The following is a 62,594-nucleotide window of genomic DNA, read 5'->3' on the forward strand; positions in this document are numbered from 1 at the left end:
AGTCAATGAACACTGTTTTTATGTAAACACCTTCTTTTGACTGTGAAGGGTTAATGTCACACGGTCAAGGATAGGCTTGGACAGATCAGGAGGACCTTAGGAACAGTCCTGTGGTTGAATTGTCTTTCTAAACCTAACGGTTCCGCCGCTGTCACCCAAAATCAAATGACGTACTGGTGAAGGCTCAAATGACGTACTGGTGATCATATTGGGCCTATTTTTCTCATGGTCGCCGCGCTCAGACCGAGCGAGCTACGGTCAAGCGGGGCACCTCGTTGGACTCGGCACAGTCTGGACACTATGGTCATGCCATTGTTTGTGTTGATTTCAGAATGTCCATTTGGTCATGTTTTCTCACTTTTGCAAAGTCACTGTGCATTTGCCATATGGTTAACTGGGCAGTCACCATCACCAATTTGTCATGCCATAAAAATCATGCAGGAATGCCAAATTGACTGGCCCGATGACATAGGGATGGCTGGGCAGTGATTACTGGTACCTCTCCATGGCTCGTTTGGGTTGATTTCAGAATGTCGCTTTTGGTGATGGTACCTCACTGTTAAAACATATTGCAAATGTTCCTTACTTTTGCAAAGTCACTGAAAATTTTGCAGGAATGCCAAATTGACTGGCCCGATGACCTCGGGATGGCTGGGCAGTGATACTGGTACCTCTCCATCGCTCGTTTGGGTTGATTTCAGAATGTCCATTTGGTGATTTTTCTCACTCTTTCAAAGTCACTGTGCATTTGCCATATGGTTAACTGGGCAGTCACCATCACCAATTTGTCATGCTATAAAAATCATGCAGGAATGCCAAATTGACTGGCCCGATGACCTCGGGATGGCTGGGCAGTGATACTGGTACCTCTCCATCGCTCGTTTGGGTTGATTTCAGAATGTCGCTTTTGGTGATGGTACCTCACCGCTTAAACATATTGCTAATGGACAAGAGTCACCTGCAAGTCACTGTCCATCAGTCAATTTGATATCATTCAAAGCTAACTATTGGAGGCACTGTCAGTCTCTACGCACCCCAATGATACGTCCCTCCATCCATGTTGTGTATCTGTGTGATTTAGTTTTCCTTTGAATTTTTATGGGAAAAATGACTGATTTACAGTTCATGGGGGTTGCCTAATCATATATATGAAGTTTTGGAAAGATCTGATTTTTTTAACCCCTCCAAACAGCCCATGAGACACCAATTATGGCACTTCCGGTTGGCACAGGAAGCTGTAACTCAACATACATCCTCATTGGGGTATTCCATTAGAGAATCCTGAGTTTTAAGTCTTTACCATTAAAACTGACTGATTTACACAGGGTTCAATGCACTATGTCCATCAAATTGCAGGCAGTGTATGGGTATACACTTTTAGGGCGATTTGAACCACTTCCGGTTGGTCCAGGAAGCTTAGAATCGACACAGGTAGACCTTATAGTGGTCTGATGGACTGGTACCAAAGACAGGTTCATACAGCATTCATAACCCATAAAGACTCCAGGTTGTATTTAGTGGAGCAGCCAATGTATTCCTATGGGGAGAGAAGTCAATGAACACTGTTTTTATGTAAACACCTTCTTTTGACTGTGAAGGGTTAATGTCACACGGTCAAGGATAGGCTTGGACAGATCAGGAGGACCTTAGGAACAGTCCTGTGGTTGAATTGTCTTTCTAAACCTAACGGTTCCGCCGCTGTCACCCAAAATCAAATGACGTACTGGTGAAGGCTTCATATTGGGCCTATTTTTCTCATGGTCGCTGCGCTCAGACCGAGCGAGCTACGGTCAAGCGGGGCACCTCGTTGGACTCGGCACAGTCTGGACACTATGGTCATGCCATTGTTTGTGTTGATTTCAGAATGTCCATTTGGTCATGTTTTCTCACTTTTGCAAAGTCACTGTGCATTTGCCATATGGTTAACTGGGCAGTCACCATCACCAATTTGTCATGCCATAAAAATCATGCAGGAATGCCAAATTGACTGGCCCGATGACCTCAGGGATGGCTGGGCAGTGATACTGGTACCTCTCCATCGCTCGTTTGGGTTGATTTCAGAATGTCGCTTTTGGTGATGGTACCTCACTGTTAAAACATATTGCAAATGTTCCTTACTTTTGCAAAGTCACTGAAAATTTTTGCAGGAATGCCAAATTGACTGGCCCGATGACCTCGGGATGGCTGGGCAGTGATACTGGTACCTCTCCATGGCTCGTTTGGGTTGATTTCAGAATGTCGCTTTTGGTGATGGTACCTCACTGTTAAAACATATTGCAAATGTTCCTTACTTTTGCAAAGTCACTGAAAATTTGTGCAGGAATGCCAAATTGACTTGATTGACTGGCCCGATGACCTCGGGATGGCTGGGCAGTGATTCTGGTACCTCTCCATCACTCGTTAGGGTTGATTTCAGAATGTCCATTTGGTCATTTTTCTCACTTTTCAAAGTCACTGTGCATTTGCCATATGGTTAACTGGGCAGTCACCATCACCAATTTGTCATGCCATAAAAATCATGCAGGAATGCCAAATTGACTGGCCCGATGACATAGGGATGGCTGGGCAGTGATTTTGGTACCTCTCCATCGCTCGTTTGGGTTGATTTCAGAATGTCGCTTTTGGTGATGGTACCTCACTGTTAAAACATATTGCAAATGTTCCTTACTTTTGCAAAGTCACTGAAAATTTTTGCAGGAATGCCAAATTGACTGGCCCGATGACTCGGGATGGCTGGGCAGTGATTCTGGTACCTCTCCATCGCTCGTTTGGGTTGATTTCAGAATGTCGCTTTTGGTGATGGTACCTCACTGTTAAAACATATTGCAAATGTTCCTTACTTTGCAAAGTCACTGAAAATTTGTGCAGGAATGCCAAATTGACTGGCCCGATGACCTCGGGATGGCTTGGCAGTGATTCTGGTACCTCTCCATCACTCGTTAGGGTTGATTCCAGAATGTCCATTTGGTGATTTTTCTCACTCTTTCAAAGTCACTGTGCATTTGCCATATGGTTAACTGGGCAGTCACCATCACCAATTTGTCATGCCATAAAAATCATGCAGGAATGCCAAATTGACTGGCCCGATGACCTCGGGATGTCTGGGCAGTGATACTGGTACCTCTCCATGGCTCGTTTGGGTTGATTTCAGAATGTCGCTTTTGGTGATGGTACCTCACCGCTTAAACATATTGCTAATGGACAAGAGTCACCTGCAAGTCACTGTCCATCAGTCAATTTGATATCATTCAAAGCTAACTATTGGAGGCACTGTCAGTCTCTACGCACCCCAATGATACGTCCCTCCATCCATGTTGTGTATCTGTGTGATTTAGTTTTCCTTTGAATTTTTATGGGAAAAATGACTGATTTACAGTTCATGGGGGTTGCCTAATCATATATATGAAGTTTTGGAAAGATCTGATATTTTTAACCCCTCCAAACAGCCCATGAGACACCAATTATGGCACTTCCGGTTGGCACAGGAAGCTGTAACTCAACATACATCCTCATTGGGCTATTCCATTAGAGAATCCTGAGTTTTAAGTCTTTACCATTAAAACTGACTGATTTACACAGGGTTCAATGCACTATGTCCATCAAATTGCAGGCAGTGTATGGGTATACACTTTTAGGGCGATTTGAACCACTTCCGGTTGGTCCAGGAAGCTTAGAATCGACACAGGTAGACCTTATAGTGGTCTGATGGACTGGTACCAAAGACAGGTTCATACAACATTCATAACCCATATAGACTCCAGGTTGTATTTAGTGGAGCAGCCAATATATTCCTATGGGGAGAGAAGTCAATGAACACTGTTTTTATGTAAACACCTTCTTTTTGACTGTGAAGGGTTAATGTCACACGGTCAAGGATAGGCTTGGACAGATCAGGAGGACCTTAGGAACAGTCCTGTGGTTGAATTGTCTTTCTAAACCTAACGGTTCCGCCGCTGTCACCCAAAATCAAATGACGTACTGGTGAAGGCTTCATATTGGGCCTATTTTTCTCATGGTCGCTGCGCTCAGACCGAGCGAGCTACGGTCAAGCGGGGCACCTCGTTGGACTCGGCATAGTCTGGACACTATGGTGATGCCATTGTTTGTGTTGATTTCAGAATGTCCATTTGGTCATGTTTTCTCACTTTTGCAAAGTCACTGTGCATTTGCCATATGGTTAACTGGGCAGTCACCATCACCAATTTGTCATGCCATAAAAATCATGCAGGAATGCCAAATTGACTGGCCCGATGACATAGGGATGTCTGGGCAGTGATACTGGTACCTCTCCATGGCTCGTTTGGGTTGATTTCAGAATGTCGCTTTTGGTGATGGTACCTCACTGTTAAAACATATTGCAAATGTTCCTTACTTTTGCAAAGTCACTGAAAATTTTGCAGGAATGCCAAATTGACTGGCCCGATGACCTCAGGATGGCTGGGCAGTGATACTGGTACCTCTCCATGGCTCGTTTGGGTTGATTTCAGAATGTCGCTTTTGGTGATGGTACCTCACTGTTAAAACATATTGCAAATGTTCCTTACTTTTGCAAAGTCACTGAAAATTTTTGCAGGAATGCCAAATTGACTGGCCCGATGAACTCGGGATGGCTGGGCAGTGATTCTGGTACCTCTCCATCACTCGTTAGGGTTGATTTCAGAATGTCCATTTGGTGATTTTCTCACTCTTTCAAAGTCACTGTGCATTTGCCATATGGTTAACTGGGCAGTCACCATCACCAATTTGTCATGCCATAAAAATCATGCAGGAATGCCAAATTGACTGGCCCGATGACATAGGGATGGCTGGGCAGTGATACTGGTACCTCTCCATGGCTCGTTTGGGTTGATTTCAGAATGTCGCTTTTGGTGATGGTACCTCACTGTTAAAACATATTGCAAATGTTCCTTACTTTTGCAAAGTCACTGAAAATTTTTGCAGGAATGCCAAATTGACTGGCCCGATGACCTCAGGATGGCTGGGCAGTGATACTGGTACCTCTCCATTGCTCGTTTGGGTTGATTTCAGAATGTCGCTTTTGGTGATGGTACCTCACTGTTAAAACATATTGCAAATGTTCCTTACTTTTGCAAAGTCACTGAAAATTTTGCAGGAATGCCAAATTGACTGGCCCGATGAACTCGGGATGGCTTGGCAGTGATTCTGGTACCTCTCCATCACTCGTTAGGGTTGATTTCCAGAATGTCCATTTGGTGATTTTTCTCACTCTTTCAAAGTCACTGTGCATTTGCCATATGGTTAACTGGGCAGTCACCATCACCAATTTGTCATGCCATAAAAATCATGCAGGAATGCCAAATTGACTGGCCCGATGACGGATGTCTGGGCAGTGATACTGGTACCTCTCCATGGCTCGTTTGGGTTGATTTCAGAATGTCGCTTTTGGTGATGGTACCTCACTGTTAAAACATATTGCAAATGTTCCTTACTTTTGCAAAGTCACTGAAAATTTGTGCAGGAATGCCAAATTGACTGGCCCGATGACCTCGGGATGGCTGGGCAGTGATACTGGTACCTCTCCATCGCTCGTTTGGGTTGATTTCAGAATGTCGCTTTTGGTGATGGTACCTCACTGTTAAAACATATTGCAAATGTTCCTTACTTTTGCAAAGTCACTGAAAATTTGTGCAGGAATGCCAAATTGACTGGCCCGATGAACTCGGGATGGCTTGGCAGTGATTCTGGTACCTCTCCATGGCTCGTTTGGGTTGATTTCAGAATGTCCTTTTGGTGATGTTTTACCTCACTTTTGCAAAGTCACTTGCATTTGCCATATGGTTAACTGGGCTTCACCATCACCAGTCACTGTGCATTTGCCATATTGTCATGCCATGCCATAAAAATCATGCAGGAATGCCAAATTGACTGGCCCGATGACATAGGGATGGCTGGGCAGTGATACTGGTACCTCTCCATCGCTCGTTTGGGTTGATTTCAGAATGTCGCTTTTGGTGATGGTACCTCACTGTTAAAACATATTGCAAATGTTCCTTACTTTTGCAAAGTCACTGAAAATTTGTGCAGGAATGCCAAATTGACTGGCCCGATGACCTCGGGATGGCTGGGCAGTGATTCTGGTACCTCTCCATCGCTCGTTTGGGTTGATTTCAGAATGTCGCTTTTGGTGATGGTACCTCACTGTTAAAACATATTGCAAATGTTCCTTACTTTTGCAAAGTCACTGAAAATTTGTGCAGGAATGCCAAATTGACTGGCCCGATGAAGTCGGGATGGCTTGGCAGTGATTCTGGTACCTCTCCATCACTCGTTAGGGTTGATTCCAGAATGTCCATTTGGTGATTTTTCTCACTCTTTCAAAGTCACTGTGCATTTGCCATATGGTTAACTGGGCATTCACCATCACCAATTTGTCATGCCATAAAAATCATGCAGGAATGCCAAATTGACTGGCCCGATGACCTCGGGATGTCTGGGCAGTGATACTGGTACCTCTCCATGGCTCTTTTGGGTTGATTTCAGAATGTCGCTTTTGGTGATGGTACCTCACCGCTTAAACATATTGCTAATGGACAAGAGTCACCTGCAAGTCACTGTCCATCAGTCAATTTGATATCATTCAAAGCTAACTATTGGAGGCACTGTCAGTCTCTACGCACCCCAATGATACGTCCCTCCATCCATGTTGTGTATCTGTGTGATTTAGTTTTCCTTTGAATTTTTATGGGAAAAATGACTGATTTACAGTTCATGGGGGTTGCCTAATCATATATATGAAGTTTTGGAAAGATCTGATATTTTTAACCCCTCCAAACAGCCCATGAGACACCAATTATGGCACTTCCGGTTGGCACAGGAAGCTGTAACTCAACATACATCCTCATTGGGCTATTCCATTAGAGAATCCTGAGTTTTAAGTCTTTACCATGAAAACTGACTGATTTACACAGGGTTCAATGCACTATGTCCATCAAATTGCAGGCAGTGTATGGGTATACACTTTTAGGGCGATTTGAACCACTTCCGGTTGGTCCAGGAAGCTTAGAATCGACACAGGTAGACCTTATAGTGGTCTGATGGACTGGTACCAAAGACAGGTTCATACAACATTCATAACCCATATAGACTCCAGGTTGTATTTAGTGGAGCAGCCAATATATTCCTATGGGGAGAGAAGTCAATGAACACTGTTTTTATGTAAACACCTTCTTTTGACTGTGAAGGGTTAATGTCACACGGTCAAGGATAGGCTTGGACAGATCAGGAGGACCTTAGGAACAGTCCTGTGGTTGAATTGTCTTTCTAAACCTAACGGTTCCGCCGCTGTCACCCAAAATCAAATGACGTACTGGTGAAGGCTTCATATTGGGCCTATTTTTCTCATGGTCGCGCGCTCAGACCGAGCGAGCTACGGTCAAGCGGGGCACCTCGTTGGACTCGGCACAGTCTGGACACTATGGTGATGCCATTGTTTGTGTTGATTTCAGAATGTCCATTTGGTCATGTTTTCTCACTTTTGCAAAGTCACTGTGCATTTGCCATATGGTTAACTGGGCAGTCACCATCACCAATTTGTCATGCCATAAAAATCATGCAGGAATGCCAAATTGACTGGCCCGATGACATAGGGATGTCTGGGCAGTGATACTGGTACCTCTCCATGCTCGTTTGGGTTGATTTCAGAATGTCGCTTTTGGTGATGGTACCTCACTGTTAAAACATATTGCAAATGTTCCTTACTTTTGCAAAGTCACTGAAAATTTTTGCAGGAATGCCAAATTGACTGGCCCGATGACCTCGGGATGGCTGGGCAGTGATACTGGTACCTCTCCATGGCTCGTTTGGGTTGATTTCAGAATGTCGCTTTTGGTGATGGTACTCACTGTTAAAACATATTGCAAATGTTCCTTACTTTTGCAAAGTCACTGAAAATTTTTGCAGGAATGCCAAATTGACTGGCCCGATGAACTCGGGATGGCTGGGCAGTGATTCTGGTACCTCTCCATCGCTCGTTAGGGTTGATTCCAGAATGTCCATTTGGTGATTTTTCTCACTCTTTCAAAGTCACTGTGCATTTGCCATATGGTTAACTGGGCAGTCACCATTACCAATTTGTCATGCCATAAAAATCATGCAGGAATGCCAAATTGACTGGCCCGATGACATAGGGATGGCTGGGCAGTGATACTGGTACCTCTCCATGGCTCGTTTGGGTTGATTTCAGAATGTCGCTTTTGGTGATGGTACCTCACTGTTAAAACATATTGCAAATGTTCCTTACTTTTGCAAAGTCACTGAAAATTTTTGCAGGAATGCCAAATTGACTGGCCCGATGACCTCAGGATGGCTGGGCAGTGATACTGGTACCTCTCCATTGCTCGTTTGGGTTGATTTCAGAATGTCGCTTTTGGTGATGGTACCTCACTGTTAAAACATATTGCAAATGTTCCTTACTTTTGCAAAGTCACTGAAAATTTTTGCAGGAATGCCAAATTGACTGGCCCGATGAACTCGGGATGGCTGGGCAGTGATTCTGGTACCTCTCCATCACTCGTTTAGGGTTGATTTCCAGAATGTCCATTTGGTGATTTTTCTCACTCTTTCAAAGTCACTGTGCATTTGCCATATGGTTAACTGGGCAGTCACCATCACCAATTTGTCATGCCATAAAAATCATGCAGGAATGCCAAATTGACTGGCCCGATGACTAGGGATGTCTGGGCAGTGATACTGGTACCTCTCCATGGCTCGTTTGGGTTGATTTCAGAATGTCGCTTTTGGTGATGGTACCTCACTGTTAAAACATATTGCAAATGTTCCTTACTTTTGCAAAGTCACTGAAAATTTGTGCAGGAATGCCAAATTGACTGGCCCGATGACCTCGGGATGGCTGGGCAGTGATACTGGTACCTCTCCATGGCTCGTTTGGGTTGATTTCAGAATGTCGCTTTTGGTGATGGTACCTCACTGTTAAAACATATTGCAAATGTTCCTTACTTTTGCAAAGTCACTGAAAATTTTTGCAGGAATGCCAAATTGACTGGCCCGATGACCTCGGGATGGCTGGGCAGTGATTCTGGTACCTCTCCATCACTCGTTAGGGTTGATTCCAGAATGTCCATTTGGTGATTTTTCTCACTCTTTCAAAGTCACTGTGCATTTGCCATATGGTTAACTGGGCAGTCACCATCACCAATTTGTCATGCCATAAAAATCATGCAGGAATGCCAAATTGACTGGCCCGATGACATAGGGATGGCTGGGCAGTGATACTGGTACCTCTCCATGGCTCGTTTGGGTTGATTTCAGAATGTCGCTTTTGGTGATGGTACCTCACTGTTAAAACATATTGCAAATGTTCCTTACTTTTGCAAAGTGACTGAAAATTTGTGCAGGAATGCCAAATTGACTGGCCCGATGACCTCGGGATGGCTGGGCAGTGATACTGGTACCTCTCCATGGCTCGTTTGGGTTGATTTCAGAATGTCGCTTTTGGTGATGGTACCTCACTGTTAAAACATATTGCAAATGTTCCTTACTTTTGCAAAGTCACTGAAAATTTTTGCAGGAATGCCAAATTGACTGGCCCGATGAACTCGGGATGGCTTGGCAGTGATTCTGGTACCTCTCCATCACTCGTTAGGGTTGATTCCAGAATGTCCATTTGGTGATTTTTCTCACTCTTTCAAAGTCACTGTGCATTTGCCATATGGTTAACTGGGCAGTCACCATTACCAATTTGTCATGCCATAAAAATCATGCAGGAATGCCAAATTGACTGGCCCGATGACATAGGGATGTCTGGGCAGTGATACTGGTACCTCTCCATCGCTCGTTTGGGTTGATTTCAGAATGTCGCTTTTGGTGATGGTACCTCACCGCTTAAACATATTGCTAATGGACAAGAGTCACCTGCAAGTCACCGTCCATCAGTCAATTTGATATCATTCTGACACCAAACTGATACAAACTGACACCAAACCCACTTTTCCCAACTCATTTAGGAGCCAAGTATAACATACTTCAGAGCTGGCCCAAAATTCACAAGGCCTTCGGTACAAAACATTAAAAAACCATAAAACACATAGTTACTTTCTAGCTGCGGGGCCAGTTCGGACATTATGTGTAGTCCTATGTGAGGCGACCCCGAATCCCGAGTTTCGGCCCGATAGGTCATTTGGTGTCCGAGTAAAAGCCTAATTGGTGCTGAAAATCCACTTTTTTCAATGCCTTGCTACGGGGTCCTTGAATGAGCTATCGGACCGAGATGTTGGGTTCTGTCTCTATGGGCCGAGACGGTCACAATGCACCTAGTCTTGTGTCTCTGGGACATTTCTAAATGTCGCCATTTTCGTAATGGTCAAAATGAATTGAAGTCATTGCAAATGTTCGACGCTGTTTCTCGGTCCGAGAACCTCCTAGAGCGCCGTAACTCACCACGCACTATCTACCTGAGGTCTAGAACAGGATTCTAAAGTTTCGGAACTCTAGGTCTGACGGTTCTTTTTTAGCTCGAACAAAGCTAACTATTGGAGGCACTGTCAGTCTCTACACACCCCAATACGTCCCTCCATCCAAGTTGTGTATCTGTGTGATTTATTTTTCCTTTGAATTTTTATGGGAAAAATGACTGATTTACAGTTCATGGGGGTTGTCTAATCACACATATGAAGTTTTGGACAGATCTGATTTTTTAACCCTTCCAAACAGCCCCTGAGTCACCAATTATGGCACTTCCGGTTGGCACAGGAAGCTATAAATACACACATGTCTTGACTGACATAGAAACCTAGGGAATCCTGAGTTTTAAGTCTTTAAGTTGAGAATTGACTGATCTACACAGGGTTGAATAATGCAGAGGCCTCGGCACCTTTCGAGGTGATGTACATCCAAATACCTTTTGGGTCAATTTAACCACTTCCGGTTGCTCCAGGAAGCTTAGAATCGACACAGGTAGACCTCATAGTGGTCTGATGGAATGTCATAGAAGACAGGTTCATACAGCATTCATAACCCATAAAGACCCCAGGTTGTATTTAGGGGAGCAGGCAATGTATTCCTATGGGGAGAGAAGTCAATGCACACTGTTTTTTTGTAAACACCTTCTTTTAACTGTGAAAGGTTAATGCCACACAGTCAAGGTTAGGCTTGCACAGATCGGGAGGACCTTAGGAACAGTCCTGTGTTTGAATTGTCCTTCTAAACCTAACGGTTCCGCCGCTGTCACCCAAAATCCAATGACATTGTGGTGCAGGCATCATTGTGGGCCTATTTTTCTCATGGTCGCTGCGCTCAGACCGAGCGAGCTACGGTCAAGAGGGGCACCTCGTTGGACTCGGCACGGCCTTGGGATTATGTTTATGCCATTGCCTGCTCTCTGTGTCTTTAAACACCACGCTTTGTCACTCCATCCTTGCTGTGTGTGTGTGTGAGAGCTTTTCTTTGACATCTGTTGGGAAAAATGACTGATTTACAGTTCATGGGGGTTGTCTAATCACACATATGAAGTTTTGGACAGATCTGATTTTTTTAACCCTTCCAAACAGCCCCTGAGTCACCAATTATGGCACTTCCGGTTGGCACAGGAAGCTATAAATACACACATGTCTTGACTGACATAGAAACCTAGGGAATCCTGAGTTTTAAGTCTTTAAGTTGAGAATTGACTGATCTACACAGGGTTGAATAATGCAGAGGCCTCGGCACCTTTCGAGGTGATGTACATCCAAATACCTTTTGGGTCAATTTAACCACTTCCGGTTGCTCCAGGAAGCTTAGAATCGACACAGGTAGACCTCATAGTGGTCTGATGGAATGTCATAGAAGACAGGTTCATACAGCATTCATAACCCATAAAGACCCCAGGTTGTATTTAGGGGCAGGCAATGTATTCCTATGGGGAGAGAAGTCAATGCACACTGTTTTTTTGTAAACACCTTCTTTTAACTGTGAAAGGTTAATGCCACACAGTCAAGGTTAGGCTTGCACAGATCGGGAGGACCTTAGGAACAGTCCTGTGTTTGAATTGTCCTTCTAAACCTAACGGTTCCGCCGCTGTCACCCAAAATCCAATGACATTGTGGTGCAGGCATCATTGTGGGCCTATTTTTCTCATGGTCGCTGCGCTCAGACCGAGCGAGCTACGGTCAAGAGGGGCACCTCGTTGGACTCGGCACGGCCTTGGGATTATGTTTATGCCATTGCCTGCTCTCTGTGTCTTTAAACACCACGCTTTGTCACTCCATCCTTGCTGTGTGTGTGTGTGAGAGCTTTTCTTTGACATCTGTTGGGAAAAATGACTGATTTACAGTTCATGGGGGTTGTCTAATCACACAGATGAAGTTTTGGACAGATCTGATATTTTTAACCCCTCCAAACAGCCCATGAGACACCAATTATGGCACTTCCGGTTGGCACAGGAAGCTGTAACTCAACATACATCCTCATTGGGCTATTCCATTAGAGAATCCTGAGTTTTAAGTCTTTACCATGAAAACTGACTGATTTACACAGGGTTCAATGCACTATGTCCATCAAATTGCAGGCAGTGTATGGGTATACACTTTTAGGGCGATTTGAACCACTTCCGGTTGGTCCAGGAAGCTTAGAATCGACACAGGTAGACCTTATAGTGGTCTGATGGACTGGTACCAAAGACAGGTTCATACAACATTCATAACCCATATAGACTCCAGGTTGTATTTAGTGGAGCAGCCAATATATTCCTATGGGGAGAGAAGTCAATGAACACTGTTTTTATGTAAACACCTTCTTTTGACTGTGAAGGGTTAATGTCACACGGTCAAGGATAGGCTTGGACAGATCAGGAGGACCTTAGGAACAGTCCTGTGGTTGAATTGTCTTTCTAAACCTAACGGTTCCGCCGCTGTCACCCAAAATCAAATGACGTACTGGTGAAGGCTTCATATTGGGCCTATTTTTCTCATGGTCGCCGCGCTCAGACCGAGCGAGCTACGGTCAAGCGGGACACCTCGTTGGACTCGGCACAGTCTGGACACTATGGTGATGCCATTGTTTGTGTTGATTTCAGAATGTCCATTTGGTCATGTTTTCTCACTTTTGCAAAGTCACTGTGCATTTGCCATATGGTTAACTGGGCAGTCACCATCACCAATTTGTCATGCCATAAAAATCATGTAGGAATGCCAAATTGACTGGCCCGATGACATAGGGATGGCTGGGCAGTTATTCTGGTACCTCTCCATCGCTCGTTTGGGTTGATTTCAGAATGTCGCTTTTGGTGATGGTACCTCACTGTTAAAACATATTGCAAATGTTCCTTACTTTTGCAAAGTCACTAAAAATTCTTGCAGGAATGCCAAATTGACTGGCCCGATGACCTCCGGATGGCTGGGCAGTGATACTGGGTCCTCTCCATGGCTCGTTTGGGTTGATTTCAGAATGTCGCTTTTGGTGATGGTACCTCACTGTTAAAACATATTGCAAATGTTCCTTACTTTTGCAAAGTCACTGAAAATTTTTGCAGGAATGCCAAATTGACTGGCCCGATGACCTCGGGATGTCTGGGCAGTGATTCTGGTACCTCTCCATCGCTCGTTAGGGTTGATTCCAGAATGTCCATTTGGTGATTTTTCTCACTCTTTCAAAGTCACTGTGCATTTGCCATATGGTTAACTGGGCAGTCACCATCACCAATTTGTCATGCTATAAAAATCATGCAGGAATGCCAAATTGACTGGCCCGATGACCTCGGGATGGCTGGGCAGTGATACTGGTACCTCTCCATGGCTCGTTTGGGTTGATTTCAGAATGTCGCTTTTGGTGATGGTACCTCACTGTTAAAACATATTGCAAATGTTCCTTACTTTTGCAAAGTCACTGAAAATTTGTGCAGGAATGCCAAATTGACTGGCCCGATGACCTCGGGATGGCTGGGCAGTGATTCTGGTACCTCTCCATCGCTCGTTAGGGTTGATTCCAGAATGTCCATTTGGTGATTTTTCTCACTCTTTCAAAGTCACTGTGCATTTGCCATATGGTTAACTGGGCAGTCACCATCACCAATTTGTCATGCTATAAAAATCATGCAGGAATGCCAAATTGACTGGCCCGATGACCTCGGGATGGCTGGGCAGTGATACTGGTACCTCTCCATGGCTCGTTTGGGTTGATTTCAGAATGTCGCTTTTGGTGATGGTACCTCACTGTTAAAACATATTGCAAATGTTCCTTACTTTTGCAAAGTCACTGAAAATTTGTGCAGGAATGCCAAATTGACTGGCCCGATGAAGTCGGGATGGCTTGGCAGTGATTCTGGTACCTCTCCATCACTCGTTAGGGTTGATTCCAGAATGTCCATTTGGTGATTTTTCTCACTCTTTCAAAGTCACTGTGCATTTGCCATATGGTTAACTGGGCAGTCACCATTACCAATTTGTCATGCCATAAAAATCATGCAGGAATGCCAAATTGACTGGCCCGATGACATAGGGATGTCTGGGCAGTGATACTGGTACCTCTCCATCGCTCGTTTGGGTTGATTTCAGAATGTCGCTTTTGGTGATGGTACCTCACCGCTTAAACATATTGCTAATGGACAAGAGTCACCTGCAAGTCACCGTCCATCAGTCAATTTGATATCATTCTGACACCAAACTGATACAAACTGACACCAAACCCACTTTTCCCAACTCATTTAGGAGCCAAGTATAACATACTTCAGAGCTGGCCCAAAATTCACAAGGCCTTCGGTACAAAACATTAAAAAACCATAAAACACATAGTTACTTTCTAGCTGCGGGGCCAGTTCGGACATTATGTGTAGTCCTATGTGAGGCGACCCCGAATCCCGAGTTTCGGCTCGATAGGTCATTTGGTGTCCGAGTAAAAGCCTAATTGGTGCTGAAAATCCACTTTTTTCCATGCCTTGCTACGGGGTCCTTGAATGAGCTATCGGACCGAGATGTTGGGTTCTGTCTCTATGGGCCGAGACGGTCACAATGCACCTAGTCTTGTGTCTCTGGGACATTTCTAAATGTCGCCATTTTCGTAATGGTCAAAATGAATTGAAGTCATTGCAAATGTTCGACGCTGTTTCTCGGTCCGAGAACCTCCTAGAGCGCCGTAACTCACCACGCACTATCTACCTGAGGTCTAGAACAGGATTCTAAAGTTTCGGAACTCTAGGTCTGACGGTTCTTTTTTAGCTCGAACAAAGCTAACTATTGGAGGCACTGTCAGTCTCTACACACCCCAATACGTCCCTCCATCCAAGTTGTGTATCTGTGTGATTTATTTTTCCTTTGAATTTTTATGGGAAAAATGACTGATTTACAGTTCATGGGGGTTGTCTAATCACACATATGAAGTTTTGGACAGATCTGATTTTTTTAACCCTTCCAAACAGCCCCTGAGACACCAATTATGGCACTTCCGGTTGGCACAGGAAGCTATAAATACACACATGTCTTGACTGACATAGAAACCTAGGGAATCCTGAGTTTTAAGTCTTTAAGTTGAGAATTGACTGATCTACACAGGGTTGAATAATGCAGAGGCCTCGGCACCTTTCGAGGTGATGTACATCCAAATACCTTTTGGGTCAATTTAACCACTTCCGGTTGCTCCAGGAAGCTTAGAATCGACACAGGTAGACCTCATAGTGGTCTGATGGAATGTCATAGAAGACAGGTTCATACAGCATTCATAACCCATAAAGACCCCAGGTTGTATTTAGGGGAGCAGGCAATGTATTCCTATGGGGAGAGAAGTCAATGCACACTGTTTTTTTGTAAACACCTTCTTTTAACTGTGAAAGGTTAATGCCACACAGTCAAGGTTAGGCTTGCACAGATCGGGAGGACCTTAGGAACAGTCCTGTGTTTGAATTGTCCTTCTAAACCTAACGGTTCCGCCGCTGTCACCCAAAATCAAATGACATTGTGGTGCAGGCTTCATTGTGGGCCTATTTTTCTCATGGTCGCTGCGCTCAGACCGAGCGAGCTACGGTCAAGCGGGGCACCTCGTTGGACTCGGCACGGCCTTGGGATTATGTTTATGCCATTGCCTGCTCTCTGTGTCTTTAAACACCACGCTTTGTCACTCCATCCTTGCTGTGTGTGTGTGTGAGAGCTTTTCTTTGACATCTGTTGGGAAAAATGACTGATTTACAGTTCATGGGGGTTGTCTAATCACACATATGAAGTTTTGGACAGATCTGATTTTTTTAACCCTTCCAAACAGCCCCTGAGTCACCAATTATGGCACTTCCGGTTGGCACAGGAAGCTATAAATACACACATGTCTTGACTGACATAGAAACCTAGGGAATCCTGAGTTTTAAGTCTTTAAGTTGAGAATTGACTGATCTACACAGGGTTGAATAATGCAGAGGCCTCGGCACCTTTCGAGGTGATGTACATCCAAATACCTTTTGGGTCAATTTAACCACTTCCGGTTGCTCCAGGAAGCTTAGAATCGACACAGGTAGACCTCATAGTGGTCTGATGGAATGTCATAGAAGACAGGTTCATACAGCATTCATAACCCATAAAGACCCCAGGTTGTATTTAGGGGAGCAGGCAATGTATTCCTATGGGGAGAGAAGTCAATGCACACTGTTTTTTTGTAAACACCTTCTTTTAACTGTGAAAGGTTAATGCCACACAGTCAAGGTTAGGCTTGCACAGATCGGGAGGACCTTAGGAACAGTCCTGTGTTTGAATTGTCCTTCTAAACCTAACGGTTCCGCCGCTGTCACCCAAAATCCAATGACATTGTGGTGCAGGCATCATTGTGGGCCTATTTTTCTCATGGTCGCTGCGCTCAGACCGAGCGAGCTACGGTCAAGAGGGGCACCTCGTTGGACTCGGCACGGCCTTGGGATTATGTTTATGCCATTGCCTGCTCTCTGTGTCTTTAAACACCACGCTTTGTCACTCCATCCTTGCTGTGTGTGTGTGTGAGAGCTTTTCTTTGACATCTGTTGGGAAAAATGACTGATTTACAGTTCATGGGGGTTGTCTAATCACACATATGAAGTTTTGGACAGATCTGATTTTTTTAACCCTTCCAAACAGCCCCTGAGTCACCAATTATGGCACTTCCGGTTGGCACAGGAAGCTATAAATACACACATGTCTTGACTGACATAGAAACCTAGGGAATCCTGAGTTTTAAGTCTTTAAGTTGAGAATTGACTGATCTACACAGGGTTGAATAATGCAGAGGCCTCGGCACCTTTCGAGGTGATGTACATCCAAATACCTTTTGGGTCAATTTAACCACTTCCGGTTGCTCCAGGAAGCTTAGAATCGACACAGGTAGACCTCATAGTGGTCTGATGGAATGTCATAGAAGACAGGTTCATACAGCATTCATAACCCATAAAGACCCCAGGTTGTATTTAGGGGAGCAGGCAATGTATTCCTATGGGGAGAGAAGTCAATGCACACTGTTTTTTTGTAAACACCTTCTTTTAACTGTGAAAGGTTAATGCCACACAGTCAAGGTTAGGCTTGCACAGATCGGGAGGACCTTAGGAACAGTCCTGTGTTTGAATTGTCCTTCTAAACCTAACGGTTCCGCCGCTGTCACCCAAAATCCAATGACATTGTGGTGCAGGCATCATTGTGGGCCTATTTTTCTCATGGTCGCTGCGCTCAGACCGAGCGAGCTACGGTCAAGAGGGGCACCTCGTTGGACTCGGCACGGCCTTGGGATTATGTTTATGCCATTGCCTGCTCTCTGTGTCTTTAAACACCACGCTTTGTCACTCCATCCTTGCTGTGTGTGTGTGTGAGAGCTTTTCTTTGACATCTGTTGGGAAAAATGACTGATTTACAGTTCATGGGGGTTGTCTAATCACACATATGAAGTTTTGGACAGATCTGATTTTTTAACCCTTCCAAACAGCCCCTGAGTCACCAATTATGGCACTTCCGGTTGGCACAGGAAGCTATAAATACACACATGTCTTGACTGACATAGAAACCTAGGGAATCCTGAGTTTTAAGTCTTTAAGTTGAGAATTGACTGATCTACACAGGGTTGAATAATGCAGAGGCCTCGGCACCTTTCGAGGTGATGTACATCCAAATACCTTTTGGGTCAATTTAACCACTTCCGGTTGCTCCAGGAAGCTTAGAATCGACACAGGTAGACCTCATAGTGGTCTGATGGAATGTCATAGAAGACAGGTTCATACAGCATTCATAACCCATAAAGACCCCAGGTTGTATTTAGGGGAGCAGGCAATGTATTCCTATGGGGAGAGAAGTCAATGCACACTGTTTTTTGTAAACACCTTCTTTTAACTGTGAAAGGTTAATGCCACACAGTCAAGGTTAGGCTTGCACAGATCGGGAGGACCTTAGGAACAGTCCTGTGTTTGAATTGTCCTTCTAAACCTAACGGTTCCGCCGCTGTCACCCAAAATCCAATGACATTGTGGTGCAGGCTTCATTGTGGGCCTATTTTTCTCATGGTCGCTGCGCTCAGACCGAGTGAGCTACGGTCAAGCGGGGCACCTCGTTGGACTCGGCCCTGCCTTGGGATTATGTTTATGCCATTGCCTGCTCTCTGTGTCTTTAAACACCACGCTTTGTCACTCCATCCTTGCTGTGTGTGTGTGTGTGAGAGCTTTTCTTTGACATCTGTTGGGAAAAATGACTGATTTACAGTTCATGGGGGTTGTCTAATCACACATATGAAGTTTTGGACAGATCTGATTTTTTTAACCCTTCCAAACAGCCCCTGAGACACCAATTATGGCACTTCCGGTTGGCACAGGAAGCTATAAATAAACTCATATCCTCATTGGGGTATGCCTTTACAGAATCCTGAGTTTTAAGTCTTTACGTTAAGAACTGAGTTATTTATGGAGGGTTTAGTGAGTGTGTGTTATTTCAGAAAATCATAGAAAATCACAGAAATGTCGCAGAGCTCCGCAGCACATTTTAAAAATACTCGTATGAACACCCTGCAACTGGATCTGTAACCGTTGAAAAAAAAAAACACCTATATCTGAACATCACGATCTGGTCACCGTACGATTTCTCGTAAATGACGAGAAGTGCACTTTTCATGCCTCCTCTGTCCCTTTTCTCGGTTCCGTTATTTCCGCTGAGGGCATTAAGATGGATCCCGCTAAGGTCCAGGCTGTCATTGATTGGCCCGTTCCTAAGTCACGCGTCGAGCTGCAGCGCTTTCTTGGCTTCGCGAATTTCTATCGTCGTTTCATCCGTAATTTCGGTCAGGTGGCAGCTCCCCTCACAGCCCTTACTTCTGTTAAGACGTGCTTTAAGTGGTCCGTTTCCGCCCAGGGAGCTTTTGATCTTCTCAAGAATCGTTTTACATCCGCACCTATTCTTGTTACACCTGACATCTCTAGACAGTTTGTTGTTGAGGTTGACGCGTCAGAGGTGGGCGTGGGAGCCATTCTTTCTCAGCGCTCCCTCTCTGACGGCAAGGTCCATCCTTGCGCGTTTTTTCTCATCGCTTATCGCCGTCGGAACGTAACTATGATGTTGGTAATCGCGAACTGCTCGCCATCCGCTTAGCCCTAGGCGAATGGCGACAGTGGTTGGAGGGGGCGACCGTTCCTTTTGTCGTTTGGACTGACCATAGGAACCTTGAGTACATCCGTTCAGCCAAACGACTTAATGCGCGTCAGGCTCGTTGGGCTCTGTTTTTGCTCGTTTCGAGTTCGTTATTTCTTATCGTCCGGGCTCTAAGAACACCAAGCCTGATGCTTTATCTCGTCTCTTCAGTTCTTCTGAGGTCTCCACCGACCCCGAGGGATTCTCCCTGAGGGGCGTGTTGTCGGGTTGACTGTCTGGGGAATTGAGAGGCAGGTAAAGCAAGCACTCACTCACACTCCGTCGCCGCGAGCTTGTCCTAGGAACCTTCTGTTCGTTCCCGTTCCTACTCGTCTGGCCGTTCTTCAGTGGGCCCACTCTGCCAAGTTAGCCGGCCACCCCGGCGTTCGGGGTACGCTCGCTTCCATTCGCCAGCGTTTCTGGTGGCCCACTCGGGAACGTGACACGCGTCGATTTGTCGCTGCTTGTTCGGTCTGCGCGCAGACTAAATCTGGGAAATCTCCTCCAGCCGGCCGTCTCAGACCGCTTCCCATTCCCTCTCGACCGTGGTCTCACATCGCTTTAGATTTTATCACCGGACTGCCTTCATCAGCGGGGAAGCAGGGTCATGTCTTATTATGTCTGTTCCTGTCCTTTCTCTTCACTCTGTCTCTCTCTGCTGGTCTTATTAGGTTACCTTCTCTTTCTCTCCTTCTCCAGCTGTTCCTCATCTCCCCTAACTAGCTCGTTCACCCTTTCCCCACCTGTTCCCTTTTTTCCCTCTGATTAGGTCTCTATTTCTCTCTCTGTTCCTGCTACTTTCGGTGTCAGATTCTCGTTTGTGTTTCTCATGCCTGAAGCAAGCTATCGTCTCGTTTGCTTCCTCCTAGTCCTATCCTGTCGGAGTCTGCCTGGCAGGTGCATCCTGTACACTACTAACTATCTTTTGTTTGCACCGTGTCCAGTTCATCATATGCTACGTGTGATCAGCTACCACCGTTCCTCTGTGACCCGCACCGACCCAGAGCGACCTGCAGCCTGTCGCCGCTACCCAGCTATTCATCAGAGGGACTTTATGTTTCATTTGTCACCCTCTCTGCGGGTATTCTATTGTGCCATTGACAACGTCGGAAGAGGATCTATGCCATTCCTGTTTTTTCATTAAAGGAACTCTGTTTCTGTTAAACCGCTTTTGGGTCTTCACTCAAGTACATAACACCGAGGGCCCTCACCTCCTCCCTGTAGGCCGTCTCGTCGTTGTTGGTAATCAAGCCTACCACTGTTGTGTCGTCCGCAAACTTGATGATTGAGTTGGAGGCGTGCGTGGCCACGCAGTCGTGGGTGAATAGGGAGTACAGGAGAGGGCTCAGAACGCACCCTTGTGGGGCCCCAGTGTTGAGGATCAGCGGGGAGGAGATGTTGTTGCCTACCCTCACCACCTTGAGGCGGCCCGTCAGGAAGTCCAGTACCCAGTTGCACAGGGCGGGGTCGAGAACCAGGGTCTCGAGCTTGATGACGAGCTTGGAGGGTACTATGGTGTTAAATGCCGAGCTGTAGTCGATGAACAGCATTCTCACATAGGTATTCCTCTTGTCCAGATGGGTTAGGGCAGTGTGCAGTGTGGTTGAGATTGCATCGTCTGTGGACCTATTTGGGCGGTAAGCAAATTGGAGTGGGTCTAGGGTGTCAGGTAGGGTGGAGGTGATATTGTCCTTGACTAGTCTCTCAAAGCACTTCATTATGATGGAAGTGAGTGCTATGGGGCGGTAGTCGTTTAGCTCAGTTACCTTAGCTTTCTTGGGAACAGGAACAATGGTGGCCCTCTTGAAGCATGTGGGAACAGCAGACTGGTAAAGGGATTGATTGAATATGTCCGTAAACACACCAGCCAGCTGGTCTGCGCATGCTCTGAGGGCGCGGCTGGGGATGCCGTCTGGGCCTGCAGCCTTGCGAGGGTTAACACGTTTAAATGTTTTACTCACCTCGGCTGCAGTGAAGGAGAGTCCGCATGTTTTCGTTGCAGGCCGTGTCAGTGGCACTGTATTGTCCTCAAAGCGGGCAAAAAGTTATTTAGTCTGCCTGGGAGCAAGACATCCTAGTCCGTGACTGGGCTGGTTTTCTTTTTGTAGTCCGTGATTGACTGTAGACCCTGCCTCTTGTGTCTGAGCCGTTGAATTGAGATTCTACTTTGTCTCTATACTGACGCTTAGCTTGTTTGATAGCCTTGCGGAGGGAATAGCTGCACTGTTTGTATTCGGTCATGTTACCAGTCACCTTGCCCTGATTAAAAGCAGTGGTTTGCGCTTTCAGTTTCACGCGAATGCTGCCATCAATCCACGGTTTCTGGTTTGGGAATGTTTTAATCGTTGCTATGGGAATGACATCTTCAACGCACATTCTAATGAACTCGCACACCGAATCAGCGTATTCGTCAATGTTGTTGTCTGACGCAATACGAAACATATCCCAGTCCACGTGATGGAAGCAGTCTTGGAGTGTGGAATCAGTTTGGTCGGACCAGCGTTGGACAGACCTCAGCGTGGGAGCTTCTTGTTTTAGTTTCTGTCTTCTGTGCTTTATGTGGTTTATTTTATGAAATGACTGTGAGAGGTTAGATAGAAGGGCTTCAAATAATAAAACATTCAATATCATCTATTTCTATGGCTCAGACAGAGTGGCTAAGACAGGGCTCAAATCCCCCTTACCACTAGGCCAGACTCCTGCACTGAGGATTTACCCCAATGTTTTACCCAAAAGGCTCAAAAGTTTCTGTTTCCAACTGCCTGGGCTGGCACCCGTGTCTCACTGGGCCATGGCTTCGGCAGACCTGCTCAGGCTTGGAGTCAAGGCAAGGCCCGGTGTACATTTCAGCTGGCATTTACATATCAATGGCTAACTGTGAATTTTACCACCTTCTCACAAAGCAACAGTCTTGAATGATGCAGAGGTTGATTCTGCTCACCACACAAATCTTTGGCGTTAGTCTCCTGATGGAACACAATAACACTAGAGCTAACATCAACATAAAACACTGGTGACACCCTGGTGTGTGGGTAAGTTCAGGTGGCAGGTGGGGGACAGTGGAAGCAGATAGCTGCTTAGTGGCTATTCAGCAGCCTGATTGTCTTGGGGAAGAAGCTATTGGCCAGTCTGACAGTTTTGGGAGACGGGATCACCGATGGGGGATGGGGCTTTTGGATATGAAATTCACCTTGAAATCCAACTCTGAGCACACAGCAAATCACTCAGTAATAAAATGCTCTCTGAGTTCAATGGCTGTGATGTTTCAGAGAAACTCACTTCTGTGCTTTTCTCTCACACGACCACTTCCTCTGTTCTCCATCCTCCTCAGACTACCAGAATGTTCATGTCCCGCTCTCTGTAGTTCTTGGTTAGCTAGCTGTGACACTGATCTCAGACTCTGACATTCCACTCCACTCTGTCCATTTCTCTCTCTGTCAGTCAGCTATGTCTAACATCGTCGTGGAAACTCTACTGTACTGGGACCTGGTGTCTGTGGTCATCATGCTGTTCCTTGTCTCTACAGGTAAGCTACAGTTGATGATCATAGTACAGTGTGTTTGAGTGTGTGATTATGTGTGTGTGTCTGTGTGTGTACCGGCCTGCCTGCCTGCCTGCCTGCCTGTCTGTCTGTCTGTCTGTGTTCGATTTGCATTCTTATGACTTCTTAAAAGGATTTTAAAAATCTCACACTGTCCTTTAAAGTATAGTACTTAAAACATTGTCTTTATTGTTTTCTGTCCCATAGAATCAGCAGTTGACTCAACAAAATATCAGAAAAATAAATCAGCTTCTTTGGGAGAAATTGTTACTTTGGTTTGCAATAACTCAGAGACAAATGCAACATACATCTGGAAGAAGGACACAGTTCTTATTTTCTCTCATAGCGGCACAAAGAATAAATCTGAAAGAAAATTCACCTCTGACAGGATGAGTGTTAATAATAATCCACCTACAAAGCTGACTATCTTTAATGTAGAGTTAAATGACACCGGGAGCTACAGCTGTCAAATAAGAGACGATCAAAGAGGTGTACGGACAATGGAGTGGAATTTGACCATCACTAATAACCTCACAGGTAATGGAAGTAATGTTCTGTTTATACTGTAACATGTGGAGAAGAAACTGTATTCTGTAATGCCAGATATACATTTCCAGAATTTTGACTTTAACAAAAATATCAATTATTGTGATAATTTTTGCAAACCATCAATAATGCTATTATCTGGTTATTATCTCCCAATTGTTTACTATATTGTTATAAAGCAAAGGAATATAACACTTGTTTTAGACTTGTCAACTCTCCTGAAAATCCCAATTGTTTCTGTCTTAACACAGATCATGCTGAATATAACCTATGGAGGTTATTGCTCTTCACAATTCCATCTGCTATTGGAGGAGTGGTTCTCTGCATTAACATCTGTTGTATGGTCTGGCTGTGTAGGTGAGTAGCTCAAAGTAGTCAATCACATCTGCATTGCCTAAAGCACCGTGGTCTCATTTTGTATATATTGTTGAGTAGGAGTAAAATGTTCAATAAAATACATAATTCAAGTTACTTTGTTTCTACAGGAAACGAAAACAGGAACAGACAAGTCATTGTGATAAGCGCAAAGAGGTCAGTAGCTTATTTCAGATGGGTTGGGTTAAATGAGGAAGACAAATTTCGGTTGAATGCATTCAGTTGTGCAACTAACTGACTAGGTATCCCCTTCCCCTTTCAATTCTTCCTGAGAGAGGAGCGAACATGCCTTTTCTGAAAGGTCAGGCTACGAATACAGTTTTAATGAATCTATTTGATATTACCAAATTTGTGGCTGTGGTAACTAGTGGAACCCAAACTTAGGATCCGAATCACACTCTGCCCACGTATGATTTTACACGTAATTTCAAGCTTCTCACTTTACTATATCAAATGAAATGTATTTATAAAGCCCTTTTTACAGCAGATGTCAGAAAGTGCTTAGACAGAAATCCAGGCGAAATCCCAAACAGCAAGCAATGCAGATGTAGAAGCACGGTGTCTAGGAAAAACTCCCCATAAATGCAGGAACCTAGGAAGTAACCTAGAAAGGAACCAGGCTCCGAGGGGTGTCCAGTCCTCTTGTGGCTGTGCCGAGTGGAGATTATAAGTGTACAAGCCATTAAAACCTCTTGAAACTCTGGGGGGGCAATTTCATTTTTGGATGAAAAACGTTCCCGTTTTAAACAAGATATTTTGTCACAAAAAGATGCTCGACTATGCATATAATTGATAGCTTTGGAAAGAAAAAACTCTGAATTTTCCAGAACTGCAAAGATATTGTCTGTGGGTGCCCTAGAACGGGAGCTACAGGCAAAACCAAGATGAAACGGCAACCAGGAAATGAGCAGGATTTTTGAGGCTCTGTTTTCCATTGTCTCCTTATATGGCTGTGAATGCGACAGGAATGAGCCTGCCCTATCTATCGTTTCCCCAAGGTGTCTGCAGCATTGTGACGTATTTGTAGGCATATCATTGGAAGATTGACCATAAGAGACTACATTTTCCAGGTGTCCGCCCGGTGTCCTCCGTCGAAATTGGTGCGTCATTTTCAGCTGCTGGTATTTTTCCATGGGATTCTGAGGGAAAGCAGGCTTCCACGAACGGCATATCAATGAAGAGATATGTGAAAAAACACCTTGAGGATTGATTCTAAACAACGTTTGCCATGTTTCGGTCGATATTATGGAGTTAATTCGGAAAAAGTTTGACGTTTTGGTGACTGAATTTTCGGTTTGTTTCGGTAGCCAAATGTGATGTACAAAACGGAGCGATTTCTCCTACACAAAGATTCTTTCAGGAAAAACTGAACATTTGCTATATAACTGAGAGTCTCCTCATTGAAAACATCCGAAGCTCTTCAAAGGTAAATTATTTTATTTATTTGGTTATCTGGTTTTTGTGAAAATGTTGCGTGCTAAATGCTACGCAAAATGCTAAGCTAGCTTGCAATACTCTTACACAAATGCTTGATTTGCTATGGTTCAAAAGCATATTTTGAAAATCTGAGATGACAGTGTTGTTAAGAAAAGGCTAAGCTTGAGAGCAGGCATATTATTTTCATTTCATTTGCGATTTTCAGAAATCGCTAACGTTGCGTTATGCTAATGAGCCTGAGGCTGTATTCACGATCCCGGATCCGGGATGGGGAGTATCAAGAGGTTAGGCCAGATAGTTCTTCAAGATGTTCAAACGTTCATAGATGACCAGCAGGGTCAAATAATAATTGTAGTAGTTGTAGAGCATGCAACAGGTCAGCACCTCAGGAGTAAACGTCAGTTGGCCAGACATTCAGAGGTCGAGCATTCAGAGGTCGAGCATTCAGAGGTCGAGCATTCAGAGGTCGAGTGGTCGAGAGAGAGAGAGAGAGAGAGAGAGAGAGAGAGAGAGAGAGATTCTAGCAGCCATATTTTGCACTAACTGAAGTTTATTTAGTAATGTATCCAGGTAGCCAGAGAGTGGAGCATTGCAGTAGTCTAATCTAGAAGTGGCAAAAGCATTAGATTTTATGTACCATTTTTGGACAACAAGTTTCAGATTTTTGCTATGTTACAAAGATGGAAAAAAGCTCCCCTTGAAATTTTCTTGCTAGAGGAGTCAGAAGAGGCTACTCACCCTCTTCTGAACTGTCAACCAATTTTGATCATGATGATTTAGCCTATGAACAGCTGAAAGAACATTCCAAAAACAGATACACTGAGAGTACAAAACATTAGGAACGTCTGCTCTTTCCACGACATAAACTGACCAGATTAATCCAGGTGAAAGCTATGATCCCTTATTAAATCCACTTCAATGTAGATGAAGGGGAGGAGACAGGTTAAAACTTCTTATGGCTGGGTGGCAGTATTGAGTAGTTTGGATGAATAAGGTGTCCAGAGTAAACTGCCTGCTAATCAGGCTCAGAAGCTAAGATATGCATATTGTTAGTAGATCTGTATGGAAAACACCCCAAATTTTCTAAAACTGTTTGAATGATGTCTGTGAGTATAACATAACTCATATGGCAGGCAAAAACCTGAGAAAAAAATCCAACCAGGAAGTGGGAAATCTGAGGTTTGTAGTTTTTCAACTTTGCCTATCCAAGACACAGTGGAAATTTGGTCCGATTGCACTTCCTAAGGCTTCCACTAGATATCAAATGTCTTTAGAACCTTGTTTGAGGCTTCTACTGTAAAGTGGGGGAGAAGGGAGCTTTTTGACTAAGACGTCTGCCAGAGTGCCATAATCTCATTAAATCTCAAACATTATTGAAGATTGATGTTAAAAACATCCTAAAGATTGATTCTATACATCGTTTGACATGTTTCTACGAACTATAACGGCCATTTTTGACTTTTCGTCTGGCCTGCAAGTAGTGAATATTGATTTGTGATATTGGCAGTTGAACGGCCTTACTGAAGAGCTCAGTGACTTTCAACGTGGCACCATCATAGGATGCCACCTTTCCAACAAGTCCGTTTATCACATTTCTGCCATGCTAGAGCTGCCCTGGTCAACTGTAAGTGCTATTATTGTTAAGAGGAAACCACGGTAAGAAAGATTACAATAAGAGTATTTGTTACCTTAAAATGCCTATAACGATGGCGTTCTATGATCCCAACAAGCGTCCAGGGTCTCGTCTGAACAGCCTATCTGCCAACTTCTGTCTGTCTGTAGCAGTTTGGTCCATACACTAATATGACCCCTCTGTGGGAAGTTGAGACTCTCATGAACATGTCGGTTGTTTTTTTATTACGCACACAGGCCTCACAAGACTCGCCTGAAGGTCCCCTGGTACCCATAGCCACGGGACGTAGTTTGGGGTGGGGGTGATGCAATGTTTTTACCGACGGGGTGGGAGGGAGGAGGGGATACAGATATTTTGTTTTTGCCCACTCTGAAGATGTTTATTGGTCCACTAAAACAGGACAAGTAAAGACCCAGTGCACTACTTTTGTGATATTTTTTTTACTAAATGTATTTGAGTGTTTACCAGAATTTGTAACTTGAGTCTGCTAATTATCTTTATGATAATTTATCTTTAAGTTAATCTGATAATACTTGTGGAATATAGAAATACTTGCTCTGATTTACTGTATGTTTTCCAGTTTCTTGAAGTACTTTGCAAAGGCAACCTGTTTCTATGTGAAAACTGAAACAATCTATTCATTCCTTTTCCATTTTAGTAGACGGTCTTATCCAGAGAAACTTACGGTGGCGAGTGCATACATGTGCATACGTCTTCGTACTGGTACCCCATGGGAATAAGCCCACAACAGTAGAATTGAAAGCGACATGCTCTACCAACTGAGCCACAACATAATATCATAACATCATAACATAACATCATCACAAACCACTTGATGTCTTCATGGTGATGGAAAGTCTATAGGTGTCACGTTCTGACCTTTATTTCCTTTGTTTTGTCTTTATTTAGTATGGTCAGGGCGTAAGTTGGGGTGGGCAGTCTATGTGTGTTTTTCTATTTTTCTAGGTTTTGAGTTCAGCTGAGTATGGTTCTAAATCAGAGGTAGGTGTCGTTAGTTGTCTCTGATTGAGAATCATACTTAGGTAGCCTGGGTTTCACTTTTGAGTTGCGGGTGTTTGTTTCCATGTGAGTGTTTGTTGCCACACGGTACTGTTTCGGTTTTGTCCATTTCACGTTTATTGTTTTTTAGTGTTCAGTTTATGTCTTTAAATAAACATTATGAACACTTACCACGCTGCGCATTGGTCCTCCGATCCTTCTCGCTACTCCTCCTCAGAAGAGGAGGAAGAATGCCGTTACAATAGGTACAAACCTAGATGACCAACCTACTATACACAATGCTTAATTTAGGATTAAAGAAGTGCAAGAGCTGTCTTTGTCCAAGTCGGTCCATTAGACTTTGTTCACCAAAATACACAAATTACATTATGCAATAAAGACCTCTGATTATTCACTGTTAAGGGTTCATACACATTTTTCATGACTTCTACCACATTTTCATGACCATTATTATAGCCTACATGAAAAAGTAACCCCTCTTTGGGATCGGTGTACCGATAGCGTTCCACTTTGACATCATCCGGTGAAATTGCAAAGCATGAAATTCAAAATACAAAAATCGTAATATTAAAATACAAGTGTCTTATATCGTTTAACCGCGTTGTCAGATTTCAAAAAGGCTTTACTGTGAAAGCATACCATGTGATTATCTGAGGACAGCGCCCCACATCAAAATACTTTTTCAAACCAGACCAGGCGTCACAAATTCCCAAATAGCAATAAAATAAATCACTTACTTTTGAAAATCTTCGTCTGTTTGCAATACCAAGGGTCCCAGCTACACAATGAATGGTCGTTTTGTTCGATAAAGTCCTTCTTTATATCCCAAAAGGTCAGTTTAGTAGGCGCCATCAATTTCAGTAATCCACTCATTCAACATGTATACAAACCAATCCCAAACGTTACCGGTAAAGTTCGTCCAAACAAGTCAAACGATGTTTCTAATTAATCCTCAGGTACTCTAATATCTAAATAAACTATACATTTGAAGACGGAGAATAGTATGTTCAATAGGGAAGATAAATAACAAAGAGCGCGCACCTCATTCACGCGCGCAACAAGACTAGTTTTCTAATGAGACACCTTGGAAAAAGTACAACTACTTGCTCATTTAAAAAAATAAACAAGCCTGAAACCCTTTCTAAAAACTTGACATCTAGTGGAAGCCATAGGAACTGCAATCTGGGTACTATGTATTTGTTTTTCCAATAGGCTATCATTGAAATGTGATGGATGGAGTTTCCTCTTGTTTTCGCCTGCAATATCAGTTCTGTAATACTCACATACATTATTTTAACAGTTTTAGAAACTTCTGAGTGTTTTCTATCCAATGCTATATGTATATCCTAGTTTCTGGGCCTGAGTAACAGGCAGTTTACTTTGGGTACGTCATTCATCCAAACTTCCGAACACTCCACCCGAGCCTTAAGATGCTTAAGAAGGCTGCAGTGTCTGATCCCATGTAGGCCTACCATCTCCTGCCGTTGTGCCCTTGATCAAGGCACTTAACCCCCCACAAAGTAGAACTGCACTGTTCGTCACATATTGTCAACATGTGGTCAACCCACCACCTAGAGAGCTCCGGGGTGTGCAGACTTGGATTTTGATGCAGCCCTGAAACACCCAAGATCAATCTGATGTTTAGGCTACCATGTGATTGGACCAGGGCCTGTACACCCAGTAGCTGTCCTGGAAGAGGGTTGCCACCCTTGATATAAAATATTGCAACATTATAACCAAATACTCTTGTCTTTATAAAATGATTCCCCCATTCAATGAATCGGGGTGGCAGGGTAGCTTAATGGTTAGAGCATTGGACTAGTAACTGAAAAGTTGCATGTTCAAATCCCTGAGCTGACAAGGTACAAATCTGTCATTCTGAACAAGGCAGTTAACCCACTGTTCCTAGGCCGTCATTGAAAATAAGAATTTGTTCTTAACTGACTTACCTAGTTAAATAAAAAAATAAAAAAGTCAGGGATCAAATGGAGAAGGTACGCTACTTCAAAGCAACGAACTGAACTGTTTAGGCTCAAATATTCATATTTCAGGGGAGATCTATGCACAGCAAGTTATTTTGTCAGTTAAGATATTTATAGAATATATTTGTTGTCGCAATTGCTTGGCTACGGTTTAATAGAGGGGAATACCAGCTTTCCATCTGTACAGATTTATTTAGGCTATAGTGCCAGTGGAAAGGCGACAATTACATGAATGCTTAGTTAGCTTTAGTTAACTGGGGAGATAACTGCTACACATTGTTTTGAATTGGCTATATAGTTAGTATGTTGTTCTTCATTATTTTATACCTGCTGCTAAGATGTTGTGCTCTTTCTCCTTGGGCAACGGCACACACACAAGACACACAGACAGGTACTGAAGGGTCATTCCGATAATGGCTGATGTCGATTTTTAAGTCATTGATCATATTTAAAAATGTGCCTCCATGAATTAAATTAGCAAAAATGTAAAAAACTAATTTCAATGACTTTTCATGTCCTTACAAACCCTAATTTGACCTAATTTTACACAACGCATCATACGCATTCAGCCTACCGTCACACACAAATTCACAGACTATCAGCAAATAAACTTGAAGAAAGCAGAATCAGGAAATGAATGCCCACTCTCCATTGCAATTCAATGCAGATCCCGCCTTCATTCCACTTTGATCAATCTTTTTTTGCCTCAGTGTGTGAATATAGGTCGGCAATAGGCTACTTTGTTAATAGAGAAGCTGGTACACAATTCCCCCAAAATTAGAAGTGCCTGTATGGCACTCTGGTCAGCTCCGGCCCAAGTCAAGCACTGATAATACAGTAATGTACATTTACATTAAGTGATTTGTAAGGATGGTAAATTAATACGGCACGAAGGGTGTCTGAATGGACAATCCAGTTCCGCACTCGACTGTCGAACTTAAAATCCAACTCCAGAGACACGGAGAGAAAGAAACTAGTTTGTTCCTGCATGGCACCACTCTTAGTGAGTATTGGCGCAACAAGAGCTTTCCAAGAGGACTGAGAATACAGTAGGAGCTTGCAATAGTGAAAAACTACAAAACCTTCGTTCAGCAATGGGGTGAAATACTCAACAAATGTTCTTTAGATTTAATGTTATTAATCGTTGAACATGTGCCGAAGGAAGTGAAAGAAGTTGAAGTTAAGATTAGCGAACATGAGGTTATAATGAAGGAGATTCTAGGCCCTAATTTTACAGCCATAGACGACACGATCAACCAGTCCATTGGGAAATAAAGAGACGTTCTACAAGCAACAAAGATCAATAAATATCAGTGAGATACAGAGGACTACCAGCTCAACCAGGTGTACGCATGGAAAGGCTCAAGGACAGGAGCACGGAGAGGCCGACGTAGGGACGGTGACGCAGAAACGCAGCTTCGGGAGGACATGGAAACTTGGACACAGAGGCATCCACTGAGAGCGAAATCCCTACAGACAGTGACTCCAGCTACCATGGCACACAGTCGTTTTCTTTTAGCCCTGAAGCAACACAAGGCTCCACGAAAGAAAACAAACAATGTAGGAGAGGCAATCGGTTGAAGAGGAGACCAGGAACACAGGTCGTGGACATGGAGCTACAGCAGGACCTCTCCAAAAAGACCTTACTGACACTCAAGTTTCAGTCTTATCTAAGGGCCTCTCTTTTGTACCTACATGTACAAATAAACAATTCGATAGGAAAGTAGATCTGTTTAAATTCTTTCGCAAGATAAATTTAAGCATGTGTTTTTGCACAACACTGTTTCGGGCCTAGAAACACATCAAAGAACTGGTACCCATTTTCAGCCCAAAAGCAAATTCTGTCCTATGCTTAACAACTCCTTGATTGATACCTATTGTAGGTTAGTCGAACAAGAAGCCATGTCAGTATATAGGAGACAAACAAAACACATTCAGAAGAACCTCACTAGAACAGAAGAACAGGCACTTAATGAATTAATGAAAGATTCATCTTTGGTTATTAAACTTGCAGATACGAGGGTGCTGTTGTCGTTTTAGACTATGAAAAATACAAAGAAGAGATTCAGGGACAACTCAGTAATGAATGTTTCCATAGAAAACGGAGTGTTGATCCCACACAGGTGTTCCAAAGGGATATATGCTCTAATCTGGAGCCCTATTAAATAACCTGATCTCAAAACCTGAATATGAATATCCTTGCTGCAAATGTGCCATACGTCCATGCCTGTACATTTTGTCGAAATTACACAAACATAAAACACAACAAGGCAATTATCCAGGCAGACCAGTGGTTGCAGGAATAGGCTCAATGCTAGAGCCATTGTCGAACTTTGTAGACTATTTTATTAAAACTCATGTGCAAGCATTGCCATCATATGTAAAACACTCTATAGACTTCATAAACAAGATCTCACCAATAACTGGTTTAACAGAGGACTGTATTTTGGTCACATTAGATGTTGAGAGTTTATATACCAGCATTCCTCATGTGGGAGGGCTGGTAGCCCTAGCTCACTATTTGGGAGACAGAGATACTAACGGATATCCACCAACAAACTTTATTCTAGAGCTGGCTGAATATGTTTTATAACTATTTTAGGTTTGATGATGAATACTACCTACAAACGAATGAAACATCGATGGGCTCCACATTCGCTCCGAGCTATGCTAACCACTATGTGGGTCTTTTGAAGAACGTTTTGTTAATAATTCAAACGAAAATCAATTTTTGAATAATGTCCTGAAGTGGTATCGATATATTGACAACATTTTTTGCATAAGGGAAGGAACGGAAAAAGAGCTGTCAGATTTTATGGCGCTACTCAATGGCATTGACCCCAATCTCAAATTCACTATGGAATGTGACACACATCGTGTTCATTACCTTGATATGTGGATTGAGAAATCAAATGCAACCCTGTTTACAACTCTGTATAGAAAAGAAATGGAGAGAAATACTCTATTACAGGGGACAGCTTCCATCCTGAGCCATTAAAAAGAGGACTTCCAAGAAGTCAGTTTTCAGACTGCACGGTATATGCCACTCCACAGAGGACTATCTAGAAAAAGCAGTGGAGATGCACATTAGGTTTCTAAGGAGAGGCTATTCGCCACAATGTGTGGCTGAAGCTCATAATTTGGCATTGGGAAAAACACGAGATGAACTGCTACAAAAAAGACCCGCTAAAGCTAAAAAAGTGGGAGATGTGGTCAAGAAACACTGGCTTTGCCGGCTGAATTTAAAAGTCCACCACTGACTGTGTATAGGAGAGCTCGCAATTTACGAGATAAATTGGTTCATGCCAACTGCCAACAACAAAAGAAAATCAGCCAGGCTCTTACATTTACATTTACATTTAAGTCATTTAGCAGACGCTCTTATCCAGAGCGACTTACAAATTGGTGAATTCACCTTCTGACATCCAGTGGAACAGCCACTTTACAATAGTGCATCTAAATCATTAAGGGGGGGTGAGAAGGATTACTTATCCTATCCTAGGTATTCCTTGAAGAGGTGGGGTTTCAGGTGTCTCCGGAAGGTGGTGATTGACTCCGCTGTCCTGGCGTCGTGAGGGAGTTTGTTCCACCATTGGGGGGCCAGAGCAGCGAACAGTTTTGACTGGGCTGAGCAGGAACTGTACTTCCTCAGTGGTAGGGAGGCGAGCAGGCCAGAGGTGGATGAACGCAGTGCCCTTGCTTGGGTGTAGGGCCTGATCAGAGCCTGGAAGTACTGCGGTGCCGTTCCCCTCACAGCTCCGTAGGCAAGCACCATGGTCTTGTAGCGGATGCGAGCTTCAACTGGAAGCCAGTGGAGAGAGCGGAGGAGCGGGGTGACGTGAGAGAACTTGGGAAGGTTGAACACCAGACGGGCTGCGGCGTTCTGGATGAGTTGTAGGGGTTTCTTTTACGCCCTCTTCCAAATGGCAGCTATAAATGCAGAGGAGGCACAAAGTGCAACAACATGATGAAGTGTGAATATTTCTGCCACCCAAACACAGGAAAACGGTTCCGAATAAATGACATTATTATGTGTTCCACCACCCATGTAATTTACATTATTTAATGTCCATGTGGGCTCTGCTATGCCGGGAAAACCACCTGCTCTCTCAAACAGAGAATTAGTGAACATAAAAGTTCAATCAGGAGAAACGACAGGGATTATCCAGTCCCAGTACATTTTAATGACCTAAAACATGACCTTTCTACCTTTTGGATTTTGTGGCATAGAGAAAGTTTAGATATCAGACAGGGGAGGTGATATTAATAATACTCTGAGTAAAAGAGAATGTTTTTGGATTTTCACCCTCCAGACATTATTTCCAAAAGGATTTAAAGATGAAATGCCTATGTATGTTATGTTCTGAATTTGAACATGAATGCATGGAACGGATGTGGGTGGGGCTAGGTCTACGTAAGGGTGCAATTTTTTTTTTAATCACAAAAGCTCTGACGAAGGCTGTGAGACCAACACGTAAGTTTATTAAAGATCAGTGATACTATCAAGAGCAGTGTGCGGTTTCCTTTTTCACCACATTTTGTTACGTAAAACAAGCTTATTCTAAAATTGAATCAAATGCTTTTTTCCCCTCATCAATCTACACACAATACCCCATAATGACAAAGCAAAAATAGCTGTTTAGAAATTTTTGCAAATGTATAAAAAAAGCTGAAATATCACATTTACATAAGTATTCAGACGTTTTACTCAGTATTTTGTTGAAGCACTTTTGGAAGTGGTTACGACCTCGAGTCTTCTTGGTTATAACCCTACAAATTTTGCACACCTGTTTTTGGGGAGTTTCTTCTCTGCAGATCCTCTCAAGCTCTGACAGGTTGGATAGGGAGTGCCACTGCACAGCTATTTTCAGATCTTTCCAGAGATGTTCGATCGGGTTCAAGTCCGAGCTCTGGCTGGGCCACTCATGGACATTCAGATACTTGTCCAGAAGCCACTCTTGCGTTGTCTTGACTGTGTGCTTAGGGTCATTGTCCTGTTGGAAGGTGAACCTTTGACCCACTCTGAGGTCCTGAGCGCTCTGGAGCAGGTTTTCATCAAGGATTTTGTCCGTTCATCCTTCCTTCGATCCCGACACTAGTCTCCCAGTCCCTGCCGCTGAAAAACATCCCCACAGCATGATGCTGCCACCACCATGCTTCACCATAGAGATGACATTTGGCATTCAGGTCAAAGAGTTCAATCTTGGTTTCATCGTACCAGAGAATCTTGTTCCTCATGGTCTGAGTCAATTAGGTGCCTTTTGGCAAACTCCAAATGGGCAGTCATGTGCCTTTTACTGAGGAGTGGCTTCCGCCTGGCCACTCTACCATGAAGGCATGATTGGTGGAGTGCTGCAGAGATGGTTGTCCTTCTGGAAGGTTCTCCCATCTCTACAGAGGAACTCTGGAGCTCTGTTAGAGTGACCATCGGGTTCTTGGTCATCTCCCTGACCAATGGCCTTCTCCCTCGATTTCTCAGTTTGGCTGAGCGGCCAGCTCTAGGAACAGTCTTGGTGGTTCAAAACTTCATCCATTCAAGAATGATGGAGGCCAATGTGTTCTTGGGGACCTGCAATGCTGCGGAAATGCTTTTGTACCCTTCCCCAGATCTGTGCCTTGACACAAACCCGTCTCAGAGCTCTAAGGACAATTCCTAAGACCTCAAGGCTTGGTTTTTGCTCTGAAATGCATTGTCAACTGTGGGACCTTACATAGACAGGTGTGTGCCTCTCCAAATCATGTCCAATCAGTTGAATTTACCACAGGTGGACTCCAATCAAGTTGTAGAAACATCTTAAGAATGATCAATTGGAACAGGATGCACCTGAGCTTACTTTCAAATCTCATAGAGAACGATCTGAATACCTGTGTAAATGAGGTATTTCAATATTTTTTCCCCAATACATTTGCAAAGATTTCTAAAAGCTGTTTTCGCTTTGTCATTATGAGGTATTGTGTGTAGATTGATGAGGAAAAACATTGAATTGAATCAATTTTAGAATAAGGAAGGCTGCGACGTAACAAAATGTGGAAAAAGTCAAAGGGTCTGAATACTTTCTGAATGCACTGTACAGGACAGACACTGTGGCTGGATTTACAACAAGTGTATCTTTAAAATGGTGTAAAATACTTGTATGCTTGAGGAATTTTCATTATGAGATTGTTGTTTTGAATTTGGCGCCCTGCACTTTCACTGGCTGTTGGCGAGGGACGCTTACCGTCCCACATATCCCAGAGAGGTTAATCAGTACTGTCTCCACTCTCATCTCTGCTCTCCTTTTGTCTCACATCTTTTTTGCTCCCTGATGTCTCTCCTGTTTTCACCTCTTCTCTCATTTTTATTAAATTTTTATTTAACTAGGCAAGTCAGTTATGAACAAATTCTTATTTAAAATGATGGCCTGGGAACAGTGGGTTAACTGCCTTGATCAGGGGCAGAAAGACAGATTTTTACCTTGTCAGCTCGGGGATTCGATCTAGCAACCTTTCGGTTACCAGGCCAATGCTCTAAACACTAAGCTATCTGCTGCCCTCATTGATCTCTTCTCTCTCCACTCCTCTCTTCTCTCCCCTACAGAAGAGCAATGCCCAGTCTGATGGTCACACTGCCAGAAGAGAACAACACCAGTGGAGTCAGTACTTAGAAAGACTCAACTCAGTCTATGGACTGTAGTAATCACACAGCAGTTACTTAACATGCCAAAAAAGAGTCAAGTATCATAGATGGGTTAGCTGACAAGGTCACGACAACAAAGCGCATGCTTCAATAAGGAAGATGTCCATGTGTAGTTGTGATTCTGGATGACCAGATAACTAGCAACATTGACAAGAAGCTGCCGGAATCTTAGGTGTTTCGTTTCAGCTTGTTGTGTCTAGTTAGTGATACTGTGATGGAACATTTTCTGTTTGTGTTTTTCTAATAACCAACTTCTGTGCTCATGCAAGTGACTGATTGAACATGCAGAGGAGGAACCTCACTATCAGTATGCAATTTGGCAGTACACCCAGAACCGTGTTTTGAGAACTAAAGGGATATCTTAGTTTCAAGGTCTCAGCTTGGAAAGAGGAAGCCTCTTAAGGTATTGGTCAGTCACATGCATGAACCAAACGTTAATGATGAATTAATGATGAATAATGAATAAGCCAAACCATGCAAATATAACTTGTCTGTGTGAGCAGTATATAAGAGAACTATCGGGACTGGCCCGGTGAAGCTCACTTCAGACCGACACTTTATGCATCTAAGTTTGACTGGGATGTCTTCAGCGTGCTGTAAATAAACAATGCTTCATATAAGATTGACTTCAAGTGTCCCTGTGTAGAATTTCCATGACAATGCCATATCTTGTTTTGAAGTGTTTTGACTGATGTCACATCTAGCTAATATGGCAAAAATGTGCTAGCTAGCTAAACAACAACTGTAACAGCGTATTTGAGAGACAACAAGTGTCAGACATAGGTGTATAGGTGGCAGGGAAGTCAGTCGCAGGAGAGTCAAAAGGAGTGTAAAATGGAGTCTTTTAATAAGGTCCACGTAGTATGCTCCATCACACAAAAATGTACACATACAAACAAACATGGGTACGAGGACCCGACGCGCACCTATACAACAAGCAACTACACTGACAATAGAACAATCTTTGACAAAGACATGAGGGGAAACAGAGGGTTAAATACACGACAGGTAATGAATTGGATTGAAAACAGGTGTGTGGGAAGACAAGACAAAACCAATGGAAAATGAAAAAAGCATCAATGATGGCTAGAAGACCGGTGACGTCGAACGCCGAGCACTGCCCGAACAAAGAGAGGCAACGACTTCGGCAGAAGTCGTGACAACAAGTGCTCAATGTGCAAATGTATTTGTGTTTCCAATGGTAACACTTTACTTGACACCCAGCGACATACCACGCTATGACACCCTCATAACCATGTCATAACATGTCATAACAACTGAAATAACGTGTCATATCCTGTCATTATATGGGCATAACACTGTCATGACCCATATATGTACACCTGTTGTGACACATATTGCATTATCTTATGGCTGGTTGGTTATGACACCTACGTAAGAGTGTCAAAACCCACATTTTTTCAAATGTATTTTTACCTGCCAAGAAGTTTCCTTTCGTTTTAAAGGTTATTCTTGTCCTTTGTTGTTGTTGTAAATAATAATTTACACTCATGTTTTTTTTCATCATATTTTAAATCATTTGCAAAAAATACACTTCAAGACGCTGTCATGAAGCATTATGACCATCCTGTGTCACTTTACTTGGACTAAGAAAATAGACTTTATGACACTGTCAAGAAGCATTATGACCATCAGAATCATATAAGCCAGATAGGCCTATCATGTACGGAACAAAAATATAAACGCAACATGTAAAATGTTGGTCCCATGTTTCATGAGCTGAAATAAAATATCCCTGAAATGTTCCATATTGTAGCAAGTTTCTTCTAACTCCTCCACTGACGAAGAGGTGGAACAAGGATCGGACCAAAATGCAGCGTGGTTAGTTAGATACATCTTTAATGAAGATGAAACACGAACAATACAAAACAACAAACGTGAAAAACCGAAACAGCCCTATCTGGTGCAACAAACACAGAGACAGGAACAAGAGCCAGACATAGAAATAGACAAAGAAGATATCCAACATAGAATGCCCACTCAGATCACACCCTGACCAACCAAAACATAGAAACATACAAATAAACTATGGTCAGGGTGTGACAGTACCCCCCCCAAGGTGCGGACTCCGGCCGCAAAACCTGAACCTATCGGGGAGGGTCTGGGTGGGCATCTGTCCGCGGTGGCGGCTCCGGTGCTGGACGTGGCCCCCACTTCACCGTAGTCCTCCCCCACCTTGTCTGCTTCCGTGACCTCCTAGCCACAGCAAACCTACTACATAACACGGGACAGAGGGGCAGCTCGGGACAGAGGGGCAGCTCGGGACTGAGGGGCAGCTCGGGACTGAGGGGCAGCTCGGGACAGGGGCAGCTCAGCACTGAGGGGCAGCTCAGCACTGAGGGGCAGCTCAGCACTGAGGGGAAGCTCAGCACTGAGGGGAAGCTCGGGGCTGAGAGGAAGCCCAGCACTGAGAGAAAGCCCAGTACCGAGAGGAAGCTCAGCCAGGCAGTTGAATCCAGCAGATCCCGGCTGGCTGGCAGTTCTGGCAGATCCTGGCTGACTGACGAATCTGGAAGAGTCTGGTTGACTGGCGGATCTGGAAGAATCTGGTTGACTGGCAGATCTGGAAGAGTCTGGCTGACATGCAGATCTGGAAGAGTCTGGTTGACTGGCAGATCTGGAAGTGTCTCGCTGACTGGCAGATCTGGAAGAGTCTGGTTGACTGGCAGATCTGGAAGAGTCTGGCTGACTGGCAGATCTGGAAGAGTCTGGCTGACTGGCAGATCTGGAAGAGTCTGGTTGACTGGCAGATCTGGAAGAGTCTGGCTGACTGGCAGATCTGGAAGAGTCTGGCTGACTGGTGGATCCTGGCAGACTGACGGCTCTGGCTGCTCCATGCTGACGGACAGCTCTGGCTGCTCCATGCTGACTGGCGGCTCTGGCTGCTCCATGCTGACTGGCAGCTCTGGCGGCTTCTTGCAGACTGGCAGCACTGGCTGCTCCATGCAGACTAGCAGCTCTGGCAGCTCCTTGCAGACTGACAGCTCCTTGCAGACTGACAGCTCCTTGCAGACTGGCAGCTCCTTGCAGACTGGCAGCTCCATGCAGACTGGCAGCTCCATGCAGACTGGCAGCTCTGGCTGCTCCATGCAGACTGACAGCTCTAGCTGCTCTATGCAGACTGATGGCACTGGGCAGACTGGTGGCGCTAGACAGACTGGTGGCACTGGGCAAACTGGCGGCGCTGGGCAGACTGGCGGCGCTAGGCAGACTGGTGGCACTGGGCAGACTGACGGCTCTGGCTGCTCCATGCTGACTGACAGCTCCGGCTGCGCTAAACGGGCAGGAGACTCCGGCAACGCTGTAGAGGTGGAAGGCTCCGGCAGCGCCAAACAGGCGGGAGACTCCGGCAGCGCAGGAGAGGAGGAAGGCTCCGTCAGCGCTGGAGAGGCGAGGCGCACAGTAGGCCTGATGCGTGGTGCTGGCACTGGTGGTACTGAGCCGAGGACACGCACAGGAAGCCTGGTGCGGGGAGCTGCCACCGGAGGGCTGGGGTGTGGAGGTGGTACTGGGTAGACCGGACCGAGCAGGCGCACTGGAGCTCTTGAGCACCGAGCCTGCCCAAGCTTACCTGGTTGAATACTCCCGGTCGCTCTGCCAGTGCGGCATGGTGGAATAGCCCGCACTGGGCTATGCAGGCGAAACGGGGATACCGAGCGTAAGGCTGGTGCCATGCAAGCCGGCCCAAGGAGACACACTGGGGACCAGATGCGTAGAGCCGGCTTCATGGCATTTGGCTCGACGCTCAATCTAGCCCGGCCGATACGCGGTGCTGGAATAGAACGCACCGGGCTATGCACCCGCACTGGAGACACCGTGCGCACCACAGCATAACACGGTGCCTGCCCGGTCTCTCCAGCTCTCCGGTAACCACAGGAAGTCGGCGCAGGTCTCCTACCTAGTGTCGTCATACTCCCTGTGAGCCCCCCCAAGAAATGTTTGGGACTGACTCCCGGGCTACCTATCGCGCCGCCGTGCTTGCTTCAACAACTCCATTTTTCTATACCCCTCTTCGCACTGCTCCAGCGAATCCCAGGCGGGCTCGGGCACTCCTCCTGGGTCGGCCGCACACCTGTCTATTTCTTCCCACGTAGTGTAGTCCAGATTCTGTTCCCATGTCCTTTCCTCTCTTTGTTGCTCCTGCTGCCGCTGTTCCCTGTTACCACGTCGCTTGGTCCTGTTGTGGTGGGTGATTCTGTAGCGAGTTTCTTCTAACTCCTCCTCTGACGAAGAGGTGGAACAAGGATCGGACCAAAATGCAGCGTTGTTAGTTAGATACATCTTTAATGAAGATGAAACAAGAACAATACAAAACAACAAACGTGGAAAACCGAAACAGCCCTATTTTTTTCATTTTTATAAAAAATAATTTATTACCTTCAATACCATTCATTCTTTACAACTCATAATTTTCATACATACTCCAATAATGGTATTTTAATTTTAACAAAACAAATACCCCAAACAAAACCTCAGGGGAGCATCTTCCCTGCCCGTCACCCTACAAACTACCTTTCCCTATCTCCCCGTCCCTAATCTATCCCCTTACAAATCTAAATGACACCCAGCCCTAAACCCCCCTTCCACCTCTCCCGAGCAGCATGCTGCCCCCACTTCCTCTCCTCCCTCTTCATCCTGCCCCTCAAATCTCCTTCCACCCTCCTCACTATCCCTTCCACCCCCAATCTCTCCCTGTCTTCACCATGTTCTGCCTGGCTTCCCACAGCCCCCGTTTAAAGAGACTCATGAGAAGCCAGAGCAGAAACCTGTCCCTATCCGTCCCTCTCGCTCTCCCTACACCTCTCTCTAACCTGGCCCACATCAATACAAAATCCCCCCTTACCAAACCTAACAACACCCGTGCCCTAGCCCATACTACTCCGGCAAAGGCACAGTCCCAAAAGACATGGCGCACAGTCTCCTCCCTGCCACAAGAGGATCTTGGACAGGTGGGGGATTGCACCAAACTATACCGGTACATGATGGAACGTACCGGCAAGCACTTATGGAGGCTCAACCAATTCAGGTCCTTGAGCCTGTTGTCCAGACCCCGCGCCTGCACTCCCTCCCAGAGCACTTCCGAGATGCCCACTACAGGCGCCGGACTCCCTGCCTTTCTGACCTCCTCGTACAGGTGCCAATGATCTAAACCTACTCGGGCAACTTCAACCTCAGGGTGCGCACGCAGCCACTTGGCCGCATTACCAAAGTGCCACGGCAGCTGTTCCCGCCCGAGGACCCGTGTTAGACCACACCATTACGCTTCTCGCCTGATACGAGAAGAACACCCGCAGTAGGTAACCGGACGGGTGTATCACTGGATGAGCAAGCTCCATTAACAAGAAAGAAACAAAAATTGCGTCCAGCTTGAGGGGAAAATGTGGTACCCCCCTACCTCCCTCCCCGATGGGACAGAGCATGCGTGCCCTGGCGACCCACTCGCACCTGCCACTCCACATGAACTGAAACACAAGCCTCACTAGAGGCCTCCTCAGACAAGCCGGAAGTGGGTAGATGTACGCCAAATACAAAAGAGATGGCAACACATCCACCTTTAGGACCAGGACTTTGCCCATAAAAGACAAATACCTAGCCTTCCACATTGCTAGCTTCCTCTGTACCACTGCGATACGCATGTTCCAGTTTAGCGTCTCTGAGCCGGAGGTCTCAAAATGGACCCCGAGAATCCTCAGGGCCCCCTCACAGAGAGATAACCCCCCGGGCACATCCATTCTACCGCACCATCTTCCGAAAAACTTGACGGAAGACTTTGCATGGTTCAGAACCGCTCCCGACGCTCCGGTGAAATCCCCAAAGATGGCAAGGGACCTTGTCAGGCACGAGTCCTTGCACAGCAGCAAGGAAGTGTCGTCGGCGTACTGCGTCATCTTAACACGCAGCCCACCACTTCCAGGGATCAACAAGCCTTCCACCACTGTGTCTGCCCTAATGGCAGCCCCCAGAGGCTCCATGTACAGAACGAAGAGGAGAGCCGAGAGTGGGCACCCCTGCCTGACCCCAGACGAGAGGTCAAAAACATCACCCAAGTGACTATTTACACTAACTCGGCACCCCGCTCCGACATATAATGTACGAATCCATCCTATGAACTTCTCCCCAAATCCTAACACTCTGAATAAAAAGGATCTATTCACGCGATCAAAGGCTTTCGCCTGATCTAGCGCTGCTACCATTAAAGGCAGTCCTCTATCTTCAACCCAAGCGATGGAGTCCCTGATTAACTGTAGGTTCCATATAATAGAGCGGCCCTCTACCCCGCACGTCTGATCGTCATGGACGACTTAGGGAAGGGCTGTGCGCAACCGGTCTGCTAAAACCTTTGCAAGTAGCTTGTAATCTACACACATCATGGTAAACGGCCGCCAATTGCCAAGGTCTGTTACTTCCCCCTTCTTATATAAAAGTGACAGCACACCAACAGCCATTGATCCCCCCGGGACCCCCGTCTCAAGGATGGCCTTCAAGACTTCGAGGACCACTGGTCCAAGTATACCCCAAAACTTGAGATAAAACTCAGCCGGCAGCCCTTCCATCCCAGGCACCTTCCCTTTTCCCATCCTCCTAAGAGCTCTCTCAACCTCTTCAAGTGAGATCTGGGCCTCCATCACTTCTCTAATGTCCTCCGGCAACCGCCTGGACAAGTGTTCTAAAAACACATTTCCCTGCTCTACATCTATTTCCCTTTCCTTAAATAAACCTTGGAAATGATCAGTTGTCACCCTGACCATATCCTCTGGTTCTCTAACTATACTACCATTGTCTTCCCTAACACCATGCATTACCTTCCTACTCTGTCTGGCCCTAACCGACTTAAAGAACATACAGTGCCTTGCGAAAGTATTCGGCCCCCTTGAACTTTGCGACCTTTTGCCACATTTCAGGCTTCAAACATAAAGATATAAAACTGTATTTTTTTGTGAAGAATCAACAACAAGTGGGACACAATCATGACGACATTTATTGGATATTTATTGGATATTTCAAACTTTTTTAACAAATCAAAAACTGAAAAATTGGGCGTGCAAAATTATTCAGCCCCCTTAAGTTAATACTTTGTAGCGCCACCTTTTGCTTCGATTTCAGCTGTAAGTCGCTTGGGGTATGTCTCTATTAGTTTTGCACATCGAGAGACTGAAATTTTTTCCCATTCCTCCTTGCAAAACAGCTCGAGCTCAGTGAGGTTGGATGGAGAGCATTTGTGAACAGCAGTTTTCAGTTCTTTCCACAGATTCTCAATTGGATTCAGGTCTGGACTTTGACTTGGCCATTCTAACACCTGGATATGTTTATTTTTGAACCATTGCATTGTAGATTTTGCTTTATGTTTTGGATCATTGTCTTGTTGGAAGACAAATCTCCGTCCCAGTCTCAGGTCTTTTGCAGACTCCATCAGGTTTTCTTCCAGAGTGGTCCTGTATTTGGCTCCATCCATCTTCCCATCAATTTTAACCATCTTCCCTGTCCCTGCTGAAGAAAAGCAGGCCCAAACCATGATGCTGCCACCACCATGTTTGACAGTGGGGATGGGTGATGAGCTGTGTTGTTTTTACGCCAAACATAACGTTTTGCATTGTTGCCAAAAAGTTCAATTTTGGTTTCACCTGACCAGAGCACCTTCTTCCACATGTTTGGTGTGTCTCCCAGGTGGCTTGTGGCAAACTTTAAACAACCCTTTTTATGGATATCTTTAAGAAATGGCTTTCTTCTTGCCACTCTTCCATAAAGGCCAGATTTGTGCAATATACGACTGATTGTTGTCCTATGGACATAGTCTCCCACCTCAGCTGTAGATCTCTGCAGTTCATCCAGAGTGATCATGGGCCTCTTGGCTGCATCTCTGATCAGTCTTCTCCTTGTATGAGCTGAAAGTTTAGAGGGACGGCCAGGTCTTGGTAGATTTGCAGTGTTCTGATACTCGCTTGCACAGTGCTCCTTGTGATGTTTAAAGCTTGGGAAATCTTTTTGTATCCAAATCCAGCTTTAAACTTCTTCACAACAGTATCTCGGACCTGCTTGGTGTGTTCCTTGTTCTTCATGATGCTCTCTGCGCTTTTAACGGACCTCTGAGACTATCACAATGCAGGTGCATTCATACGGAGACTTGATTACACACAGGTGGATTGTATTTATCATCATTAGTCATTTAGGTCAACATTGGATCATTCAGAGATCCTCACTGAACTTCTGGAGAGAGTTTGCTGCACTGAAAGTAAAGGGGCTGAATAATTTTGCACGCCCAATTTTTCAGTTTTTGATTTGTTAAAAAAGTTTGAAATATCCAATAAATGTCGTTCCACTTCATGATTGTGTCCCACTTGTTGTTGATTCTTCACAAAAAAATACAGTTTTATATCTTTATGTTTGAAGCCTGAAATGTGGCAAAAGGTCGCAAAGTTCAAGGGGGCCGAATACTTTCGCAAGGCACTGTAGCAGAACAAGTCTCATTATGTTCTAGAAAGCCACTATGCGCACGCTCCAGGAAAGCTCGAGCCTGCCGCTCCTGCAACTCCCTGAGCTGCACCTTTAGGGTTGCGGATCCCTCCCAGTCAAACGACCCGCCGAGGTTGCCTGCCTCGTACTCGAGTTCAATTAACCTTTGGATACGATCCACCTCCCTCCTCTCCTCCCTTTTTTTCCTCTTGAAATACCCTATTATAAAAGCCCTAATCCTCACCTTAACTAATTCCCACCACTCTAACACCCCCTCGCACATGGACCGGAGGCCTTCAAGCCTCCAAAAGAAACCAAAAAACCCGTCAACAAAAGCCTGCTCCTCCAGCACATCCCGTTCTAACTTCCAGTACCCCCTACCAAAGAGGCAGACTGGCGACCCCACCTGCAGGAGCACCCCGTCGTGATCCGAAAAGAAAACAGGCAACAGCCGCCCAGACAACTTACCCAAAGACCTGGGTACAAAAATATAGTCGAGCCTCCAAGCAACCCCCTTGGAGTTGCGCCATGTAGGACCGGCCATTTTCGGAGTAGTGTGCAGGCCACCATCAACCAGACCATGGCAAGCCATTAGCCCGGTGATGGCGCCTGCACTGCTATCCCTCCCTATTCCTAAATCTGTATTAAAGTCCCCCGATATCACTAATTTCATATTTGTGACACACAGGGGCGCCAGACAGTCCACCATCTCCCTCCTGTCTGCCACCACCTGTGGCCCATACACCACCACTAATCTAAATTTACAATCCCTTATCGTGACATCCACCCCTATAACACTCCCCTGCATCACCACAAAAGAACCCTCCACTTTTACCTCCCTGTGCCCACACAAAATCCCTACCCCCGATGAGTGCACCCCCCCAATACCCCAAACCGACTCCCCCTTGTCCCACTACCTCTTAAACCTACTAACATCCCCTCCATCCCTCAGGTGAACCTCCTGTAAAAAACAAAAATCAAACCCCACACCCTCCAGATAACTAAAAACCGCTCTCCTCTTAACAAAATCCCTTAAACCCCTTACATTTAAACTAACAAGAGTAAAATTAGACCCCATGAAAGAATAAAATAAAAACATGTAATACACTCAAATACTAAACCCAGACAGAAAAAAACAAAACCAGGAGACTCACCCGATGCTCCCCTGCTCCATATCTACCGGTGATAACACCATCCGTACTCCCGACGTCTCTTCCTCCATCTCTCCAACCCAGGATGCAGGAATAGTGTTTGGCTCCGGGGTGCCCGGCACCCTGGGTCTACTCCCACACCCCTCCCCCTCCCCAGCGCTGCAGCTAGTTTGGAAAAAAATAGGGGAGGCTGAGTCCCCAAACAAAAAACTCCCCACCTCCTCCTGTACCCAGTCCTGGGTCTGGTTAGGTGTGTCTCCACCCAACAGAAGTTGAGAGCCTGGGGAAACCAGCAGCAACCCAGAGGTTTCTCCCACCCCCATCGCTCTCTTGGCCATCCCTTCTCTCTCACTGTCGGCCAATCGCACCCTCCTCTTCACTCTCTTCTTTGGTGATGGCGGCAGTGGAGAGATACCACCCTCCCCCCCGCCAGCTCCTCCACCATACCCCTCATCTCTTCCACCAGGGCACTTTCCCCCCACTCCACTTGCTCTTCCGCCGTCTCCTTCTCCACCACCCCTCCCTCGCTTTCTTCTCTCTCATGCTCCTCCACTCGGTTGCCTTCTTCCGCCACTTTTCCTGGTTCTCCTACTCCCCGTGCCTTCCGTTTCCTTCTCTCTTCCATCCGCCGCTTCTTGCTCCTCCTCCTTTCTTGCCGCCTTCCCCTCTGGACCTGTACTCTGGTCATGAGGCATGCTTCCTTCCCCTCCTCTTCTTCCCCCATCCCCCGCTCCTGTTCCCCCCCCAGCCGCAGACACGTATGACCTCTGACGAGCCGGGCACCCCCGCCACAGGTGTGCTGGCGAGCCACACCCGTGGCACGTCTTAGGCTCGTCACAATCCTTCGCCTCGTGCTCCCCAGATGTGGCCGTAGGCCATACAGCGCCTGCAAAATGAGGGCTGACGTGCATAAAACAACGTCCCCCTGTCAGCCCCGAGGGAGAACATAGCAGGAGGATGGAGGTAGCCACCATGTCCCTTTGGGTCCTCCCTGAGGAGGGCCTGGAAGCCTCTCCTCCCATTCCAAAACCCAAGGGAGTCTTTGAGGTGCCTTGCTGAGGAGACGTTATCCATGTATATTCCCAGAAAGGCCCTCACCTCTTCGTCCTTAACGTATGGGTTGTACATGTTGACAGTTACAACCCTAAAGTTGTTCCTCGCCAGGCTTGTTATTTCATAATGGCTCATTGGCCTCTCACCTCCCACTGCTCTTGCTCTTCTCAGGATATCATCATGTTTCTCCTCTGTATTTAGTGCCACGTCGCATGCTCCCTCCAACGAGTTGCCTTGGAAACAAAACACGTCCTTCACCGTCAGCTTTAGAATCCCCATCAAGATTGTCCTTCCAAAAGTTTCCCGTCCTAAAGGCTCCAACTCCTTTTCCTTCCAAGCAAACCGAATCGTGTTGGCCAGCCCAATCCCAGGGACCGACCGTGTTGGTGGATTTTGCACCATCTCTGCAAGGAGAATGGCGCACCCGGCTCACGTTCTCTTCCAAAACCAGGAAAAAAGAAAATCCAAAGTGACTGAGCCTATCTGGTGCAACAAACACAGAGACAGGAACAATCACCCACAAACACACAGTGAAACCCAGGCTACCTAAATATGGTTCCCATTCAGAGACAATGACTAACACCTGCCTCTGATTGAGAACCATATCAGGCCAGACATAGAAATAGACAAACAAGACATCCAACATAGAATGCCCACTCAGATCACACCCTGACCAACCAAAACATAGAAACATACAAATAATCTATGGTCAGGGTGTGACACATATACACAAAAAGCATATTCGTCTAAACATATTCTGCAAAAATTTGTTTACATCCCTGTTAGTGAGCATTTCTCCTTTGTCAAGATAATCCATCCACCTGACAGGTGTGGCATATCAAGAAGTTGATTAAACAGCATGATCATTATACAGGTGTACCTTGTGCTGGGGACAATAAAAGGTCACACTAAAATGTGCAGTTTTGCCACACAACACAATGCCACAGATGCCTCAAGTTTTGAGGGAGCGTGCAATTGGCATGCTGACTGAAAGAATATCCACCAGAGCTGTTGCCGGGGAATGTAATGTTAATTTCTCTACCATAATCCACCTCCAAAGTCGTTTTAAAGAATATGACAGTATGACCGACTGGCCTCTCAAGCCAGCCCATAATCTCCACATTCAACTTCTTCACCTGCAGGATCGTCTAAGACCAGCCATCCGGACAGCTGATGAAACTGAGGAGTATTTCCATCTGAAATAAAGCCATTTTGAGGGGAAAACTCATTCTGTTTGCCTAGGCCTGGCTCGCCAGTGGGTGATTGCCCTCCCAGGCCCACCCATGACTGCGCCCCTGCAAAGTCATGTGAAATCCATAGATTAGGGCATCATTAATTTATTTAAATTGATTGATTTTCTTATATGAATTGTAACCCAGTAAAATCGTTGACATTGTTGCAGGTTGTGTTTATATTGTTTTCAGCAATACCTTATTTTAGTCATCAGTCAAAAAGAGTGTGTATTGTCCTGCTCCTGACATCTGCTCCTGCATTCATCCCAGTCATCAGCCACAGAGTATTGGGGTACTGTAGGTGCATGTCTGACATCAATTTGTGCGCAATTAAAATGATAATTTAATATTGTCCATTTCTGAAAATTTTATATAACAAACATACTGTTGCCAAGTAGGCTATGGTGAACTGTAAGTGAAGGTTTTGCCTTGTGTGATGGGTTTTGTGGGTTTTGACATTCTTATGTTGTTGTCATAACCAGCTAAAAGAAATGCAATATATGTCACAACAGGTCTAAATATGTGTCATGACAGTATTATGACCATATTAATACAGGTTATGACAAGGTATGTCAGCTGTTATGACATATAATAACATAGTTTTGACTGTCATAACGTGCTATGACGCTGGGTGTCAACTAAAGTTTTTCCTTTTCTGTAAACATTGGAGACTAAATATAGTTTACATGTGGTCAAGAATCTAAGCCAACCCGTCTGTTTTGGCCCATAGTTTTGCACAAGTCGGTTTTGTTAATAAACAACAAGAAAATCAGCAGAACACCACATTTGACGCTTTACACTCTTTTTTTTCTTATTAAACGTTTTAGAATATTAACACAGCATTTATGGTTCATTGTATTTTCTTTTACTTTATTTAAGATGTTAATAACTTGCAGGTTTCTGGATAGCAGTTTAAGGCCTAGGTAAAATTAGTTGCATGTTGGATATTCGTTTTTCTCTTATCAATAGCTATTGAACCAAGAATGCCATTACTTTGAAAATGGTATATTCTGAATCAGGGGACGATGGAGACCAATCCATAGCTTTTTAGGAATTTGTGGAGGGGGTTGATTAGTTTCTCAATTTTCAATAGCTCTAAAACCAAGTGTGCCATCACTATGAAAATTAGATATTGCAACAAGAGTTACTATAGTTTATGTTTTCTGTTAGCCCAGTGTCATGCCCTGACAATAGTTTGCTTTGTATGTTTATATGTTTTGTTTGGTCAGGGTGTGATCTGAGTGGGCATTCTATGTTGTATGTCTAGTTTGTCTGATTGTGTGTTTGGCTTGATATGGTTCTCAATCAGAGGCAGGTGTTAGTCATTGTCTCTAATTGGGAACCCATATTTAGGTAGCCTGTTTTGTCATTGTGGGTTGTGGGTGATTGTCTATGTTAGTTGCTTGTGTCAGCACAGTTCTTATAGCTTCACGGTCGTTTTTCGTTTATTGTTTTGTATTCAGTGCTTTCTTTAATTAAAATATCATCATGAACACATAACACGCTGCATTTTGGTCCGCTTCTTATGACGATCGTGACAGAATCACCCACCACAAAAGGACCAAGCGGTGTGGTAAAGGGCAGCAGCAGCAGCAGCAACGATGTCAGGATTTCTGGACATGGGAGCGAGATCTGGACTGTGTCACTACTTGGGAGGAGATAGACAGACAGGTGGGAGGTTGACCCAGGGAGAGTGCCGGAGCCCGCCTGGGATTTTCTGGAGCAGTGTGAGGAGGGATACCGGCGAATGGAGTCAGCACGGCAGCGCGGTATGAAGCCCGAGAGGCAGCCCCAAAATGTCTTGGGGGGCACACAGGGAGTATGGCGAAGCCAGGTAGGAGACCTGCGCCAACTTCCTGTGCTTACCGGAGAGCGAGAGAGACCGGGCAGGCACCGTGTTATGCTGTGGAGCGTACGGTGTCCCCGGTGCGGGTGCATAGCCCGGTGTGGTACATTCCAGCTCCTCGTATCGGCCGGGCTAGAGTGGACATCGAGCCAGGTGCCATGAAGCCGGCTCTACGCATCTGGTCTCCAGTGCGTCTCCTTCGGCCGGCGTACATGGCACCAGCCTTATGCATGGTGTCCCCAGTTCGCTAGCACAGCCCCTCAGTCCGGAGCTGCCCCTCAGTCTAGTGGGGCCCTTTAGTAGGGTTGCCAGTCATAGGTTGGCGGCGAGGGTCGCCGCTCCTAGGAGGCCACAGAAGCGGACTAAGACTATGGTGGAGTGGGGTCCACGTCCAGCGCCAGAGCCGCCACAGCGGACAGATGCCCACCCAGACCCTCCCCTATAGGCTCAGGTTTATTGTTTTGTATTCAGTGTTCAGTGCTTTCTTTAATTAAAATATCATCATGAACATTCCACGCTGCATTTTGGTCCGCTTCTTACGACGATCGTGACACCCAGAGGCTATAAGGATGTAATTGTGTAACATTCAGTTGTTATAGTTTTGTATGGTGTACACTCAAGTTGGCTTGTCAGGACGGTCAAAATATTTCTGTCCTGTCTGAGCCTTAGTGTACCTACAACTGTAATCAATGATAGCAGATATTATTAAACCGTTATTTAGTAAATATAACTGTCACGCCCTGACCTTAGAGAGCCTTTTTATGTCTCTATTTGGCTTGGTCAGAGTGTGATTTGAAACCCCTCGCCAACACCAATGAAATTGCAGGGCGCCAAATTCAATCAACAGAAATCTCATAATTCAAATTTCTCAAACATACAAGTATTAGACACCATAAATATAAAATTCTTGTTAATCCAGCTACAGTGTCCGATTTCAAAAAAGCTTTTCGGCAAAAGCAGAACATATCATTATGTTAGGTCACAGAAAGCATACAGCGATTTTCCAATCAACGAGAGGAGTCACAAAAAGCAGATAGAGAGAGAATTATTCACTAACCTTTTATATTCTTCATCAGATGACACTCCCGGGACAATGTGTTACATAATACATGTATGTTTTGTTCGATCAAGTTCATATTTATATCCAAAAACCTCTGTTTACATTTGGCTTTGCCTCCAAAACATCCAGTGAATTTGCACAGAGCCACATCAATTTACAGAAATAGTCATCATAAAATGTAATATAATTAGAGATATACTTCTCCTTAATGCAACCGCTGTGTCAGATTTCAAAAAAACTTTTTGGAAAAAGCAAACCGTGCACTAATCTGAGTACGGTGCTCAGAGACCAACACAACCCAAAAAGATACCCGCCATGTTGGAGTCAACAGAAGTCAGAAATAGCATTATAAATATTCACTTACCTTTGATGATCTTCATCAGAATGCACTCCCAGGAATACCAGTTCCACAATAAATGTTTGTTTTGTTCCATAAAGTCCTTCATTTATGTCCAAATAACTCCTTTTGGTTCGCACGTTCAGTACACAATCTAAACTCACGACGCGCGGGCAGGTCCAGGGAAATGTTCAGACGAAAAGTCATATTACACTTCGTATAAACATGTCAAACGATGTATAGAATCAATCTTTAGGATGTTTTTAAATCTTCAATAATGTTCCAACTGGAGAATTCCTTTGTCTGTAGAAAAGCAATGGAACGCGAGGTAACTTTCACATGAACGCGTGTCACGAGCTTGTGGCTCTCTGCCAGACCTCTGACTCAATCCCCTCATTCCCCCCTCCTTTACAGTAGAAGCATCAAACAAGGTTCTAAAGACTGTTGACATCTAGTGGAAGCCTTAGGATGTGCAACATGACCAATATCCCACTGTATCTTCAATAGGGAATGAGTTGAAAAACTACCAACCTCAGATTTCCCATGATTACTACAAGGTTTAGATAGCTGGCTAGACTAACTTACCTAGCAATCTAAAACATGTTAGCTGACATGGGCTAATTGAGTGACTGTCAGTGACTGACATAACAAAATGGCTGATGCACAACCAAATTTCGAGCTGTTGCTTATGCCGCATATTGGTAGGGTCCAGACCTGGCTTAATTTGTTTTACAGACCTTGTAGGTATTGAGGTTAGAGTGAATTTTCATAAGTAAGTCGCAAGATGTGAGGATTGTACCATATATCCTTGGGCATTTATTGAATTTGTATCGGGGAAAATACCAAAAAGCTGGTGCCGAAGGGTAATAAATAAAGCATTCAAACTGTATGTACACAACTCCACCATATACTGACACACACTCAGACCTTCTCCTCTCACTCTCTCTCTCTCTTCCAGAGTGGCCCAGCCATGGCCTGGGTCTTCAGAGAGAGCAGAGGGAGACACACCAAACTTCCTCAGTCTCAGCTCTGAGCTGAATGGTCTCTATGTTTGTGAGGCCTCCAACCCCTACGAACGAGCAACTGGCTTCCTTTATGTACACATCCTCTGGTGAGATGCATCTGAAACACACACACAAAGACACTTACTCAACACGTTACTTATGTAGCGTGGTCCGTTCTGAATTGTGTAATTTAATGAGGACACTGCCACAACTGGAGGTCTGCTTGTCAGATTTTTATTTTCCCTGTGCACGAAGAGACAATGCACAGTATGTTAGCCTTGGCACAGTCACAGCTCTCAGACACCTCGCTAGCTGAAGGTCAGGCAATGGAGAACAATAGGAGGGTATAATAACACAGATACCCCACGATAGACCAAACCAAAATATACAAAACCTTTACAATCAATTGTATTTACAATATAGATATGAAAAAGTGTTTGCACACAAAAAATAACATTAGCTATGCAGCTGTAAATAAATTAAAAACACATTGAATTATTATTAATATTATTATTATAATTATCAAATTATTAACATCTCCTCGTGACCTGGCCTATTTGAACTGCTACAAGTGTGCAACTTGGTGCATAATCTAGGGGAACAACATCACACTGCTACACTTACACTGAATTTTTAAAGTACAGAAATGTCAGAAATGTTATGTAGCGTTGTGTCCTGGATGTATTAGTATCAGGTGCATGGCTTCATTGCTCATTGTAAAGGAAGGTGTAACCAAACTAAGACTGTCATGATGCACATTCTCTTAGTGCATTAGTCTTTGTCTCATGTCCCTTTCTGCGGGAAGGTGCCTGAATAATAGCTATGACGATTGCAGGGATTAGATTAGGCCCGTATTCATAAATCTGTGGTATAGGTTTAAATCTAACATGTTTCTTATAGAAACTGTATAATGTTGTAATGTAATGTTTTGTCGGCTGAGAGAGATGTCCTAACATAAACACTTGGATAGGTTTTGCTGTAAAGCTTTTTTGAAATCTGACACGCCAGGTGGATTAAAACAACTTCAGGAGTTTGTTCCTGTACAGGAACCAAATCAGCGGAAATTCCAGAGCGCCAACTAATTGTACTCGTTAAAACTCAAACCGTCATTAAAATTCACATGCAGGGTACTCAATTCAAGCCACACTCATTGTGAATATAGCCAACATGTCAGATTTGTAAAATGCTTTTCGGCAAAAGCATGAGAAGCTATTATCCGATAGCATGCAGCCCCCAGAAACACACAAAGGGGACGTAAACAAAGAAATTAGCGTAGCCGGTGCTACCCAAAACGCAGAAATAAAATATAAAACATTCATTACCTTTGATGAAATTCTTTGTTGGCACTCCTATATGTCCCATAAACATCACAATTGGGTCTTTTTTCCGATTAAATCGGTCCATATATACCCAAAATGTCCATTTATAAACACCGTGAAATCCATGTAAAAAGGCACCTTTCCCAACGCAACGTAATTTTTAAAAATTCATAAAGTTGCCTATAAACTTTGACAAAACACTTCAACCTACTTCTGTAATCCAAGTTAAGTATTAGTAAACGTTAATAAACGATCAAATTGATCACGGAGAGATCTGTATTCAATAGCTAGAAGTTTACAAAACGAATTCCAGTTCCTCACAGACATTTTTTTCTGTTGCGCACCTGAAGACCGGATGTGTTATTGACCAATCTAACCAAGGATAAAGTGCCCTGGTAATCACAACACTGGCGACATCGTGTGGAATCTGTAGGAATTGCAAACACAGTTCCATCATTTATGACAAGCCTTAGACAATACAAACACTGGCGGATGGATTTTTTCTTTGTAGATTTTGTGATGAGGTTTTCTTGCGATTTTGACAACGGAACTCGTTCTGTTATAGTCACAGACACAATTGAACCAGTTCTAGAAACTTCAGAGTGTTTTCTATGCACACATACTAATCATATGCATATACTATATTCCTGGCATGAGTAGCAGGACGTTGAAATGTTGCGCAATTTTTAACAGAATTTTGAAAAAAGTAGCACGATCTCTAACAGCTCCTATCCCAGCCTCGGAGGCGTCCACCTCCACTATGAAAGCCAAAGAAGGATCCGCATGGGCCAACACAGGAGCCGAGGTAAACAGAAACTTCAGGTGCCTAAAAGCCCCGTCCACCTCACCCGACAACTGCAAGCACACCGGGCCACCCTTCAGCAGTGAGGTAATGGGAGCAGCTTGAAAATAAAAGAGAACCGCACACTCTAGGAGCTCATATGCAAAAATGTAATTCCCAACAGCCAAGCTGTCTTCATCAGGGTATAATCACAAACACTGCGGGATGACTCGTTTATGTTGTGTCAAAAGACACAGGTGTCTGTAATCATGACCAAGAGTGGCCTAATATCATTGGTTAATCATCAAATATTAAAATGTTATACAAAGAACAGCATACAAACAACAAATGGATAGCATACGATCATAGATTAAGTTGACTACACAAGCTTACAAACAATTACAATGGCAAAGTCACAATAATCACAAGAATGGCTTCAGATCAAATTCTACGTTGAGACCGAAGGGCGCAAGGGTCTTTAAATTAAAGATCCATGCAGCCTCTCGTTTTAACAATAAATTATCAAGGTCACACCCTCTCCTAGGGAAGGTGACATGTTCGATGCCAATATAACGGAGAGACGAAATTGAGTGGCCTGCCTCCAAGAAGTGGGCCGCAACTGGATAAGTAAAGTTTTTACACCTAATGGTGCTACGATGCTCTGAGATACCTACTTTTAATTCACGCTTTGTTTTACCTACATAATTTTTTACCACAAGGACAAGTTATAAGATAAATAAGTGCCTTAGTGGAGCACGTAATAACACCTTTTATTGGGATTGATTTCCCCGTTTGTGGGTGTTTGAAGGATCTACATTTATGTGCCATTGCATTGAGCACAGTCATTACATTTGTAATTTCCATCCAGTAGGGGCACAAATAGATGTTGTTCAGGAATATCTTGAGGTGGTAAATTAGTGTACCAATTGGTCTCTGAGATTTCTGCCCCACGAGAATACGACCAAGGGAAGGTCCGAAAACACATTACCGAGACTACCATCAGATTTCAGGATGTGCCAATGTTTGTGAACATTACCCTTAATTTGTTCAGACCACTTTGAATAGCTGGTAGTTAGAACACAAGAATGCGTCCTTTTGCGACACTGACCTTGAAAAAGGTCATGTCTCGTTTTGTTTTGAATTTTCTCAAAGGCAATATTAATCTGATCATTCTTGTAGCCGCTCTCCTTGAACTTTCTTTGCGTCTCAGACATATTTCTGTCAAAATCTGATTGTTTTTTTTTTCAAGGGAAGTGGGTGACAACTATCAGCCCTCAACAAAATGTTACGATCAGTAGGCTTCCTGTAAAGATCAATGTATAGAACATTATCTTCACACAAGAACAGTAGATCAAGAAAACTGATTTGACGTGTATCAGATTGCATAGTAAATCTCAGATGCTCAGAACAGGAGTTAAGAAAAGCATAAAACACCTGGAGCTGTTTAGCATCACCCCTCTATAGAACACAAATATCATCAATATACCATTTCCAAATAATGATGTGAGGCAAGAAAACATTTTTGTGAGGATTGAAAATAGACTGTTTCTCCATGTAACCCACATACAAATTAGCATAGTTAGGAGCCATGGGGGATCCCATAGCAATACCTTTCGTCTGAATAAACAAATCATTTAGAAACATGAAATAGTTATGCGTGAGTACTATTTCAGCCAATGTTATAATGCATGCACTGGAAGGTAGTTCATTAAGGTCACGTTGCAGAAGAAAATGTTCCATAGCTTCAATACTGCCCTCGTGTGGAATATTTGTGCATAACAACTCAACATCAAAAGTAACTAACAAGGTATTCTGAGGGAGAGGATCAAGAGATTCAATGATAGAGATCATACTGCTGGTGTCCTTTACAAAGGAGGGGAGCTGTTCTGCGAGTGGTCTAATAAAAAAATCAACAAAAGTAGATAGAGGGGCCATTACTGCATCAATGTCCGCTACAATAGGGCACCCTGGAGGTTGTGTAACATTCTTGTGTAATTTCGGCAATTTTAGGGTGTTGAATAGGCAAAAAATCATGTTATTTTTTGGTTATCTGACCAGAACTTAAATACCCATCTAGGACAGTAAAGATAGTAGGTTTCCACCTTAGTAGCACCAACGGAAACCCCTAAACACCTACCTGAGCACTCCTGCGACCACCCCGTGAGAGCCCTCTGTGGCAAAGAAACAGTGGGGTTATGATAAGCTTATCAGGGTAGGCCTAGCACCAATGGATACGCGGGAGAGTTAATAAGGAAAAGACCCATCTTTTCTGTGACCCCCCCGTGTCACCATACACATAGGAGCGGTGGCCTCCCTGATAAACCCTGACCCCAATGGTCGACTATCTAAGGCGTGAACGGGGAAAGGCACATCCACGGGAACAATAGGGATCCCTAAACTATGAGCCAACACTTTATCAATGAAATTCCCAGCCGCGCTTAAATCTACTAGCGCCTTATGCTGGGAACGAGGGGAAAATTCAGGAAAAGTGACAGACACAAATATATGTGTGGCAGAGGGCTCTGGGTGAGAATGGTGCCGACTCACCTGGGGTGATGCAAGAGCGCCCTGCCTGCTGCCTCGATTCCCAGAGGAACCAACCCGGCACCGACCAGCAGTGTGCCCTCTACAACCACAGATGGTGCACTAGCGGGAACCCCCTCCGGTCTCCCTGCGCACCGTCCCTGGGGTTGCGGGAGGATAGAACCACTAGACCCCGATCTGGACGTCTGCAAGTAGCCAGCATGTTGTCCAGCCGGATGGACAGGTCCACCAGCTGGTGGAAGGTGAGGGTGGTGTCTCTGCAGGCCAGCTCTTGATGGACGTCCTCGTGTAGACTGCATTGGTAATGGTCGATCAGGGCCCTGGTGTTCCATCCCGCGCCGGCAGCCAGGGTCCTAAACTCCAGAGCAAACATGGCCCGAACAGGGAGAGGCATCGACTTCGGAAAAGAAGTCGTGACAAGAATGCCCTTCTAGCCCATCAGAAACAAGTATTCAACAATGCTGTGGTACAATGCATTGTTCTGTCATGCCTTGTTCAAAGTTAACGAAAGGCCTTGCTTTGGTTTAGTGCACTATGGATAGACGAAAGTCCTTGTATTTCAGCCTTGGAACTAGGAACACACAGGGAAAAGCTCTTTGTGGTTATGCTCTGTCTGCCTGACTGATGTTATGGGATGGGCTCTTATAGACCACATGGGGGTTTGATTGTAGATTGATTCCCTCCAGAACAGTTCCAGCCTCAACTTCCTCCCAACCTCATCCCCAAAAATATATTAACTCTTATCAAGCTGAAACATGCTTAAAGATGAACCTTGTCTGCACACCTGCCTTTTTTTAGGAGAGACAGTTGTGGCTGTGGCTGTGTGTACATTAGTTTCTATGGCTTATTATTTTCATTATTCGTAAAAAAATATATATATTATGCATTATTGCTATATGTGTTGACACATTTTTCTACCACTTTGACATGGTACAACATTTGGTGGAGATCTTTGACCAAAAATGACAGTTAAATTAATCCCACATTCTAACACAACAAAATGTGAATAAAGTCAAGGGGTGTGAATACTTTCTGAAGGCACTGTATGTATCTGTCTCAGTCAGGCAGTGAATTTTAAGCACAGATTGAACCACAAAGATCACTGAAGTTTTCCAATGTTTTCCAATGACTCACAAAGAAGAGCACAGTTATTAATTACGCGTTGGATGGTGTATCAATACACCCAGTCACTGCAAAGATTCAGGAGTCTTTCCTAGCTCAGTTGCCGGAGAGGAAGGAAACCGCTCATGAGGCCATGAGGCCAATGATAACTTTAAATCAGTTGCAGAGATTAATGACTGTGATAGGAAAAAAGTGAGGATGGATTAATAACATTGTAGTAACTCCACAATTCTAACCTAAATGACAGTGTGAAAAGAAGGAAGCCTGTACGGAATAAAAATATTCCAAAATATGTATCCTGTTTGCAACAAGGCACTTAAGTAAAACTGCCAAAAAATGTTGCAAATAAATTCACTTTATGTCCTGAATACACAGCGTTATGTTTGGGGCACATCCAGCACATCACTGAGTACCACTATTCATATTTTCAAGCATAGTGGTGGATGCATCATTTTATGGGTATGCTTGTTATCGGTAAGGACAAGGGTATTTTTCAGGGGGATAAAAATGAACAGAATAGAGCTCAGCACAGGCACAATACTTGAGGAAATCCTGGTAAAATCTGCTTTCCAACAGATACTGGGGGACAAATTCACCTTTCAGCATGAATAACCTAAAACTCAAGACAAAATATATAATGGAGTTACTTACCAAGACAAAATGTAATGTTCCTGAGCGGCCTAGTTACAGTTTTGACGTACGCTGAGTGTACAAAAATTAGGAACACCTGCTCTTTCCATGACATAAACTGACAAGTTGAATCCAGGTGAAAGCTATATGATCCCTTTTTGAAGTCACTAAGGATCGGACCCTTTTAAAAATGTTCCCTAAAATGACATACACAAATCTAACTACCTGGAACTCAGGACCTGAAGCAAGGATATGCATATTCTTAATACCATTTGAAAGGAAACACATTGAAGGTTGTGGAAATGTGAAAGGCATGTAGGAGAATATAACACATTAGATCTGGTAAAAGATAATAAAAAGAAAAAACATGCATTTTATATTTTTAATTTTCATCATCTTTGATATGCAAGAGAAAGGTCACAATGCATCATTCCAGGTTAGGTGCAATTTCGATATTGGCTGCTAGATGGCAGCAGTGTATGTGCCAAGTTTTAGACTGATCCAATGAACCATTGTATTTCTGTTCAAAATGTTGTATCAAGACTGCCCAAACGTGCCTAATTGGTTTATTAATACATTTTCAAGTTCATAACTGTGCACTCTCCTCAAACAATATCATGGTGTTATTTCACTATAATAGCTATTGTAAATTGGACAGCGCAGTTAGCTTAACAAGAATTTAAACTTTCTGCCCATATCAAATATGTCTATGTCCAGGGAACTTTCCTTGATACTTACAGCCTCATGCTAATCACATTAGCGTACGTCAGCTCAACCGTCGCGCGGGGGACACACAGATCCTATAGAGGTTAAATACACTTCAATAAGTATGGATGATGGGGAGGAGAAAGGTTAAATTAGGATTTAAGTGCCTTTGAACAGGATATGGTAGTAGGTGCCAAACACACCGGTTTGAGTGTGTCAAGAACTTCAAAGCTGCTGGGTTTTTCATGCTCAACAGTTTCCCATGTGTACCAAGAATAGTTTACCATCCAAAGGACATCCAAACAACTTGACACAACTGTGGGAAGCATTGGAGACAACGTGGGCCAGCATCCCACTGGAACGCTTTCCACACTTTGTAGAGTCTATGCCCTGACAAATTGAGGCTGTTCTGAGGGCAAAAGTGGGTGCAAATCAATATTAGGAAGGTGTTCCTAATGTTTTGTACACTCAGTGTGTATGAAGGCTATCTGTCTGTTGTAATGGATATTGCCGTAGCACAAGCAAGGTGCAGTCTACCCATTGCATTGGGGCAAAACTAACTAACTGCCCTGTGTGATGATGAGTTACTGAAAAAATAACTCTGCCTCCCAATAGCCAATATTTGCACATTAAACCGCTCTTTGCTGCCTGTCTGTCTTGCTTGTTGATATGCTGTATAGGCTACGTATAGCTTACCAACAGTAAATAGCTGCATGTAGGCTAAATCCCCTCCTGAAAAAAGAACAGAAAATCATTAGACTGCAATTTATGTTTGCTTTGATTGCCGTTACACTAGACAAAGAATTAAGTTTGTTCAAACATTCGACAGCGGAGTCACAGAGTGAGTACGCACTGAGTAGGAACTGAAAGGACTCGGAGGGGGAGGGCGCAGCAGATCCTGCACATGCGCAGAAGTCTTTAGTCCAAAACTTCTGGGTTCCAGACATCCATAACTGCAGCCTCTCCATTTTTTACAGTAATCTTTGGTACTGTTGTTTTACCCATGTTGTTTTACAGTACCTTACAGGTAAATGCACTGTTAAAAATGCCCTATAATTTTACATTACACAACCGGCTACTGGGTGTTACTGTGTTTTTACTGCTAAATCAAGGTGTTTTTTCTGTGTGCTGTTGACTGTTGGCACAAATACACACATATTACACCACACACCCAAATATGCTAATGTTCCTCACCAGTACATTGTCCCTACCTACATTTCAGAGCACAGTGGTGATTGTACCTTATATTCAAAATGTTGGGTCCAACATTTTACCATGAAAATAGATTATCCGCACAACCAGTTCCATGTGAGTTCTTATGTTTGTACCTTTGACCATTTTTTGGCTACCCCAACCCCCGGCCAATAGCTCCACACCCCCTGCAGCTACTTGCCCAAGCCTCCGCAGCTTAATCCTTTACCCAAATCCAAATAGCAGATGTTCTGAAAGAGCTGCAAAACCTGGACCCGTAAAAATCAGCTGGACTAGACAATCTGGACCCTCTCTTTCTAAAATTATCTGCCGCCATTGTTGCAATTCCTATTACCAGTCTGTTCAAGGGGGTGACACCCTAGACCCCATCTGTTATAGACCTATAACCATCCTGCCGTGCCTTTCTAAAGTCTTCGAAAGCCAAGATAAAAAAAATTTCACTGACCATTAAGAATCCCACCATACCTTCTCCTGTCAGGATTTGGCCAGGGTTGTTCCGGGTTTTGGTCACTAGATGCCCCCATTGTGCTTTTTGACCTTATGTTTTTCCCTTGTTCCCCATTATTATTTGCACCTGTGCCTCGTTTCTCCTGATTGTATTTAAACCCTTAGTTTCCCTCAGTTCTGTGCTCTGTGTTTGTATGTTAGCACCCAGCCCTAGTGTTCTGTGTTTTCTTGTCGATTCCAGTGGATGCTCTTGTGGAATTCTGTTTTTGTTTTTGAGTATCTCTTGAGGCTTTATTGTGCTATTCCTACCACCTTTTGGATTTGCCATTTTTGTATTGAAGGACTTCTCCTTTTTACTTTATTAAATACACCGTCTTAAGTACTGCTTTGTCTGCCTCATCTTCTGGGTTCTGCTGACTATTCGTGGCTCAGTTGGTTAAGTGACTGTTTCTCACTCCGGAGACCCAGGTTCGTAACCGGGTCCTGACAGAAACACAGAGCCAAAAATGAACCCAGAGGCAGCCAGTTCCCAGGACCTTTTTGCCATGCTGTCCCACCACCAGGAGACTGTCCAACGCCACGAAGCCGCCCTGGTTCAGCAAGAGGCCTTAATGGCTAGACATTCTCATCTTCTGTCGGAGATGCTGACTTCCATTAAGCAAATATCTGATCGACTTACCCCGGCAACAGTTCCCGTCCCAGTACCTCAGATTCACGTACCCATGGCAGTTAACCCCCTGGCTGAACCTCGTCTTCCACCTCCCCAACGGTTCTCAGGTGATCCAAGTGCTTGTAAAGGGTTTCTCACCCAATGTTCTCTCTCCTTTGAGCTACAACCCTCGTCGTTTCCCACCGACCGGTCTAAGATCGCTTATATCATCACCCTGCTGTCGGAAAAAGCCCTGGCCTG

At 44.5% G+C, this 62,594-nt stretch overlaps 1 long non-coding RNA gene across 1 annotated transcript; it reads left to right on the top strand.

The window, feature by feature from the left end:
• The first annotated feature begins 22,736 nt into the window (after positions 1-22,736).
• LOC135519110 (uncharacterized) lies at positions 22,737-38,513 on the top strand. The gene is made up of 5 exons (XR_010452271.1): positions 22,737-23,085; positions 23,308-23,637; positions 23,898-24,003; positions 24,132-24,177; positions 36,671-38,513. It is a non-coding gene; the product is annotated as an uncharacterized LOC135519110 (long non-coding RNA).
• Positions 38,514-62,594: the final 24,081 nt, after the last annotated feature.

The sequence above is a fragment of the Oncorhynchus masou genome, chromosome 29, assembly GCF_036934945.1.
Source record: "Oncorhynchus masou masou isolate Uvic2021 chromosome 29, UVic_Omas_1.1, whole genome shotgun sequence".
Taxonomy (NCBI): Eukaryota; Metazoa; Chordata; class Actinopteri; order Salmoniformes; family Salmonidae; genus Oncorhynchus; species Oncorhynchus masou.